The sequence below is a fragment of the Alosa pseudoharengus genome, unplaced genomic scaffold (assembly GCF_046254945.1).
Source record: "Alosa pseudoharengus isolate Yale_2024_CS ecotype anadromous, Long Island Sound unplaced genomic scaffold, YU_APseudo_1.1 YU_APseudo_1.1_scf_3, whole genome shotgun sequence".
Taxonomy (NCBI): Eukaryota; Metazoa; Chordata; class Actinopteri; order Clupeiformes; family Clupeidae; genus Alosa; species Alosa pseudoharengus.
In genome coordinates, this window is record NW_027468718.1 from 33,774,378 (window position 1) to 33,846,466 (window position 72,089).

Here is a 72,089-nt window from a genome sequence, read left to right on the forward strand (position 1 = left end):
TACTACGTGGTGATTGAGAGAAACCAAAAGGTATCAAACTTGCATGTAACATCGTGTTAGTGCATTTTGACATTGTAAACGTTATTGATGAAGAGTGAAACGCAGTTTGCAGTAAAGCTACTATTCATTGGTTACATTTGGGTGCCCAACGCAAAGTGTGTGATGCGCGTTGTGAAGTCCAAAGTGTAGATGCTGTATGTTATTACACGCTTATCTTAAAGCACTGTGTCCGGCTGTTGCTCATACCTGTGTTCAAGGATTGTAGAAGAGGCAGGCGGGTAGGGAGAGGGCACACAGTCAGGCAAGCAGCAAGAAGATGGATAGCAGGCAGGCAAGCAGGTAGCAAGCAGGCGAGCAGATAGCAAGCAGGCGAGCAGAGGACAAGCAGGCAGGCAGGGAGGGAGAGAGGTAGGTGACAGGCAGGCAGGCAAGCAGGTGGTACACAGTGGTTGTAGTCCAAATTGTATTCCACGAAGGAAAGGTTAATTCAAAATATAAACTCTAATATAAGTTCCAAGACTGGGTTTTCTTCAAATCAAGTAGTTCCAACTGAAAGCGGTAAAAAACTATTTCACTACGGCATCTTCCATTGTCTAACTGAGACTGCTCACCATGTGGAAGACGCCATCTTTACCTGCACAGGTGACTTAAGACTATGTCAAAATAAAAGTTCCCAGCTGAAGGCCAGCAAATCTCAAGCAAAATAAGAGTCTACACCAAAAAGCAAATTCAAACTAAATTTGGCTCCAACATATCCGGCCCCTTATAGCAACTACGTGTGGCTATAACAAAACATACTCAAAAAGGGAGCCAATTTATACTTTATATTACCAAAACTAAAAAATTGGCAATTCTAATTTGAATCTAAATGAGTGCAAGTATCAGTATATGAATGTAATGCAAAAGGAAGCACGTGCGCATTCCGTGAGTCTCAGCTTAATCTTGGCTATCGGCTTTTAACAGAAGGTAGATCTTGCTGATGGGTCTTAGCAGCTGGTTGGTTTTAGTTTGTAGTCTTACAGTACGAACAAGGCCCTTTGAATCCATTATAGCTTCAATGACTCTTGCCATCACCCACGAGCCTCGTGGTGCTGTAGGATCAGCCACTACAACAATGTCTCCCACACAGAAATTTGGCCTAATGCGGGACCATTTAGGTCGTTCTTGCATGAGTGGAACATATTCCTGTATCCAGCGTGTCCAGAACAGATCAGCGATATATTGTATTTGTCGCCACCGCCTCCTGGCGTATAGATCTTCCTTTCTGAACATTCCTGGTGGTAGCACGGGTTGGACTTTAAGCTGCAGTAGATGGTTGGGGGTCAGTGGTTCTAAGTCATTGGGGTCATCTGAAACGGTTGTCAAAAGACGGCTGTTTAGGATGGATTCAACCTCGCACATCACTGTGACTAGACCTTCATCATCCATGGATTGTTGGTTTGTGACAGATGACAAGATCTTCTTGACCATTCGTATTATGCGCTCCCAAACGCCTCCATGGTGGGCACCAGCCGGAGGATTGAACGTCCACTTGACACCTTTCTGTATGAGACTGCGCTCAATTTGGTCCAGATTCCAAGATTTCAGTGCCTCTCGTAATTCCTTCTCTGCAGAGATCAAATTTGTTCCATTGTCTGACCTTAATTCTCTGACTTGACCTCTTCTGGATATGAAGCGCCTGAATGCATTCACACAGGAGTCTGTATCCATAGTGTGCGCCACTTCCAAATGTACTGCTCTGCTAGTGAGACAAGTAAATATCACGCCATATCGCTTTACCATGCCACGCCCTCTTTTCACCTCTATAGGTCCAAAATAATCCACTCCTACATGTGAGAATGGAGGAAGGTCAGGGGTCAAACGATCAATTGGCAGATCCGCCATCTTTTGCTCACCTGCACATGCATGTTTCCGCCTGCAGGGCACGCAACTATTCACAATTTTCCTTGCAAGGGAATTTGCACAAGGAATCCAATATTTTTTCCGTAGGTTTGACAATATGTGATTTCTTCCACTGTGCCCTATCTGCTGGTGGATATGACGTAACAGAAGCTTCGAAATGTGATGTCCCTTAGGCAAGATGGCAGGATGTTTCTGCTCTTCTGGCATAGCCATCTTGCTCAGGCGGCCACCAACCCTTAATATGCCATGGTCGAGTACTGGATCCAGCCGAAAGATGGAACTTTTCCGACCTATGCTCCTTCCATTGTGTAGGCTTGCCATTTCCTGTGGGAATCCTTTACCTTGACAAAACTTCACAATGGCTTCTTCTGCTTCTTCTAGGTCCTGAGCAGAGAGTGACATAGGACCAGCCTTTGAGGTCTTTAAGGACCCTTTCCTTTCCAGGACATGTTGGGTAAGCAAGCTCTTCAGCTTCAGTAACCAGGCAACAGCAGTTCTGAGCTTATTCCAAGTTGAAAAGTAATTCAGTAGCGCACTGGTGGCATCATAGTGACCTGCAGCAATGACATGGACTTCAAGTACTTCTTTCTTCAACTCTGGGTCCTCTGGAGAGAGTATGAGTCCGATTGGTGGATTGGGCCAGTGTTTAGGTAAGTCTGTCAAAAACTTAGGTCCGTTGATCCAGATGTTGTTCTTCAGAAATTCCTTAGTATTCAGCCCACGTGATGCATGATCCGCTGGATTCATTTTTCCAGGGATGTGTTTCCACTGGGACGCATCAGACACACCCCTGATTGTGTTAACACGGTTCGCGACAAAGGTGTGGAATCGTCTGCTGTCATTTCTTATGTACTTCAGTACAGTTGTACTATCTGTCCAAAATACAGATGGTTCCAGTTGCAACTGTAACTCAGTTGTAAGCATCCGGTCTATACGAACAGCTAAAACTGCAGCGGTCAGCTCAAGACGCGGAGTGGTCATTAGTTTCAATGGAGCCACTCTAGATTTTCCTATGACAAAGGCTAAGTGCACTTGATCCTGACTATTGACTAACCTTACATAGGTCACTGTGCCATATCCAGCTTCACTTGCGTCACAAAAGTGATGCAATTGTGCACACTCTACTTTTCCAAAATTCTTTGGTTTGAAGCAGCGGGTGATGTTGAAGTCCGTGAGAGTCCCAAGGCCACGCATCCAGTGCTTCCAGGATTCTGCATGAGCATTAGGAATGACTTGGTCCCAGGTAAGGTTCAGCCTGCACAGTTCCTGCAAGAGGTGTTTTGCTGTAAAGGTTACAGGGGCAAGAAATCCTAGCGGGTCATATATTGAACTGACCATGGACAGAATTCCTCGTCTAGTGCATGGTTGTTCTTTGAGAGACACATGGAACTTAAAGACGTCTTCTTCAGCACACCAATGCACACCAAGAGCTCGTTCCAGAGGTAAGTCTTCAAGGTCTAGGTCTAAGTCTTTCACTCCCATTGCCTTTTCAAGATCAGGAATGTGAGCCAAGACCGCTCGGCTGTTACTTGACCATTTGGTAAGATTGAAACCTCCCGTTGCACATAGGGTTTTCAATTCTTGATAGAGGTGAATGGCATGGGCCTCTGTATCCACTGACTTCAGCAAGTCATCCACATAAAAGTTATTCAAAACTGTGTTCACTGCTTCAGCTGAGAAACTGTTTTTATGGTCCTCAGCAGCTCTTCTCAATGCGTAACTGGCACAACTAGCTGACGACGTCGCTCCAAAGATGTGAACGGTCATCCTGTGCTCCAAGAGAGGCTGAGAGATGTCGCCATCATTCCACCACAAGAAACGGAGAAAGTCAACATGCTCTGGTGGTATCTTGACCTGATGATACATCTTCTCCACATCTGCCAGGATGACCACATTTTCAAGGCGGAAACGCAGTAAGACTGCAATCAAGGAGTTTGTAAGGTTTGGACCCTGCAAAAGTTCACTATTGAGAGATGTTCCTTGGTAAGATGCAGAGCAGTCGAAAACTACCCGCAAATTTCCTTTTTTGGGGTGACGTACCCCATGATGTGGTATATACCAGCCTTTGCCATTCTGAAATGTCAAATCCTCTCTGGGCACAACTTCAGCATGTCCACATTTTAGAATGGTGTCCATGAACAACTTGTATTCCTCTTGAAAGGTCTTGTTTCTACAAAACTTCCTCTTTAATGACACTGCCCTTTGCTCTGCCATCAGCCGGTTGTTTGGCATTTTGGGATCCCTTTTAAATGGCAGCGGCAACTGATAGTGTCCATGTTGTAGTTTTGCAGAGGTGTTTATTATTTCCAAGAATCTCAGATCTTCTTGAGACATTTCCACCTTCTCATATGCACCCTCAGGGAAGTCATGATTGAATTGTTGAACCAGAAGCTCACTCACTCTTTCTACAGAAATCCGGTGGCTGTAGACATAAGGTTTGCCTTGCTTGTCGAGACATGTGTGCTCATCATTGAGAAGACCACTAACAACCCAGCCCAACAGGGTTTTGATAGCAAAGGGCCCATTGCCCTTGCTATTTACCACCTTCCATGGCTCCATAAGTTTGGGCACATTTATTCCAATCAACAAATCAATATCAGCATCAATGCTTGGCAAGAATACATCTTTCAAGTGTTGCCATTTCTCCAAATCCTTTTGCTTAGGGATATGGTCTTTGCTGACTGGGATTTCTTTCTGTGTGTAGACATCTGGCAGTCCAACAAAGTCTCCACCATCTAAACTGCCTACTTCTAAGCCTCTGATGACGAAGCTGTCAGTGGGTTTCTCTTGACCCAAAGTACGTAAAAGGATCCTGTGGTGCCTTCCCTTTGCGTTCAGCCGTCTTCGGAGACTCTCCGTGCAAAATGTGGCAGAACTACCTGGATCAAGGAATGCGTAAGTCTTGACAATTTGATTTGAATTACTTAGCTTAACTTGAACAGGCACAATAGCCAATGTACAATGATCATCACTGGATCCAATGCTTGTCTTTTCCAGTGAGACCAATCCACTATTAATGGACTTCTCAGACCCATGGGAGCTCCTTTGGCTGTTTGTGACCCCATCAGGCCTTTGGATGTGTAGGATGCTTGGATGTTTCTTAGAGCACACAGCACAGGTGAGACGTCTTTTACAATCTTTGCTCATATGGCCCTTTACCAAACAGCCAAAACAAATACCTTTCCTCTTCAACAATTCAACACGTTCATTATGAGACTTAGATAGCAACTCTTCACATGCATCTAAGGCGTGTGTTCCATTACAAATTGGACAAGGGATTGAACTAATCGACCTGTCATGAGTAGATAGTTTCTTTAACCCATCTTGCTTGGGAACTTCACTCTTAAGATGTGTAGGTGCATCGGTCACAGTGGTGACAAAGCTACCTTTGCTTTTAAAGGAAAGTTTGGAATCTGACACAGGTTTTGACTGAAGAACCTTCTTTGTGAAAGATGGCTGTTGTAGGTCACCAAAAAGTGGATCTTCCATGATTCTAGCTTGTTTCTCAATGAAGTTAACAAGATCAGAGAAAGTAGCCCTTGTTTGCCTATGCTCCAGAATGTTAAAAGCGATTGACCGCCACCTTTCCCTTAATTTAAGAGGAAGCTTTGAAACAAGAAGTCTCAGGTTAGAAGGTAGACTAAGCTCTTCCATATCTTGCAGAGTTTGTGACAGATTACAGCATGCTCGAAGAAAGAGTGCGTAACTGGACAATGCTTTTCCATCTTCAGGCTTAATGTTACTCCAACTCAAAGCTTTCTCCATGTATGCATTAGTTAGCGTTATTTTGTCACCAAAGTTATACTCCAACAATCTTTTAGCCTCTGCATATCCCTCTGGCTCACTCATGTATAAACAGCTCCTTACCAGTTCTCTTGGTTGGCCTGAAGTGTACTGCTCCAAGTAATACAAGCGGTCCCGATTACTAATGGCCTTGTTTTCTATTCCATGTATGAATGCCTGCATGAAAGGTCTAAAGTTCAAAGGCTCTCCTTCAAACACAGGTATATCCCTAGTGGGAAGCAATGATAATCTTTGTTGCTGAAGAAGGAGGCTTGCTATGTCGTTTAGGCCACTACTTGTGTTGGCGTGCAATGGCTGCAATGCTGGTGTAGGAGTAGCTGCAGTGGCTGCTACTGTTGTAGGGGCAGAGACGGCTGCTACTATGGTGGGAGTGGAGGTGGCAGCTGCTATTGGCTGACGAGCGTTTTCTTCTGTCAGTGGCAGTTGAAAGGACAGTTGGTTTCGCTCATGGGCGGTAAGTATCTGAAGAGGGGTTTTGGGGACCACATTTATATTTGCATATTCAACAGAAGGCTCTTGATCCAAAGATTCCGTTATGGTTTTTCCTTGTGCTTTCAGATAAGAATTCATGCCGTCCATGGGTGGCTCTGACTGCGAGACAGATTGTGATTTGCTTTCTTCCAGCTGTTTTTCATAACTCTCCAGGACTCTCACCTTTGCATTTGCAGCAGCGATGTCAGTTTCCAGGGCACTCTGTTCTATTGCACTTTGCAATTGCATCCTTTGCAGTTCAAGAGCGTGCTTTTTCTTAAGTCCAGCAGCACGTTCAAGAAGAGCTGCCTTTTCTGCTTCAGCCTTGGCACGTGCTGATGCCACTGAAGATGTGCCAGATTTAGAAGAGTGACCAGATTTCTTTGACTTCCTTGACAAGTTAGAAATGCTGTCCAAGGGAGTAACAATGGGTAATGGCTGTGAAAGACTGCCTTTCCATGCCTGCACATCATCTAAAAATGATAAGAAGGAGTTCTTTCTTGATTCATACCAGTTTGTATGGTCATGTTCCCTTTCATCACCAGTCAACATATCTTGCACAAACAAATGAGCTTTGTCAAATTCATTCAATGCATCAATAAGACCTTGAAAGCCTTTGTCCACATCAGCAATATTGTCTTTATCCATAAACTCCTTTAATTCATTTTGTTTCCGTGTACAAACACCCAGTTTCCCTCTACGGGTTGCAATGAGCTGACTTAATTTCTTTTCCATCATGGTTACTAAATCAGTGTCCTCCGTAGGAGAATCAGCAGCCTCATCTTCTACTGGTTTCACCGGAAAAGCTGTATTAGTAACCTCAGTGGCAGAATCTGGCTCAGTTTCAGGGGTTACTGGATGAGACATTTTCAAACAATTTCAGCGATTTGTTTCAAACAAGTTGAATGTGACACAGAACAAGTTTACTATAAGTTCAATGCCTTGCTCCAAAATCCAATAAATCCAAAATGGTGCATACAACATACACAATCCAAACAGGTCCACAGTCCATTCAAACAAACAAATCCCACTTTCAAGTTTGAGTTTCCAGATTTTAAGCACTTAAAGAATAGTTTTTTACTTTTGTGAAGTCCAAAGTGTAGATGCTGTATGTTATTACACGCTTATCTTAAAGCACTGTGTCCGGCTGTTGCTCATACCTGTGTTCAAGGATTGTAGAAGAGGCAGGCGGGTAGGGAGAGGGCACACAGTCAGGCAAGCAGCAAGAAGATGGATAGCAGGCAGGCAAGCAGGTAGCAGGCAGGCAAGCAGGTAGCAAGCAGGCGAGCAGATAGCAAGCAGGCGAGCAGAGGACAAGCAGGCAGGCAGGGAGGGAGAGAGGTAGGTGACAGGCAGGCAGGCAAGCAGGTGGTACACAGTGGTTGTAGTCCAAATTGTATTCCACGAAGGAAAGGTTAATTCAAAATATAAACTCTAATATAAGTTCCAAGACTGGGTTTTCTTCAAATCAAGTAGTTCCAACTGAAAGCGGTAAAAAACTATTTCACTACGGCATCTTCCATTGTCTAACTGAGACTGCTCACCATGTGGAAGACGCCATCTTTACCTGCACAGGTGACTTAAGACTATGTCAAAATAAAAGTTCCCAGCTGAAGGCCAGCAAATCTCAAGCAAAATAAGAGTCTACACCAAAAAGCAAATTCAAACTAAATTTGGCTCCAACACGCGTGGTGGGAGCGGTGGCACTGCCAGGCTACACAATCTTTTTCTGCATTTCTATCCCTTTATTCTCTTCAATTTAAGTTCACAGCCTAAAGCTGACATGCACAACAGCATAGTTTGTGTTTTATCAAGAATCAAAAAGATTAGCGTGGCACTACTTTAGATGTTTCATTAATTTACTTGTGCTATTTCGCGAGCTGAGAGATCTTTCGGTTTCGCAAGTGTACTAACTATTATGTTCTTCATAGCCTTGTCTCTGACAAGCTGAAAATAATGAGCGTAGGCTTATGTCCATACCGCAAATAGAGTCTGCCTGCAGTCTGCTGCAGCCACAGTCATATTCAACCAGTATCAGGAGATAACGTTCTACTATTTTGCGCGGATTTTTTCTCCTCTGTTGTTCTCCCATGGTGTTTGCGAATATGTATCAAAACAAAACAAGCGCTTAATTTTGGGTTAAACTGCATTGTAACGCGCGTTACTGAAGTTTGTACCGAGTAAATATTACCCAAATTTTTTTTTGTAATGCCTTACATTACCGCGTTACCGCAAACAGCAATATATTACAGTAATTACATTACTTTTGTAACGCATTACTCCCAACACTGGTGGTGGTCTGTACCATTAACCCAATCACAGTTAAAATCAACACCTTAATACAGACACATACATACGACAAACCCAAACACAGCCATAAACCTGGAATAAAGTGCAGATGAGTGTGGGAAAAACAAAGGACTCCCTTTTTCACAGTTTGTCACCTTTACTAAGCCACAAAACATGAAATTAAACAAACTCAAACTCAACAGCAATGAACTTATCCAACAGAGTCATGTCAGAATATGTGAAGCACCAACATACTGAACCAGTAAGGCAAATGAAATGAACACATGGGATGCCTTGGTGTCACCATTTCATTGTGTTCCCATGAGCCTTTGCAAAAACATTGAGATAATCACGCAGCTAACAGTGTTGGCAAACGTTTTCACATGGATTTTTCAAGAGAGGGCCGACAGACACTGTGTCCCACCTGCATATATCCACAAGGTGGCAGCAGAGTGCTCCACACTACAGCAGTCCAGTGTGCTGTGACATCTTTAATGATCCTGTGCTGCTGTCACAGCTTCTGTAAAGTTCTGGGAGAGCAAACGGTCCAGACAATGTCCAGTCTGCAGGAGGACCTGCAATGTATAATCCCCCTGTTAACCTCCACTTAAGAAACCTGTGTGAGCCACACAGAACCCACAGAACAGAAAGAATGTAGAACACTCTGCATTTAGAACATAGCTCTGTGTCTTGAAGTCTTGCAGGACAGATAGATAGCACAGATACTGTAGATGCTCTTGGGGACGACAGTCACTGTGTCCAACCTACAGCAGTCCTCATGGATGGACTCCTGCCCCATCATCCTAGTGCCATTTGGACCATCACAATGATGTGTCCCCCCTCTGGAGAAAAGCCTGAATAACAAGGCCAGTTGGGGTTGTGACATTTACCTTGGTGGACAGAAATGATCCTTAATGCTGAAAAATATAGTATGCTAGATATTTTAAATGTGATAGTGATGTGAATGCGAGTGAGTGTGATTATATTTAATAGAATTTGATCAATTTTAGCATGCAATGATGAAAGGAAAAACAAATCAAATGCTTGTAATTGTGATTTGTTTTTATGCCAGATATATGACTGAAGATTTTGAATAGGCACTGTGCTTATTAAAACTGTCCAGACTTATTTGGTCATATTTGGCTGATGGGTTTGTTTAAACAATTGTTTTTGCTGTTGTTTATTTTCGAAGGAAGTACCTTGACATTGCAAAGAGGACATATTATTTGAAATTTCTGTCTAAAATAGAGAAATGTGATTAGTGTTTTGCAAATCAATGTGTGTACTGTTTTTTTGCAAACAGTGTGAGGCTGACAATGTGCTTTGTATATATAAAGAATAGAGACTGGAGATTAATGAATATAGTAAAAATGCATGCACGCTCAAACACTCACACACCCACACCCGTACACATTCATTTATTCATGCTCGTACACGTACACTCACACACAAGCACACTCACACATGCATACACACACACAATTAGATTAATTTGAATCCTTGTTCTGTGTCTGTTGTATGTGTGTGTGTGTGTTGTCTTATAACTCAGGATATTGAAGAGATGTATTGTTTTATTTTGGAATTTTGATTTGTGGATCATAAAACTTTAGTCAAAATTATAATCAGGTTGATTAAATAAATCTGAGAGGTGAGATTCTTATCATAATTAATAAAACCTAAAAGTACATCTCAACACAATGAGAATTCAGGGTAAATAAGATCAGCTATGTGTTGTAATTTAGTATAAGGGGGAATCATCACAACATGATTTTCTCTGTTTCCCTCCCTCTAGCAAAACTGGCCAATCAGAATCCTCTTCGGCTACATTCCCTCCTTCTGACTCAACCTTGTTAAACAAGGAAGTGGGGAACTGAGGCAGATGGACTGGCAGACTGTTTTTCAATGAACGTTGAACAGGTAAACGTGTACTGGATACTTTTATATTCAATTAACAAACCAAATACATGTCTCAAATGCATGCTGATGAAGAGGGCAGCCTTGTGGATATAGAAGGCTGCAAATGACAGGATCGTCAAGCTGATTTTGAAAGTGAAAACAAATTGTGTTAATCAGCAATCAAATCAAATCAAAACACAGTACATGTAACTATATGGCATCTACATTTTCGGAAGAGGACTTCACCTGTCCTGTGTGCTGTGACGTCTTCAAGGACCCTGTTGTCCTCTCATGCAGTCATAGTATCTGTAAAGTCTGTCTGCAGCAGTTTTGGGAAACCAAAGGGTCCAGAGACTGTCCAGTCTGCAGGAGGTCATCAAAGGATAATCCTATCCTAAACCTCCACTTAAGGAACCTGTGTGAGTCTTTCTTACAGGAGGGAAGTCAGAGAGCTTCAGCTTCAGCAGGGTCTGAGGTGCTCTGCAGTCTGCACAGTGAGAAACTCAAGCTCTTCTGTCTGGAGGATAAACAGCCTGTGTGTGTGGTGTGTAGAGACTCCACAAAACACACTGGCCACAAATTTCAGCCTGTTGATGAAGCAGCCCTTGACCGTAAGGTAAGATGTTTTCTTTTGATTATGGTGATGAGATTAAACAGCATCACCTTATTCATTGGAGAAGAATGAACGACACTGTAGCTGGACTGTATGCTGCAGTCTGCAGTGAAGTCTGTTATTTATTCCAGGAGGAGCTCAAGATCAAACTGCAGCCCCTACAGGAGAAACTGAAGACCTTTGAGGAGGCTAAAGTGACCTGTGATAAAACAGCAAAACACATCAAGGTGAGGGGACGGGGGGGCATGTGCCACTCTATTATATGTCCGAGCACATGTTTCCTTATAAACAATAATGTCTTATAATACTGTTTTTCTAATTTTCGTGTGCCATTCTATCTTGTGCCATTGAGAGTTGAGTAAATCACAACCATAACTATAATCATACAAACATAAATCTGTGCATTGGTATAGAAAATAAGTCCAGATATTGTGGTCAAAGTAGCGAATATTCAAAAACTTGGTTGTGAAACATGCATGTGCTTTCTGGGTATGCTTTGTGTGGCTGCCATGGTTCCATATGATCATGTAATCAGAAAAAGAGAGAGGTGAAAAGGGAGCATGATGATGCCAGTTGGGATAGAAGGTGGCATGGGGTGAGTAAAGGAGCAGAAACACTTATCTGGTTAAAAAGTCCCATAGCTTAGTCTAGAGTGCAATTGTTTTGGTTTGAATGTTGTTTACATGATCACATAAGTAGTAACTAGTAGTTAAGCACTACCCTAATTCAACTTAAAAAGAGGTATTCTCATGGTATTCTGCAACTTTCACATCCAGTAAGCAGTGGCTCAAGTGAGGATTATTGTGCAAGTCAGTGTTTTCCTGGCAATTCTATTTGATCAGGTTTCACTTCACTTAACTGAGATCATCTCACCTTTGCACTCCCTTTGTCAGATATTTAACCATTTAGCATATGATTTTCCAGTTTGTAACAAGTGATTATTTGGCACAACAATGAGTGATCGTCTATACTGTAGCCTAACAGTGTAGGCTACCTAAATTTGACACGCTAAAGAACCTGTAATTAATTATGACCACCGTGCAGCGAAACGGCGGTCATTGGTTTAGTCAGAGTTTTTTTTTCATCCGTTTTTTTTCCCGCATGAGTAATTTTCCGTCCAGTATTCCCGGGACACTGAAAGACCGGGGTGCACGAAACTTGGTGGGCATGTAGCCCCACAAGGATAGCATGGAACCATTGTTTTTCGTTTTGAGCTGTCCGCCGACCCCAGCCACCCCCCCTCCCCCGGACTGGACCCCCGAAAGGAGGGTAGGGCGGACACAGTTTTCTGTGAATATCTCGAGAATTGTAGGGCCTAGGAGGAACACCTTTTTTTTGTATGTTGGTCTTAAGGGGCCATGTCAACCCAACCCATCCCATGTCTGATTCACCTGGCATGGGCATCATGTTCACCCATCATGTTCACCTGGCATCGGCATTATGTTCACCCTGTGCATATTCTGTGTGGCATCATGTTCACCCTGTGCATATTCTGTGTGGCATCATGTTCACCCTGTGCTGTGCATATTCTGTGTGGCATCATGTTCACCCTGTGCATATTCTGTGTGGCATCATGTTCACCCTGTGCATATTCTGTGTGGCTTCTCCTCTCCCACTGCTTATTTGGCCTCACCAATAAATACTTTTAAAAATAAATCATCATTTTAAAATAAATATGAATTGGTTTTATCTAGACACAAGCTCTAAACACAGAGATATGGGTCAAGGAGGAGTTTGAGAAGCTTCACCAGTTTCTACGAGACGAGGAGACGGCCAGGATAGCTGCACTGAGGGAGGAAGAGGAGCAGAAGAGTCAGATGATGAAGAGGAAGATTGAGAAGATGAGCAGAGAGATCTCATCTCTTTCAGACACAATCAGAGCCATAGAAGAGCAGATGAAAGCTGATGCTGTCACATTCCTGCAGGTAAGAACCATCCACTGTCAAGAAGTGAGTTGATCTAAACATCTAATACTGGTTTACAGTAATGGATATGTGGTTATATTTGTTGATATGACCAACTCACACCACCAATGACATGTCGTTCTAGTTTAGTGTAGAGAAAACATTAGCCATTATTTTACACATCATTTTATAAACAACATACGGTATTATGATCTTCCCACTTGTTTCTGGCCTGTTTGCCTTGTTGGTTAATTGTATTAACCAGATACTGTATACAACCCAAAAACAGAAAAAGTTGGGACATTGTGTAAAATGCAAATAAAAACAGAATGTGATAATATACAAGTCTTGTAAACCAATATTTATCAGCAAGAAGGACATAGACAATTTATCAAATGTTGAAAATGAAAATGTGGACTATTTCATGAAAAATATATGTTCATTTTTAATTTGATGCCAGCAACATGTTCCAAAAAAAGTTGGGACGGGAGCATGTTTACCACTGTGCTGCTTCAACTCTTCAATTAACAAAATTCTGTGAAGGTTTAGGAACTGAGGAGACCTTTTGCTACAGTTTTTTTTTTGTTTTAAGTATTTTTTGGGGGGCTTTTTATGCCTTTAATTATAGGACAGTGGAGATTGACAGGAAGTAAATGGGAGAGAGAGCAGGGGTGGGATCCGGAAAGGACCACGGGGCGGGAATCGAACCCGGGTCGCCGGCGTACGGTGCAGGTACCCCAGCCAGTTGCGCCACAGCTGGGGCCTTGCTACAGTTTTGAGAGTGAAATGTTGTCCCATACTCCCCGATATAGGATTTAATTTGCTCAACAGTATGGGGTATTCTAAGTCATGTTTTCCATTCCATTCCATTATACACCTAATTTGACAAATCTGGACTGCAGACAGGCCATTTTAGCACCTGGACTCATCATCTATGGAGAAATACTATTTAAATGTGTGCAGAATTCATTTTGCCATTGTTTTCCTGAAATATTCAAGGTCTTCCCTGGAAAAAACATTGCCTGGATGGCATATGTTGCTCAAAACCTGTATACATCATTCAGAATTGATTGTTTTGCTTTGACAAATGTGCAAGATGCCCATGCTGTAGGCACTAATGCTCCTCCACACCATCATAGATGTTGGGTTTTAAACTGAGCACTAAAACAAGTTGGATAGGTTGGATACTTAGTCCAGATGAGTCCATGATTTCCAAAAAGAATGGCAAATTTTGATTGGTCTAACAACAGGACCTTTTTCCATGTTTCCAAGTCCATTTTTAACAAGCTTAGGCCCAGATAAGATGGTGGTATTTTCTGTATCATCTCTCAATACAATGTTGGCTGTTTTGACTGTTTTTGGCTGTAGATTTTGAATTGAGTATCAAACTGGGCACATAACCAATGGTTATCAGAAGTTTTCCTAAGCCCCAAAAATGACAGGTCTGGAAACAGGTCTGGTGTTGATGCAGTACCATCTGAGGTCCAAAAGACCATGGGCATCCAATTTGTTTTTCAGCTCTTTCCCTTGTTTGCAAAGATTTATCTGGATTCTCTGAATGTTCTAATGAAATTACAGTCCTGTACTGTAGATGATGAACTCCCCAAATATTTACAATTGCACCTTAAGAAACATTAAAATTACATTGTTTCATCATTTGTGCACACAGGTTTACACAGAGTGATGAATACCCCTACGTCTTTACTTCTAAGGGACCCTGCCTCTCTGGGATGCTCTTTTTCATACCCAATCGTGTTGCCAGTTACTTTAATTAGTTGTGAAATATTCCTCCTTTTGTTTTCTTTATCATTACACAACTTTTCCAGCATTTTGTTAGCCCCGTCCCAACTTTTTTTGAAACATGTTGCTGGTATCAAATTGGAAATTAACCTAATAATAACTACACACAATTCATCATTTATTAAGCCTTTGTTACTTATTAGTTAATGGTTTGTTCATCATTAGTAATTTCTAATTTATCATCATTAAAGCATTTGTTCACACAGTTATAAATAGTTTGTTCATAGTAAATACTGTAAGCATATATCTTAAATATGTTTATACATTATTGTTAATACTTAATAAATTATGCAATAATATGTTTTTGATTAAGTAATATTTCCATTATTTAACAGTTGTTACATACACATGCACTAATGATTAGTTAGGGTGAGGATACATATTTTATAAACCACTTCCTAATACTATAATTAATCATTAACTCAGGAGTTACAAGTGGTTAGTTAATGATATTTTGTGAGCTCATCTAAAGTGAGGACGTTTTATGCCTTGCAACACATTTACAAATGAGTTATAAAGTTTACACTTGCATTTATTCATTTAGCCGACACTTTCACCCAAAGTGACTTACACATGTCAATGAAATTAAAGGGTAAGGCCCCATTGGTGGACACCGGGGTTTGAACCCCCAACTTTATGGGTTACTGCATGTTAACCCGGCTCCCTATCCACTACACTACCTCTGCCCAGTGGTATTCCAACAGTCAATTCAAAAATATAATATAGATATGCGTGTTTACTACGAACAAATCATTTTAACTGTGTGTAAACATGATTTACAGATGAGAATGTAGGAATAATGCTTTACAAATGAAGAAAACAGCATTTAATAATAGTTTACAGAAGTTTAATAACAGTGTGTAGTAGAAGAAAACAGAAACTCTTGCATAGTTGTAGGGATTTCTATCTGGGCCAAGGTAGTGTAGTGGATAAGGAGCTGGACTAGCATGCAGTAGCCTGAAAAGTTGGGGGTTTGATTCCTGGCTTTCACTGTTATGTCAATGGCCTTTAATTTAATCGACATGTGTACGTCGCTTGTCTGCTAAATGAATGAATGTGAATGTAATCTTTACAACTCATTTGAAAATGTGTTGCAAGGCATAGAAAGTCCTTACTTTAGATAAGCTCACAAAATATCATTAACTAACCACTTGTAACCCCTGAGTTAATCATGAATAGTATTAGGAAGTGGTTTATAAAATATGTATCCTCACCCTTACTAATCATTAGTGCATGTGTATATTATTGCATAATGTATTAAGTATTAACAATAATTCATAAACATATTCATAAACAGCTTATTTACTATGAACAAACCATTTATAACTGTGTGTACAAATACTTTATTTATGAGAATTAACATAGGAACAATGCTTTTCAAATGATGAACAAAGCATTTTGTAATAGTTTGCAACTGGTTTATAATAACAAAATGATTTCATTATAAGTGGTTGTTTCATTACTTATTAAGTATAAATCATGTACTTACAAACATATTTTTTGCATAGGCTTATTTACTATGAACAAACCATTTATAATTGTGTGAACAAATGCTTTACTGATGATAAATTATGTATGAACAAGAAATTACTAATGATGAACAAACCATTAACTACTAAGTAACACAGGCTTAATAAATGATGAATTGTATGTAGTTATTATAAAGTGTTACTGAAAACACTAACCAAATATAGTTTCAGTGAGCACCGATTAGCCATTGAAATCGGGAGACACAAAAAACATGGCTCCCAAGTAATGAACGCCTATGCCAGCAGTGCAGAGACAGTGTTGTCGAGACAGAGCTACACTTTCTAACCGAGTGCAAGTCATTTCAGTCAGTTTGTGATCTCTACTTTCCAAAACTTGATGAGAAACACCCTGAATTTAGTTCTTTAACAAACATAAATAAACTACCGTACTTGCTAGGAGAGAAAAAGGATAGCTGTCTCATAGCTGCACAATACGTTTTCACCTCCCAGGGACAGTGAGTGACACACACACACACACACACAGACAGACACGCACACATACACACACACGTGCAAACGCGCTGATGAACTCAAATACAACCACATGCAGGCAGTCACCATACTGCTCCAAATGAACTCTTAATAATACATTCAATGAACCGATGTAAAACTACTGTAAGTACTATTGTTCACAAATCTCAGTGAAGTAGTATGTTTATACAAATGTATATATCAGTTTAAAGTATGTGTATATGTTTTGTCTCTGTGATTGTTGTTATATCTTACCCTTAATATGTACCAATTGCTTTGGCAATACAAGTTTTCATTTGTCATGCCAATAAAGCAACTTTTGAGAGAGAGAGAGAGAGAATCCGAGGATTCGAGGATCAAAGAAAAAATGTAAAATGTAAAGCTTAATACTTTTCACACTTTATTTTTTTCCAGAACTACAAGAGCACAGTGGAAAGGTGAGTGATCTGCCTCCTGTCTCTCTCTCTGAACCCAAACCCACAGCAGCACTGACTCCTGAATGTTATTTCAGGGCCCAGTGCACACTGCAGAATCCAGAGAGGGTTTCAGGAGCTCTGATCAATGTGGCAAAGCACCTGGGCAACCTGAAGTTCAGTGTCTGGGAGAAGATGCAGGACATTGTTCAGTACAGTGAGTCAAACACTACTCTGTGTGTGTGTGTGTGTACTCTAAGAAGTGATGTGTTAAAATGACACATTGCTGTGTGTGCTCAGGGACAACACATTTTTGTGTCAATTTCAACACAGCAATTTTGTGGCTGGGTGAAAGGTTAAAGACAAATTTTAGCTATTTCTGCTACAATTTTAACTTTTTAACCCACCCAGACAGCCACACAATTCGGCTATCTACACATAATTGCGGTGTTGAAATTGACACAAAATGTGTTGTCACGGAGCACACAGCAATGTCTGTCTGTCTGTCTGTCTAGGTTGTAGTCAGATAGCTCGATATATAGCTGTGTAAAGTGGCCATGCTAAAGACCATGCTAATATTGCTGAACTAAAATTGTAAAGCCATTTGATTTGTCTTCCTTACAAGGGGGACTTTCATTTCATTCTTTTTATTTATAAGGACAGAACACATTCACATTTCTGTAAAATGTGCCAGTATTAGCCAGCCAGCTAGTTTTCAACTGTAGTCCTTTGGCAAGATGTTATGAGAACTATAAGGAGGAATAAAATAGCAAAATAAAATGTGCAAAATTGATTTAGTTGGAATAAAACGTGCAACATTTATTTAGTTCAATAGTTACATGTACAGTAGGCTACCAAATCACCTATTTCAACCCCCCCAAAGTAAACTGGCTGATAGTGTTGTGATTAAAATGTAGCCAAGCCAACTGCAATGTCTCAAACCTCCATAATAATGTTGTTTGGTCTAAACTGGGTTGTGGGGTAACTGTAGCTCTCAAATAATATTATACCCTAAAGATACTAATAACAATTAAATAACTAGAAATGCAATTCCGAGGAATTACACGAGGGGATGCAATCTGCTGGTTAGGGTGTTGGTGGGGCTGTTGAGCTTGCTGCTAGCTGGTTGGTAGGGTAATTGTGATACCTGCAAAGGTGCTTTTGGAGTAACCAAATTTGAATCTTGCGTGACATGGCATTCTTGAGATATCACACTCAAGGTGTTTTTGACCTTGACATTTGACCTTCAACCTCCAACATCAACTCACTTCACCTTTGAGTCCATAAAAACACTCGTACCAAATTTGAAGCATGTACGTCAAGCCGTTCTGGAGATATAATGCTGAATGCATGAGATATGGCTGGGACTTTTATTTTGACACACAGGAAACACTTTAACAGGCTGTGTAGTTCAGGTAGAGCTAGATTGTATGCTTAGAGGCTGAGACAGTTGAATTCCTCACAGGTGACACCTGTGCCAGTGTTCTGATTAGCCTGGGAACTGCTCTGAGAACTACTTAACGAGCGCAGCTGGCTCTATTATGACATCACAGCCCCCATTCAAGTCTATGGGGGGAAAAATACACTTTTATTTACAAATATCTCAAAAAGTATAAACTTCTCAAAAATGAAAAACGGATAGGACGGTAAAGCCTTGGAAGATCTACGGAACGGTGTTTGAACCAAATTTGTACGTTAAGCGGTTTGGGCTGAATAGCGTGTGTAGCGCCTCTCTAGCGTGTTTGGCTATAGTGAGAGGTGGCTATCCTGAATTCTTTAACTATACTATCAATCAAATAAGTGGGGTTTCACTAATAAACTTATCAGTGTGTAATCAGTGTTTAACTTTTGTGTGTATAATTGATAACTTATCATATAGAATACTCTTTCCCTTTAAATCACGTTTTAAGCATTAATATGTACACTTTAACATCAAATGAAATGTCTTGGACTTACCTTTATCCTTTAAACACTCACTTTTTAACCAAAATTACTCTTTTTCTTAATTCACTTAAGATATCAAAGTCAGTCACAACTGTTTTATAAAAAAGTATAAAAGATTTACTTAGAAAAAGTAGGTAAGTATGTAAAGGTGTCGTTTCAACATCACTTTTCAAATCATAAATGCATACAGATTCACATTGAAAACCTAAGGGCCCAAGAAAATAATATAGCCGGCAATAACCTAGTCTTATAGTAAATACCCTTCAAATGTTCAAACGATGCAGGCCTGAATGCAGCTTGGGTGCGTGGTAGCCCCAAACAAAATGGCTGCTTCACCACGAAGGCAAAAACAAAAGAAAATGGTACCTTTACTCAATGGGAATGTAGCCTCACACGCGCAGTATCAAAGGCAACAGCAGCAGGAGATATGACGAGAAGATTCACCACGAAGAGGAGACGTTTGAAGAGAAGCTTCATGCAGCTGACGACCTCGCAAAGTCCACCACTCGGCAACGCTATCCGGCTCCGTCGGGTCTTTGGTTGTCGGTCTCGCAGTTTCACACAAGCTTAACTAGTCAAGGTCACTGGTTGCTAGCTTGTTAGCAAAGTCCATGCAAAGCACTAGCCACTAAGTCAGCAGCTAGCTTAAACTTCTTTCTGTCTGTGTGTGCTGAGTCGTCCACTCAACCGGACATAAACTATCACCATTTACGCTTTGTATAAGTTCTTGTTGAACACTTACTAAACTGGTGCATTACATAAACAGTTCTCTATCCGCAAACATGCTTCTCGACTCGTACTCTCTCGTGCTTTTTCCCAACTCCATTTCACGTTGTCTTCACGTTTTTTCTCCCGCACCACTCACTTCCTTGACCTTTGAACTTGACTGTGATTGGCTCATTCACAAAACTTTCACAAATAAAATAAATTCACAAAACATTTGTGTAACTCTTTTTTTCCTATTCTTACAGGCATTTTAAAGCGTTTATAACATATTATTAAACAACAAATATTTAACATTTTAAATGCTATTCTCAGTAAACATGAACATTACCCAATATGCATTTCTCTAAATGAGCAAACTCATAACTTCATTGCTGGTCAATGAATCTTAACTTTTTAAACCTTACATTATATTTATTAAACTATGAAATTATGTATTCAAATCTTATGTTAATGTATACATTTTCAACAGGGTTACACCCTCCCCCTTTTAAATGTCTGTGTGTCCTCAACAGACACTAATAAACTAACAAAGGAGTCCTAAGGGCATAATAACTAGTGTTTTCCTATTTTAATTACTATCCCTCTGTGTACAATGGTCAGAGGCTGGTCTCTTGATTTACCAGGCTCATCATAGGTAAGTCTAATAGTTGGCTTGGCAGTTCTCTTAGGTCTAGGCTCAGGTCTGGGCTGCACTCTATCATTCAGGACCTCAGATACTTCTACTTGGTCAGACTCCAATCCAGCTTCACTGGTCTCTTCCGGAGCTACCTCCTGAACACACTCCTCGGGTTCCGGTTCAAAGTTGTGGTCAACCTTGTCTGGGTCTGAATCATTTGCATGAACAGGTTCAGCTTTAGGGTCATTTTCATGTTCTGTTTCAGGGTCATTATCAGTTTCCGTGTCATTATCATTTTCTGGTTCAGGGTCATCTTCTAAGTCAACTACTGGCCTGGCAGTATTTAGCACCCTCGGGACAGGCTCTCTCCGAGTGACAAAATACTCCATGTCAGAGGACGAATCAGAAAACTCCTGAAACTCTTGAGTCTCTGGTCTGTAGTCTCTTTGACTTTTCTTACGAGTGTCTGCTCTGGTCTTGGGTCTGGCAGGTGGATCAGCATCCTGGTCGGTGAGTGGCATCCTCACAAGCTGCCCAATAGGAAGAAGGTGGTCCCTGTGTATAGTCTTTGTCCCTAGCCTTCCATCCTCCTGTTTGATCTTGAACACAGGTAGGTTTGGCATCTTTCCAACAACAATATACGGGTCAGGACTCCACTTACTTTCCAGTTTGGCATCACACTTTGTGCTGTTGTATGCGTGGACCAAGTAAGGCACATGTTGGCTCCATGTACGCTTCTTCTCTCGGCCTAACGTACCTAGCATGGAGAGCAGAGTTCTGTTGAACCTTTCTGGCTGCGGGTCTCCTTGCGGATGATACGGCGTTGTCCGCGACTTGCGTATCCCCATCAAGGTCAACAGCTCTCGGATCAAACGGCTCTCGAAATCTCTTCCTTGATCCGAATGGATCCTCAAAGGCAGTCCATAATGTATGAAATATTTCTCAATCAGGACCTTTGCCACAACATGGGCCTTCTGGCTTTTTGTTGGGAAAGCCTGAGCGTATCTCGTGAAATGATCTGTGACCACTAACACGTTGCTTATGCCTTTGGAGTCAGGCTCCATGGAAAGAAAGTCCATGCACACTAAATCCATAGGCCCATGGCTTACGATCTGGTGCAATGGAGCAGCTCTCTGTATAGGAGTCTTGTGAGTAACACACTCTCCACAGTTCTTGATGTATTCTTCCACATGCATCGACATCCTAGGCCAAAAGAATCTACTTCGGAGCAGGTCAACAGTTCTTTCTTGTCCAAGGTGCCCTAGGTCATCATGCATGGCCTGCATAACCATCTCCCGGAACTCTCTTGGCAGGATGAGTTGACTGACCACATCTCCGGATGGTCTCTTGCTGTACCGGTACAGCAATCCATCTTTCATTGACAGCTTCCCAGCTTCTCTTTTCAATCTGGCCAACTCCGGACTCAAGTTCACACCCTCTGGCCAGCTCCTATGCTTGACTGCTTGGATCGCCGGTCCAATGGCTTCATCCTCTTCCTGAGCCTTCCTGAGACTCAGTTTGGACATGAGTTCCAGGGACTTTAACTCCAGATGAGTTGGAAATGCATACAGGTCAGGAACACAGTGAGGAGATGCACCAAGCTGAGCAACACAGACTGGTGTACTGCGTGCAGACTCTGGGATGTAGACTCTCTGGCAGATGGTCTTCACTCCAGACTGAGGTATAGTTACCCAGCCATTGTCGTCCTCTTCTGGCATGTTCCTTGACAACAGGTCGGCATCGATGTTCTGTCGGCCTGGGCGATACTGCACATCAAACTCATACGTCGATAGGGCAGCGAGCCAGCGATGCCCCACCGCACTGAGCTTGGCTGTGGATAGCACGTACGTAAGCGGGTTGTTATCAGTACGTACTGTGAATCTTGCCCCATACAGATAGTCGTGGAATTTGTCGACTACTGCCCACTTGAGTGACAAGAATTCCAGCTGATGTATGGGATAGTTTCTCTCTGCACAGCTGACTTTTTTCGGCTTGCAAAGGCAACGGGTCTAAGGCCTTCAGGGTGTTCTTGGTAAAGAACAGCACCAAGACCCTTCAAGCTTGCATCCACATGAAGAATGTATGGTTTGTGTGGATTGGCAAATGCCAGGACAGGTGCATGTGTCAGACAGTGAATTATCTTATGAAACGCATCTGTGCAGGATTTGTCCCATCTTTCCCCGAAAAGCTCTGATTCTTTCAAGTAGACTTTGTTCACATCTTGGGCATACTTCTTCCTCTTCTGAGTCGGAGCATATCCCTTTGTGAGTTCAGTCAGTGGTCTAATGATTGCAGAATAGTTCTGAATGAATCGGCGGTAATAACCGCAAAATCCTAGGAAAGATTGTAACGTCTTCAGATTTGTTGGCATTGGCCATGTAGTGACGGCCTCAATCTTGTTTGGATCTGGGGTGACGCCATCCGCAGACACAATGTGCCCCAGGTACTTGACCCTCGGCAGACAGATCTGGCACTTGTCCACTGAGAGTTTCAGCCCAACTTCACCGAGACGATCTAGGACCTTGAGCAGTCTCTCCTCATGTTCTTCGAGAGTTTTTCCAAATACGATCACGTCGTCAAGGTACACTAGCACTTGTAAAAGGTTCATGTCACCAACAGCCTTTTCCATTAACCTTTGAAAGGTTGCTGGTGCCCCAGTAATGCCTTGAGGCATTCGTTCGAACTGGAAAAATCCTAACGGGCAAATGAATGCCGTTTTCTCTTTGTCCTCTTCGGACATGGCTATCTGGTAGTAGCCTGAACGCAAATCCAGTACAGAGAACCACTGACTCCCTGTTAAGGCATTCAGTGCATCTTCAATGCATGGTGTTGTATACTGGTCTGGTATGGTTCGGCTATTCAACAGTCTATAATCTATGCACATCCTAATAGCGCCAGTCTTCTTTCTGACTACAACTATTGGGGATGCATAGGGGCTTCGTGACTCTGTTATGATCCCTGCCTGCAGCAGTTCTTGTAAATGCTTTCTCACGTCTTCGATATCTGCAGGGGCCAGCCGGCGTGATCGTTGACGGAAAGGCCGGGAATCAGAAAGTCGGATTCTGTGTTCAACTCCTCTTGCCAATCCCACGTCCCACTCATGCGTTGAGAAGACATGAGACTTCTGGGCCAGTTTCTTACATAATCTGTTCTTCCATTGTTCTGAGATAGGAGAGTCTCCAAAGTTGATCATGCTCGCATCAAAGTCAGAGGAAGCAGTCTCCTTAGGGGGAATCGTCGCAACCGAATCAATGTGGTACACACATCCAATCACTGTTCCCACCGGTATGGAAGTTTCTCTTGAAGATTCATTCTTCAGTAGTATTCTCAAGCCGTTGACATCCAATGGGCACGACCATGGGGTGAAAAATCACATCAGCAGGTAAGGCGGCTGCTGGTGATGAGTCTATCATCAGGATTTCTTGATCAACAGGCTTCTTCAAATCAACTTTACACACAACCTGAGTGTCACCATCTGGGGGTAAGACCAAAGGGCCTGGACCCATCCATCTGACACGTCCAGCCTCATCATCATGGACCGGGATAGCAACACCCTTGAGTGCAGGTTGATCTTCCTTGACACAAACTCGAAGGCCTAGTGTTCGGGTGACATCAATGCCATTGTCTTTGCATTGATTCACCAAGCGCCTAACATGGCTCGCATTGGTGCCCACAATGACAGATGTCTTATCTTCAGACCTGGGGTTAGGACATATGAGAGCTAGGACAGTTACAGTCTGACTGGTTCCTAACACCTCAGCTGGATACTCCACATCGACTACCACGTAGCCACGGTAAGGGTAGCTAGCTCCAGACTCACTTAAACCCCACAGGGAAAGACCAGATACGGGCTGAATGGGGATATCAGACAAGTACTTCTGGTACCAGGGTTAAAAAATGATCGTCACCTGAGAGCCACTATCTAATAAAGCAGTGCAGGGTTGTCCATTAACCTTCAATGGCACCAGACTAGGCGGCCCAACCAACCCGTCAGGAATACATACATCTTCAGGTACGTCGGCAGCACTTTTCTTAACAGCACAGCTAACTGCATTAGTGGTGGCGTCACCTGACGGCTGGTTGTTCTTGGACAGCTTGAGAGCCTGAATAAGTCTCTTGATAACTTTAGCCTGGTTTTCTGTGCTTTGGCACTTCCTTGCAAAATGCCCACTCTCACCACATCGATAACAGAAGTGTTCCTCCGACACTTTGAATGATTGTTGTGGGGAGCTCGCTACTGGTTTTGAGGTATTCACAGCTGAAACGGCAGCTTGAGGTTCACCTACTTTATTCGTGACTTTCTGTTGCAAGCGCTTCATTTGTTTTTTCAAAGCAGCTACATCACTGTCCGAACTGCACTCATTGTACACTACATTTGGGGAATTTTTTCCACTGCTAGCTGACGTGTCTTGTGCTGGCTTAGACACAACAGCAGCAACTAATGCCTTAAGTTCTTTGATCTCAGACTTCAAGTTCTGAATGTCAGTCTGTTTCACATCAGCATTCTGTCTTACATTTCCACTTTGCACCACAGGAGTAATCTTCTTTCGTGAGGCCTCAAATTCCTCTTCTGTGCGTATCTCCTTCAACAGCTGGAGAAAGGTCGGGGGCTTTGATTTCCTCTCTCTCAGACGAAGGTTAACTAACATCAGATCAGAGGCTATCGCACCACGTAACAACTGTTCAAGTCTTGCTTTATCTGCACACCCAAGGGGGAGACCATCTCTCTGCACAACCCTATTCAACGACTGTTCTAGACGTCTGAGGAAGTCAGACAGCTTCTCACCTGGTTTTTGCTGCAGTAAACGAAATGCAAAAAACAACTCTTCTCCTGACTCTGCTGTCCCAAAAGCATGCTCAAGTGCCTCTAAGCAGTCTTCGGGGGTCACATCAGGATCACTGGCTCGTGCTGCGTTTACAATGTCAAGTGCCGGGCCTCTAAGACTTTCCATCAGTCTCCGCCTCTTCTCTTTGCGAGAGCAGTCACACTCTTCCACCATGAGCCGTGCTTGACCCAACCAGTGGTCGAACTGCTCTTCTCCAGCTGGAGTGGGCAACAACCCAGAGAAAGTTCGTAGGCGGCGATAGCTTCCATGCTCACTTGAGGACTTTGACGTCTTGCTAAGTAAATCACTCACAGCTCGCAGAATGGCCTCTGTTGACTTGGCAGCAGCCTCATCTCCAGGCGACAATGGGCGATGGCCTTCAACACGCTTACCTGGAGCTTGTTGCGTTCCGGATATCTGAACTTGTGTACTGGCTCGTGTAGCTTCATCTACTGTGATAACCTGCCAGGGGCCTCCACCCTCAATCGGAAACACATCAAAAGGAACCTTTTCTGCTCTAACAGCTTCTTTGCATTCACACAAGGCCAGGTATCTATTGAGCCGCATGTTGAAATTCCGGCCTCTCACACGCACACGCCCCAAACACTTCACCGTTTGCATTGTCTCTTCAATTACACTTGTATCTACGTCTTCTTGAAGGAGCACCATGACCGCATGAGTCTCATCTAATGCCTCGCCACAGCACCATCCCTTTAATTCTGACACTAACTCTGCCCTGCGTTCCATATTGTGGTAAAAGTTATCACTATAACGTAAATCAAATAGGCTAATTTTCACTGGTAAAGCGTACAAAAACAATAAACCCACACTAATATCCCAGCGGTGCCTCCAATTTATGTAGCGCCTCTCTAGCGTGTTTGGCTATAGTGAGAGGTGGCTATCCTGAATTCTTTAACTATACTATCAATCAAATAAGTGGGGTTTCACTAATAAACTTATCAGTGTGTAATCAGTGTTTAACTTTTGTGTGTATAATTGATAACTTATCATATAGAATACTCTTTCCCTTTAAATCACGTTTTAAGCATTAATATGTACACTTTAACATCAAATGAAATGTCTTGGACTTACCTTTATCCTTTAAACACTCACTTTTTAACCAAAATTACTCTTTTTCTTAATTCACTTAAGATATCAAAGTCAGTCACAACTGTTTTATAAAAAAGTATAAAAGATTTACTTAGAAAAAGTAGGTAAGTATGTAAAGGTGTCGTTTCAACATCACTTTTCAAATCATAAATGCATACAGATTCACATTGAAAACCTAAGGGCCCAAGAAAATAATATAGCCGGCAATAACCTAGTCTTATAGTAAATACCCTTCAAATGTTCAAACGATGCAGGCCTGAATGCAGCTTGGGTGCGTGGTAGCCCCAAACAAAATGGCTGCTTCACCACGAAGGCAAAAACAAAAGAAAATGGTACCTTTACTCAATGGGAATGTAGCCTCACACGCGCAGTATCAAAGGCAACAGCAGCAGGAGATATGACGAGAAGATTCACCACGAAGAGGAGACGTTTGAAGAGAAGCTTCATGCAGCTGACGACCTCGCAAAGTCCACCACTCGGCAACGCTATCCGGCTCCGTCGGGTCTTTGGTTGTCGGTCTCGCAGTTTCACACAAGCTTAACTAGTCAAGGTCACTGGTTGCTAGCTTGTTAGCAAAGTCCATGCAAAGCACTAGCCACTAAGTCAGCAGCTAGCTTAAACTTCTTTCTGTCTGTGTGTGCTGAGTCGTCCACTCAACCGGACATAAACTATCACCATTTACGCTTTGTATAAGAGTTCTTGTTGAACACTTACTAAACTGGTGCATTACATAAACAGTTCTCTATCCGCAAACATGCTTCTCGACTCGTACTCTCTCGTGCTTTTTCCCAACTCCATTTCACGTTGTCTTCACGTTTTTTCTCCCGCACCACTCACTTCCTTGACCTTTGAACTTGACTGTGATTGGCTCATTCACAAAACTTTCACAAATAAAATAAATTCACAAAACATTTGTGTAACTCTTTTTTTCCTATTCTTACAGGCATTTTAAAGCGTTTATAACATATTATTAAACAACAAATATTTAACATTTTAAATGCTATTCTCAGTAAACATGAACATTACCCAATATGCATTTCTCTAAATGAGCAAACTCATAACTTCATTGCTGGTCAATGAATCTTAACTTTTTAAACCTTACATTATATTTATTAAACTATGAAATTATGTATTCAAATCTTATGTTAATGTATACATTTTCAACAGGGTTACACCTGCACAAAAAGGTAAAAAGAAAAATAATAATAAGAAGAAGTTTTCGGATTTCAATAGAGGGGATGCATCCCCTCTAATAATATTAGAGCTTCCCCTTCAAAGTAATATCCACCACTGACACAATGGTTATACATAGTGTTGGGATGGTGACTTTTTTAGTATGTAATAGATTATGTTTACAAGTTAGCCTACCCTAGTAAATGTACTAGTAGTGTAACTATTTAAATTACTTTTCCAAATTTCTAATGAATGTTTTCAAATCTTAACCATTTTCAAATGTTAAAATGTCAAATGTCATCCTTAAAACAGTACTCAACACTGACTAACTCAGTCACATGAATTAAGAGCATAATTTAAAACTAGACTGCATTTCCGGCGGGAATTGCAAAAGTGTGCTTGCCCTGGTCCGGTCACCAATGTGAGCAGACAGTGGCATACGCTATGCTGAACCTGGCTTGATCCAAGCATTCTAACAGTGCCTTTCAGTGTTGGAGCAGTGGCAATATCTCAAAAGCACTAGGAGAGGGCTATTCAACTATTGACATGCGGGGTGACCTTCGGTGGCCTGCCTTTGAATTTAGCTTTTATGACTAAGATCAAATCAATAAAATAGAACGACAGCAGTGATTGGCTGCAAAAATAAATAACGTCACGTGTCTTGCGCCTCTCAAACTGGGCTATCAGCAGTGTTGGGAGTAATGCGTTACAAAAGTAATGTAATTACTGTAATATATTGCTGTTTGCGGTAACGCGGTAATGTAAGGCATTACAAAAAAAAATGTGGGTAATATTTACTTGGTACAAACTTCAGTAACACGCGTTACAATGCAGTTTAACCCAAAATTAAGCGCTTGTTTTGTTTTGATACATATTCGCAAACACCACGCGAGAACAACAGAGGAGAACAAATCTGCGCAAAATAGTAGAACGTTATCTCCTGATGGTTGAATATGACTGTGGCTGCAGCAGACTTGCAGGCGGACTCTATGTGGGATGGACATAAGCCTACGCTCATTATTTTCAGCTTGTCAGAGACAAGGCTATGAAGAACATAATAGTTAGTGCACTTTGTGTGCGAAACCGAAAGATCTCTCAGCTCGAGAAATAGCACAAGTAAATTAATGAAACATCTAAAGTAGTGCCACGCTAATCTTTTTGATTCTTGATAAAACACAAACTATGCTGTTGTGCATGTCAGCTTTGTGCTGTGAACTTAAATTGAAGAGAATAAAGGGATAGAAATGCAGAAAAAGATTGTGTAGCCTGGCAGTGCCACCACTCCCACCACGCGCATCACGCACTTTGCGTTGGGCACCAAAGGACAGAGGGGGCACCCAAATGTAACCAATGAATAGTAGCTTTACTGCAAACTGCGTTTCACTCTTCATCAATAACGTTTACAATGTCAAAATGCACTAACACGATGTTACATGCAAGTTTGATACCTTTTGGGTTCTTTCAATCACCACGTAGTACTAGAATTGGTGGGTCTTCAATCATTAGTTTTCCAAGCATTTAGGCTACACGAAGCACATGATATGCTGAGTCGACTGAAACGCATTCCATTCAGATAGCTAGGTGGATACCAGGCTCATAATTCACTTGTATTCGCAAAAACGAAATGTGAAGCAACATGTCATTGCATACTTCCATTTCCAAAGCAATGAAGGTTGCTTAAAACAACTTAACATTGTGCATATTATTGTTAATATTGTGCTATCAATGTAACTCAAACAAATAAGGCTTGTAAACAAGAGCTGGCAAAAGGGCATTATGACAACGTAAAGATCAATGCTCTTAAAGTGACAGTGCACCATTTATAAGTAAAACAGCATTTCTTCAGAAATTAATGTTTAAAAATACACAGTAATGGTCTGTAAATAATAGGCCTTTTATTTTACTTTAGGTGTTTGAGTTATCATTTAAATGTCACTCACTCAAAGCCACTCACTTAGGGCACCGAAATGGCCAGCAGGCCACCATCTTGACATGTCTTTATTAAAGGAACCATATGTAAAAATTGTATTTCAATTAATCATAAAATTGCTCTGATATGTCACTAGACATTAAGAAATCATGTTCATTTCAAATACTTATATCACTGACAACAGTAATCTGGCCAGGATATTGTCATTTAAAAAGTGAAGTTGCAGCCCTCAACTGATGTTGATGTTGTCATGTTGTGTTTTGGCCTAATGCGCCACCCTCCACCTATCTACTAATACACAAAGTCAGTAGTGTTTCGTCATCCGGTTGCCAACTCTGCCAGTCAGAGGGGAGGGGAAGGGGATACACCGCTCTACAGTAATTTGAAAGTCATTGTAGTACCCGTTTTGGCCACAATCTTACATAAGGTTCCTTTAAGCTTTGATTTACAATATAGTAGGCTCTCTATTGATTTTAATGAGTAGGCCTAGTCCTTAAAGTTACAGTATTTCTATCACAATTTACCAGACTTTGACCTTTTGTCGGTTTTTAACAAAATTCTGACTATGATTGTTCTTTGTATTGCATTATGAGCACTGCGCCTATTGCATTCTACTGTTGCCTTAAGCCTAGCTCAGTCATTATGCTATACCACATCTCCCTCCATTGGAAGAGCAAGCTGCATTGAGCGTAATAAACTGCATTTAGAATGGCAAATCCATATTTCTAGATATTTTGGTGAAAGTAACTTAAAAGTAATGCAATAGTACTGTAATGCCTTACAATTCAGAGACAGTAATATTATAATGTAACAAATTACTTTGAAATGACAGTAATAAGTAATGCATAGTACATTACGATTTTGAAGTAACTTGCCCAACACTGGCTATCAGGTAACCTACAGAAGAATTGAAATTATGAAATATGACCAAGGCATTAAAATGCTGCATGTTTGTCAGGATACTTTTTCACTGATTTATTTTAAAAAAATATGAGCTATGAGTGTGAATGTTATATATTCCATCCCCTAATTATGTTTTACTGGTTTATTTGACAAATAATCTATATGGATTTGCTCTATAAAGACCTTTTGTCTGTTTAGGATTATTTTGAGAGCCTGGGATTGTTTTGAGAGCATCTGTGTCTCAGATGTATCTCAGAATAAAGGAATAAAGGAATACTTCATATTACTCTAAACCACCTTCTGTAAATCAACTGTATACTACTGTCTACATTGCACTATATTTCTTGTCTCTGTATATTTCATCCCCTTTCTATACTTTGCATCACATTACATGTATACATGCATCACAGCTAAGATCTTTGGTTGCTATGAAGGCCAGTCGTTCTAAATGGATGGTTGCTATGGCCAAAGGCCAGTTCTATCTCTGCCGTTGTCAAGCGGGCATATCCTAGAATTCTGATTAAGTTATTTTATTTGAAACAACTCTATTTTACTTAGCCTACTTCCATACAGTGAGTCCCATTAAGAAGTGGCCACTTCATTCGCGCTTACCATGATTCACGCAGCAACATTATTAAATTAGTCTGTCACCATAACTACGTTTGCAAAGAGGAGAACATTTTAATTTGATTCACAATGAAACGTTACATTTAATGTACATGTTGACAATGAGTAGGCTAGTTTTGGTTGTTGTTGGTGGTGTTACTGCATCCCTTAGTTATGCCTACAATGCAAAATTGTTCCCTTGCGATTGGAAGCTCCTGTAGATGCATTTCAAAACATCGCGACGTGAAATGCCACCACAAAAAACTGTTTGTGAATCGGTCTTAGTGAGTTAGGAGTCCTCGCGACTTCTTTTAAAGGAACACGCCACCCAATGTCAGTATTAATTTATGTTCTTACCTTAACTTTCACGTGTCATACCTCTCCGGTGTCGGTACGTGCACTCAAACGCTTTGGCTTGCAGCGCGAATGTGTTAGCATGGTGCTATGCTAGCGGGCCCAGACGTTAGGGTTGCCACCCGTCCAGGATTTTCCTGATTGTCCAGGATTTTCATGGTCTGTCCAGGAAAATAAAAATATTTCCTGAATGTCCCAGATTTTTGTACATGATGCGCAAAATGTGTATTTCAGTTTGATTGAAGCGTGCCTACGTCCATAAACGTATGCACAGCCTTATTGGCTCTACAAAAATGACGTAGCATAACATGGGTGGTGGTGGTGGGGGCACGCAACGTGGGGGTTCATTAGAAATGGTAAGGTGGAGACGGAGAGTGTGTGGGACAAGGAGAGACAGAGAAAGGAAAGTTTATTCCACATAAGCAAAAAAGCAGAACTTAATTATGTATTCCCCCTTTTTTCTCAATACTGCCCCCAGGTGTCCACAACTAAAAACTGTTGAAAATATAACAAAATAATAAAGGTCTGCTATTAAATAAAGCAATTAACTGAACAAATAACTAGAAATTGTCATTCTTACTAATTTTAGCTATACAATTGTCGCTTAGAATGTCGCTTAGAAGGTTTTTATCTTGGGTTAGATGTGTGATGGTCGATTGGATGGTCAAAATGTCCAGGATTTTTGTCCGACACAGGTGGCAACCCTACCAGACGTAGCCATAGAGGGAGGAAGATAGCATTAATCAAACACATCCATGTATTCCTTAAATACAGTTGCACGCAGGCATGGACTGGCCATCGGGCGTACCGGGCAATGCCCGGTGGGCCGACGCACATTTTTGGGCCGGGGCTGTCATGATTTAATAATAATAATAAAAATATTCACTGCGACGGTATTTGAGACACGAAACGCGGCCCATTGGTTGATTTTCTTGACGGACATTGGGCTAGTCCTATGACATCTCTCAGCCCTCCCCTCCCCTCCCAGGGTTATCAAATTTTGACATTTGAGCTGTCTGACAGCGGAGAGAAGTGAGTTTCCGTCTGTGAAATTGTGAAAATGGATAGTAGGCCTAATAAACCACAAAAGCGCAAGGGGGTGCACAGTAGCTGCGAGACAAAAGGCTAAAAAGCCTACAAGTGGACGCAGCAAAATGTGTCAAAATCACAGAAATGTTCACCCCAAGGTCGACTGTTACAGCAGGTGCAGGGCCGTCGACATCGAGTGCACAGGCTGAAGGAGTGGAACACAGCTTTGATGTGTAGTGTATTAACACAGAGGAAGGCGAAGTACAGGTGGATTCGGAGGAGGAGGAGAGAGACGTTACGTTTGATGTGCAGTGTAGTGACAGGGTAAGGAGAAGTACCGGTGGATTCGGAGGAGGTGGACAGAGACGTTACGGAGGAGGAGACGTTACCCAGCAGGGACAAATTGAGGAAGAGGTCAGAATAGCTACTGTAAATGTTAGCAGAATGAAGAGGGACGTTTCATGGAGGGAGGGCTGTTGTGTGTGTGTGTGTGGAGGGCTGGGTGGGTGTCCAGGCTGCAACATGCATCAGTAGCAAAGAAGCCATCTGCATTTTACATTGCGCTATTCAATTGTCGTCGACGCGGAGAGGAGAAAAATTAAATAAGTTATCCACAACAAATCAACTAGTGGTCGGCCACAGAACGCACTCAACTTTTTAAGAACTTTTTAAGTCAGTCATGATTGGTCGAAATTGTTGTCAATCTTGATGCAGTACAACAAGCAAACTTATCACATTTCTGTGCGCATACAGGCAGGTACACACACGTACAGTAGCCCTAGGCTACACACGCACGCACTCAGAAAGACACTAGAATGACACAGCAATTATGATAGCCTGTAACAATGAAAATGTTTTGGGATGTGTGTATCTTCACTTAATAGTATCTGGGGAGATTGTAGGCTAAAAGTGTGTAAATGCTTAACATACGAAATAATTACAGGACTCATTTTATTCAGTCAGACTTAAAACATGCATAATAATAGTAGCCTATAGAGTTTTGTGCACAACCTCGTCCTTGCTGGTTTGGAGGTGGTCACCAGTGGGTGTGTGTGTGTGTTTTAATAGCCTTTGTTTTTCAAATAATGCCATGAGTAGACTCGTTGTCCAACTTACAGTGTTATTTTAGCTTGCCATAAAGTTATAGCTTGCAGGTGTTATAGCTTACAGTTATTATTATCATGTAATATTAGTGAAACATTGCTTTCCCGAAATGGATGATAAATGTGCGCATATATCCTCTGGTATGTCGTGTGCCTCAGCATATCGTAGAAATAATCATTGTGGGCCGCCATGGCCAAAAATGCCCGGGCCATTTTTTGGTCCCAGTCCAGCCCTGGTTGCACGAGTAGTTGATAAAAATGTGTAAGGTCAGTAGGTCACACAACATGAAACGTGGCGATTTTCCAAGCGAATAAACAGGAGAACTACAATGTGTGGCGCAATAGCACTTGGGAGTACTTGACCAAAGTTTTTTGACCAATTTTCAAAACCGCACCCGCCCGCCATCCGCTGGTTAAATAATGTATGGGTGATGCGGCGCTGCTGAGGCTAGAAAGCTCTTGCCTGTTCTAGAAAGACTGATCCAATGCAGCAAATATATTAAAGGCTAAAGTCCTACATTGGCTATGTTGGAACCTATCCCCAGAATATCAGCAGCAAACTCAGTCTCTGTCTCGCAAAACAGTCTCCAAATAAAACTCACATCGCGCCTGTTGCCTATTCTGCCAGCTTGTGCCAATATATCGTCCAAAATGCTTGATTGCATTGCATTCTCCACATTTTTAGCTACATTTTCATGTACCACATCAGCATTTTTGTTCAGTGAATCTTTTGTAAATTGCTTTACTATAGCGTCGGGCCCTTGTCAGCAGCCTTCGGCTTGCTTCTTGCCACTATTTACTCCTTCGTCTTCAACATTCCCTTCTCAATATTTTTGGCCTCAATGTGTCCAGATACATAGTCTGTCTGTTCTTAGTCTTGGATTTTGTGAAGTAAATGTCTAAATACCACCTGCTTGCTGCAGCTTCCTTTTAAAACAGCATCTTTTTCTCTCTCGAGCATTTAATCTGCTGCCGGCTTGTCTCTCCACATCGTCCAAAATGCTTGATTGCATTGCATTCTCCACATTTTTAGCTACATTTTCATGTACCACAGCATTTTTGTTCAGTGAATCTTTTGTAAATTTTGACTCATTATATCTGTAACTCTATAAAACACTTACTTTCATAAAGGACGCACACCATCCAGCACATACACTTGGAAACCGATATTTTAGGTACTTGGCCACGAACTCAAAACGTGTCTCTCTGAAGCTCTGTTCTAGAATCTTTGCTCTTAAGGCTGTTCCCAGCGTTGCTAGTCAACATCAAATAAACGAAATGAGAGTCTTCCAGGTATTAAAAGTGTACGTGTGATTATGAATGGATGTATGTGGTTTGCAATTAGAATTAGAATTTCCCATGATAAATTACATAATATTTGCACCTTCCTTACTTGTGAAGCTCACACTAATTCCACCGTATTTAGTGAAATCAGAGAATGTCTAATAAGGGGAGAACCACCACTCTCGGGAAACTTCCGGTTTCTGAACTGGTTGCAGTTCCTGTTCTGGTTCCACATGAGGGCGCTCACGAATAAGTGCAGAATGAATGGAGGCCTACGGAGCTGTACCCTTCAAATCCACTTTTCTCGGGATATAATTTTTTGCCCAGAAATTTGAATGTTGCATGCAAAAGAGGGGGCAGAGCAAATACACACCGCTGAGTATTATATTTTTTGAGTCACTTATTTGTTTTAAAAAGCCTTTCAAATGCGCCAATGACGTCATTCATTAGCAGAAAGCTAGTGTGTTGTGGGCAACAACGACCCAACCTGTAAGAAATCGAAAGGACGTAAGTACTCGTTCATTCAACTTTTGACCTATAATCCATATTGATCTTGCAGAAACCACAATCCAATCTTCGATTTTTCAACGACAACCAGGTGAAAGAGACACATTTAGCCGTCTAGCTCCATAGAGCCCTATTGTTTTTGCACTTATTTGTGATCGCCCCTAGCGGAACTGCAGCAGATTGCAGGTACAATGGAGTTAATAGGGAGTGAACCGGCTCTCCGTAAACGGGCTCTGGTGAAATGTAATACAACGTTGCCACCTAGCATTCAGATGTATTTAACATTAACGTGACATTTCCTGCTTATTCTTTCGTCAACTCCATTGTGCATACTTGGAAGGCATTGTGATAGTACAACTGCAAAGGTGAAAGGTGATAGTTACCAAATACCTGTGGGTGGTTTGCCAAATGCTGGAAACTTTTGGAATGTTTTCTTTTTTTTTAGCTTATGCACCCTCACATTAGAGTCCCGAGTTCATATACAAAATTTGGTATCGATATGTGACAGTGTTCCTGAGATATGGACAACTTCCTGTTTCGGAGCTTCGCCGCCGATTTCGTTTGGCTGTGACGGGCAAACGCTTCTGAAAATCAAAAATCCTTTCTGTAACTTTTGTGAGGCTTGGTCCAAGGATCATGTACGTCAAGTTTCGTGAAGTTCGGACCAAATTTGTGACCTGTGAAACTTTAGTTTCGCTTTCTATTCAATCCAATATGGTGGAAGAATGACAAGGGTCAGTGACATCATTTTCAATTTCCACAAAAATTGGGCTTACAGGAATAAGAAAACTTAAGAAGAACAATAAGTGTGCTGCTTTCAGCAAGCACACTTAATTAAAGAGACACCACAAAGGAGACTATGAGATCATTCTAAGGTCACTATATACTGTAGATTTAAAATCATAAAAAAATACTGCTAAGAGTCTGTTTTTAAAATCATAGCACAAATCCTTCCGTAGACTGCTTTTAAATCAAACTTTGACATTTACAGTAACATATGGGTGGCGCTGCAAATTCAAACAGGAAACCAATCAAAAGCATGAGAATAGCATAAACTTTACTAAATTACTGTGGCTGCAAAGGAAAGCATTCATGAAAAACATGCAAAACAACAAATTTAACATTCAGCATATAGCCTATAGCTTTTTTACAGAAAATATTCAGATGTAACCCCATTGCAATCATGAACATTTTCATAACTGTAATTCAACTGCACGTTATTTTTCATATTTTTCACCCAGACCATATGTGTTTGTTCTCTCTACAGCTCCTGTCACTCTGGACCCCAACACTGCACATCTACGTCTCATCCTGTCTGAGGATCTGAGCAGCATGACATTTGGTGATGAGTGGCAGCATCTTCCTGATAACACAGAGAGATTTGATTGGGTTGCCAGTGTCCTGGGCTCTGAGGGCTTTAAGTCAGGGACTCACAGCTGGGATGTGGAGGTTGGGGAGAACACACGGTGGTATTTGGGTGTGATGACAGGGTCGGCCCAGAGGAAGGGAGACTCAACCTCTATGAGTGGACGCTGGATTGTGTATTATAATGATAGTAAATATGCAGCCCATTCTCCATCACAGCCCACCACTCTACTCCCAGTAAAGCAGAAACTCCAGAGGATCAGAGTGCAGCTGGACTGGGACAGAGGAGAGCTGTCATTCTCTGACCCTGATAATAACACACACATACATACTCATACACACACTTTCACTGAGAGAGTGTTTCCATACTTTAATGCTGATAGTGTGTCTGCTCTGAAGATCCTACCAGTGAAGGTCTCAGTAAGAGTAGAGCAGCCCAGTTAGAGCTGATCGTGTCTCTGTGTAGACCAGAACTGATCAGCATGAGGAGATGAATCAGTTAGACTCTGAGTACTGAGAGAAAACACCAACATAAGACAAACTGACTTTTTAAGGTTTTTTAAGGTTTTCATCCAATCGTTCTTTTCTCTGTTGTATGGATTTCACTTTTTAAAGGTATACTATGCAGTTTCATGTTTTTTTGCCGACTCTAGAACTCCCCCTATAGAGTCATGATATATTTATATTTTTCTTTGACGTTGTAAATGATAGTTCTCATAGCTTGTTCCCCCTGTACACAATGAAACTGCTTTTGTTGTGAGGCAAAGGATCTCCAAAGAGCTGTATCTAATGACAAGGTAATGTTTCAAGCTCTATGGCTATGTTAGGTGAACGATTCCCCTATTACAAGTTAGTTTACCATCAAATTGGCTTCGTAGATGTTCTATTGAGGTAAAAATCCTGTGTAGTGTACCTTTAAAATATTTTAAAAGGGCTAAAAGTTTAGTAACATGTAAGTCAATGAGTAGCTTAAATTTCCATGGAAATAGTATGGAACAGTATCATCATTTAACTCACATCATGCATAAATACATACTAAAATAATAGATCGGGAACATGCAGTAACGGAGAGCATTGTATGTTCCTAAGGAGACAAACACAGGTGCTAGAGCATGAGGAACGTGTTCCTAAGGAGACAAACACAGGGGCTAGAGCATGAGGTACGTGTTCCTAAGGAGACAAACAGGGCTAGAGCAGGTGGGCAAACTTTTTGGCTCAAGGGCCACATTGGGTTTTGAAAATGGGCACACCCCCCCCCCCCCCCCCCCAAAAAAAAAAAAAAAAAAAAAAAAAAATATATATATATATATATATATATATATATATATATTTCATAGCCTAGCATTTAAATGATTACAATGACAAAAAATATCACGTTTAGTTCTCAATCTTCTGCCAGTTTAGCTATGGCTAGTGCTGTGCCTATGGCTATGGCTAGCGCTGTGCCTCCACAGTTTATAAATGGTCAGTAGTGGAAACTACTATTGCTTTCATAATTTACTTTTTAAAGTTTCTTATAAGAAGGAGATATCAATTATCAACGATGTCAAGCCAGCTAGAACCTGCCGCTCTCTCTCCCTCTCATGAGCGCTCAGACGCGTTCCCAATTAAATGGAGTAGCATACTGTAACGTTCAAGTTAGATCTGCTGCAATGTAACATGATGTTTTGACACTGACATTGTAAACGTTCTCTAAGAAGAGTGAAAAGCAGTTTGCAGCAAAGCTAACCAACGTCGTCGCAGGAAAAAGAGGGGCAGCCATACTGGGTAGGGCTTCAGACTTGCAACCGGAGGGTTGCTGGTTCGAACCCCGACCAGTAGGAATGGCTGAAGTGCCCTTGTAGTCTGGTAGGAAGGAAGGGGTCACCTGCACCCGAAAGGTATATTTTTTTAACCTAGTTTTTTGTAATCCTTAAGGTGTCTAGAAAAGGAATTTTGATGTTCCCCACGCAAATTATTGTCCCATATGTGTTTTTTTGTATCATCTTTTGTGTCCGTGCTTGATTTCCGGCTGTAAAAAATGAAAACATTAAATCTACATAGAATCTGAACAATACACCCTACAGACACAATCCACCCCAAATTCTCTTTGTCTTTCCATGAGGAATTGATAGATATGAGGATTGTCATGATTAGATGATGTATGGTGGTATTAAAAACTGAAATAAACACCAAAAAATGTAAAAAAAAAAAAAAACATTGGATCACTGGAACTCCTCCCCTATGGACCCTATTGATATATGATTTCTAACTTTTGTATTTTTACAGTCTTTAAGATGTCTAATAAGCAAATGTTGATGATCCCTACTTGAAAAATTGTCACGTTGGTCCAAATGAACATCTCCCATAGTAAGGAGTTACTATTCAAACCGTTATATTGGTATTATATTTATTGAAACAAAACAGAAAACCACTCATATAGTCAAATATGTGTGTGTATATAGGGTATAACAAATCCCCATTAGAATAAACTGAAATAGAAAAGAGTGATTCTAATCAAAGGTCAAAAGGTCAAGGGCAATGATGTCTATACATAATACGACAGGTCTTCATAATCAATCTCTTGCTCCTTGTCTTCTTCACCATCTCCATCCATCTCCTCGACTGTTTCCTCTAGAAAGTCAGTGAGTGAAGTGGGGAGGATAGGTCCGCAAGACCACACTGGTTCCAGGGTACCCTCTTCAGTCTTTTCCCAGCCTTGACCAGGATCATGGGGCTTGGGACACCAGAATGTTGGTGTAGCTGCTCTCTTGTAGATGGCCAGACGGTGGTTGACACGGTTGATGTGTGGGACCAGGTTGTCTCTGCAGTGCGGGAGCTGGGGACAGATCCACCTTGGATCTGGTGGTAAGCGTCTCATCCTCTCCAATCATTTTTTTTCACCATGATGCTGCGCACGTTGTTCACAGATTTTTCATGGGCCTGGCCATACATTACACAATCTAAATGCCTCGATGTCCTCCACCACATCTGGCTCCACAGACCACTGATCACCAAGTTTTCTGAGGACATAAATAATTATAGTATTACAAAGTCACAATGTATCAATACCTATGTTCAGCATTAATTGTCATTACATGCTACAGAATATCTGACTAAAAATATTCACTTGAAGGCTGCATGGTACTTTGGATTACTCTGTAGCTTTTTCAGAGGCCCAACCTTCCCTTTGCCTCTTAAGGCACTTGTAACATCTTCCCCTGTGAAGACGTACAGGCCGAGTATTGTTGTGCAGTAGTCTGCCCCCTAACATTCTGCCAGTTCGCTGATATTTAGGATCCGCCTGTGCTTTCTGGTCCCAATGTCGAAGTAGATGGTCAGCGGGACGGATTAGGCGTGGTGTAGGAGGATGAAGAAAATGTCTGTGTCTGGAATCCTCACCACAGCCACCTTGTGCCCCAGTTGAGCGGCATACAGCAGGTGCAGAACAATCTGGGTGTCAGTCTGTCCCTGGGTTGACTCCACCTGAGGTATCTCACATGTGGTCACCTGAAACAAGTTATTGAGTAAGGTGTGATAGTATATAGTAGTACAACATTTGACCAGTTTCTCATGTATAACTGGGCTTGGCTAAATATTTCCCAAAAGTTTCTAAAAAAGAAGAATAGTGAGAAAGACTGTCAAAATACTCACATTGCCACCCGATGACTCCAACTGATATGATTTGCCTTCAACGACTACCACTGCTGTTCCACATTTCTCCAGCCGTGATGCAGATGGGGCAGCCGTGGCCTACTGGTTAGCGCTTCGGACCTGTAACCGGAGGGTTGCCGGTTCAAACCCCGACCAGTAGGCACGGCTGAAGTGCCCTTGAGCAAGGCACTTAACCCCTCACTGCTCCCCGAGCGCCGCTGTTGTTGCAGGCAGCTCACTGCGCCGGGATTAGTGTGTGCTTCACCTCACTGTGTGTTCACTGTGTGCTGAGTGTGTTTCACTAATTCACGGATTGGGATAAATGCAGAGACAAAATTTCCCTCACGGGATCAAAAGAGTATATATACTTATACTATACTAGATGCTTTGCTGACCCACACCTCAAGTAGCAGTTTACAGACCTGTGTCTTGTTGCAAGGAAGAGTTTGAAGTCACTTGGTTTCCTTGTTCCTACTGTACTGTTGGGACATGCCACAACGCAATCTCTCCTGAGCTTTGAAAGAATCATCATGGTAGCAGTCTGTTGAGAAGACAAAATGCTTCTTAGCCACCATATGGTCAAGGGACTGAAGACAAATTCCCTCGAACGTTGGTGGGAGGTTCATCAATGCATGGAAGAGTGTATTGCTATCCTGGATGTAGAAAGCATACTTCGGATAAGGCACATCTTCAGGAGCATCTTCCATCAAGTAGTGAAGCATTGCAGCCTTGTTGGTCTTATGAAGAACCCATCAGCTGTGCCTAGGCTGGGAGGAACTGGCTGCAATGCTTCAGTACTTGATGGAAGATGCTCCTGAAGATATTTATGAAGTAAGATGTTGGATATTACAGATTATTCTGAACCACAGGTGGGTCATTATGTTTGAACAATTCATGCTAGATGCTTGACATTTTCAGGGAATATTGCATGACTGTAGATGTTTTCGAATTCAACGTTATTTGGCCCAGATATGAATATTCACCAAGTTATGGCTTGCTATGGTGTTAAAATAGCAACTTTTGACGACTATATCCTAAAGCCGAACCACATCAGATCTTTTACATTTTTATATATAAATCGCATATTAGTGCATTATTAACAGGTACAAATATGTCCGGAAGAAATCAAAATGTATGATTTATGACACATTATGGATTTAGCAGAATTAAAAATGCTAAAAAATAATTTCACATTTATGTTTTACTGCAAGTGTATATTTCCCATGTATGACAATGTCTACCTTACAAACAATCATATGATAAATAATGTGTTTCATTTAGCACATGCACAAAATGTTGAGTTGGTAGCTTTACTCAAACTATATTATATGGGTGATTGTCTTTTTCCAAGGTTGCTGTGGACATTTGTTTACTTATACCATGTGATGTTTTGTTTATATTGCCATGTGTTTCAGTTAATAGTGTCTCTGTCCCCACCCCTCACCTGTTTCTGTTTATTAGCCTTGTCACCTCACCCGTTTCTTGTTATGTTCATTAAGAGACACTTTCTGACATGTGACCCATTTTCTCCATCCAGATTTAGATACAAGGCCAGACAGGGCATTTTATATTTTAGTACACATGTTGAAGCCTCAGAAAAAAAGTTTATTAAGATATGATATCAACATATCAAAGTAGGTGCTTTGAGGGCAGCCGTTTGCCCACTGGTTAACGCTTCGGACTTGTTACCGGAGGGTTGCCGGTTCAAACCCCGACCAGTAGGCACGGCTGAAGTGCCCTGGAGCCAGGCACCTAACCACCCTCACTGCTCCCCGAGCGCCGCTGTTGTTGCAGGCAGCTCACTGTGTGTGTGTGCTTCACCTCACTGTGTGTTCACTGTGTGCTGAGTGTGTTTCACTAATTCACGGATTGGGATAAATGCAGAGACCAAATTTCCCTCACGGGATCAAAAGAGTATATATACTTAAAATACTTATATATAAACATGGAGTGCAACACAGGCACCAGTTTAACTTTCAGGAAAAAAATAGTGTACTTTTTGTGTGGAAATTTAACTGACATCATACACCAACACAGAAAAGATATTTTTCAACTTTATCGCCATTGTGCAGAGTACAGACAACAGTAGACTATTTTCTTTTTAACATCTAGTTGTGGTTGTTTCAAGTCGGACAGCTTTCATACTTAGTGGCTTGTCATTTTGAAATTCTTTTATAAATGTGGATTTGCTACACATATTTTGATTAGATTTTCAATACATTTCCTGCCATGCATTTCCTGGATTATGAGCTCCTAGGCATAGATGCAAAAAGCCCCTCCCCCAGTTAAGATGGGGGGTCCGGGGGTATGCTCACCGGAAGATTTTTCAAAAAATTAACTTTTAAAGGATGACTTCTGGTGAGTTTTGTGGAAAGAGAAGAGAAGGGTTGAGAAGAAGCAACTTCACGCAGAAGCTTGGGCTTCAGGGCACCCTGAGCTCTTGGGCCCAGTAGGCCCATTCAGTATTCCATCCCTGGACCTTTGGTATAACTCCATTTGTCTACAAAATGTAATTTTTTTAATACATTACAATAGAATATCTTGTTAACCTCTATATTACACAGAATGCAATGGTTCTTTGACTATTACTTACACCCAGGGTGCGATTTGTAGGGGGGGATGGGTGGGATTTCCCACCCTCTGGTCTTGATATCCTCCCCTCTGCTTAATTATTTTCATCGCCGGGGGGGACAACATTTATCCCCCTCTGCCCCTCATATTGCTATTTCATATAAGTAAAGCGCTGCAACGTGAGAACAGTCTAGTAGGCTAGCCTACATAATAATCTGACATCAGAAACGCACCGTCACCGTCAGCACTCATGCTGCTGACACAGTGGCTGCGTGATAACTTCATTTGGCCTTGATCGTGCAGGACATTTCAGAATGTCGACTGTGTAATCCATCATAAATGGCTAGTTTCAATGGAAAAGTTAGCTGGACAAATGAAAGAAAACGAGAAGGATTCAGTGAAGCATATCGTCATATTTTAGAACCTTCAAAATTAGAAAACTGATGCAACTGAGATGGAGGACAACTCCACGTATAGAACGTAGGCCTATTGTCCGAAGGAACTTACATTAAATGAGGAGATATTAGCTGAATGTCACAATTTTTTTTACAGAAATTGCTTGGCATCGCTTATTCAATGGCTCTCTACCGAAACACCTGTAGTTTGCGGAGGACGAACGAGAAAGCACTCGTTTGATAAATCAGCCAGTAGGCTAGGCCTAGTAGACAAATAACTTTCAGAAATAATCTGTAGGCCTACTGCAAAAACGAATGTTGGTGGGTATTTAAACTATCTAGCGGGTGTTTTAACAGCTGCAAGAAATAGAAGCTTCATCTTTATGTCTTTATGTTCTGGTTCGTAAATTATTTTCATAAAACTTCAAGTTGCCCTATAACTTTACTCTCCAAACTTCACTGCACTGTAGAGAATTAACTGACAGTATGATAGTAGGCTATTTATTTCCTGCAGGCTACAATAAACACTTATTTTTTCAACTTTTGCAATATTACGCACTTGGCTACTGAACGCAAATCAGCAGGAGAGAGAATGCCCAGTATGCAGCATGTAGTGCAATGTGTGCTATTTGGTTACCAACTAACACTGTTAGCCAATTCACTAACTCAAGACTTCAGTGCCATCATATACAACATTTTTTTACATAACAAATACAGAAAGGATGGAGGCAGCAAAAGTAGAGGAGTCATTTCAGATGGGGCAAGAACAAGGTGAATTTGTATGCTTGTCAAAACGTATCCTACCCTGCATTAGAGGAGCTGATCATCATACCAAGCACACTCGCTGTTTAAAGTCATACATCACGGTAAACTAAAACTAAGATAAAGGTAAATGTTACAAAGGTGGCAAAATGAATATAGGCTATTATTAGCCATGACATTACTAGGCTATGAATCGTTCGTTCATTTAAAAAAAAAAAAATTGGGGGGGGGGGGGGGGGTTACAAACTTCAAAATCATCCCCCCCTCTGGTTTTTACACAAATCGCACCCTGCTTACACCAGAGGATTTTTTAAACTAAGGCTTAGACTCCTAGGTTTGGACCTATAGCCTAATGAGATTTTAGATTTTGATTTTATTATGCTGGCGGCTAATCACACAATTTTAACGTAGTTTGAAAGGGACAGGATTCAGGAAAAGACAGGCACCTCTTCTGTCTGACTCACCTCACGTTACCCCATGCATTAGGCTGGTTTCTGACAAAAATTGTGGTTTGTGCCAACATGTAGAAACACTACTACAGCCATTATTTGGTGAATGGAGGTACAAATTCCTTTCTTTGGTTATTGTCCGCGATTCACATTAAAGCTGCAGTTGGCAAGATTTTTTTGATCATATTCACTGAAACCGACACTATGCTCCGACAGAACAACATAAATCACCTTTACCTCCACCTAGAGCGTGTTATTTGTTTTGCAAAAATCCACAGCTCCCGGTTCTTCTGGTCCAACCATTGGGGTATACCACGAATCTCGATTTGTGGGTTAGCGAGGTATGTTGCGCTCAAAGCCAGGGTATGCTCTGACACGAAAGTGGATCTGTTTTAGTGTCGCTATATCACCATGGTATCTTATGCTGTCAACCAAACCTGGTCAGGAGGAAGTTATGTGCTAAGTTATAGCTCAAATCGTGTAATCTACAGTACCGCCCACTGACCAATCAATTGTCTTAAAAACGAAGTCTCACGTGTAGGATTCTGTCATATATCTTACAGGTGGAGCTCCACCTCTACTAACATTTTGAATTTCGAATGCGCTTTAATAGTGCTGTGCGTGCAAATATCCCACTATGGACGTGCATACCATACAACAACTGATGACAATTGATTTATTTGATGTCATAGGTTAGACACAAAAAATGACCACAGTGTAGATTAAGCTATTGCTCATGAATGCGGAAGTAATTGTTTTTAAATAGAGGCGGTCTTGTGCGTCTCCACGTTTCACGATTGGCCAACATCATCCCAACACCGAGAACGCGCACAGATCTGAGCTGAAAGCCTAGTTTGACAAATATATCACATAACTGCTATGGTATCACTTAACGTATACCTCGAGAAGCCTCGATATGTCTACATAGCCTAGATATGTCTAACGTGCTTCGTAGTATACCCCACAGGGCTGTATGAGATCTGACTGTCAATCACAGTCTGGTGCAGTCTGGTGCGCACTGACGAGCACAAACTCAATGAGAGAGTGATCGGTGGAGGGAAGGGACATGAGAGTTATAAACATTCAACATTTTGGCTACGTCCCCTCAATCTGTCAGACTTGCCAACTGCAGCTTTAACTGTAGGCTATCACCGCCAGTGCATCGTAAAAGTTTTTTCCAACTTGTGTGCTGTCGCCACATTTGAGTCCTACGTTTTGCCTGCATGGATGCATGACTGAGTGCACATTTACAGTTTTTCTCAGTCGCTTTGGTGCTATTCTCACATCACTATTAACATTTGCACTGCAGTTAGTGCATTTCTCAAAACAATTAGTGCAAACTGCGAAACCTAGTGGATGACCTGCAAAAGCACGTCACTCGCTCAAAATGGATAGTCCATTCCTCAAAAGCACGTATTCATGTCAATGAAACTGTCAGTGTCATCAAAATGAGAAGTCTTGACACCATCGTTTATGAACAAGATAGTCAAATGGCTTTGTCATGTTTTCATTATGACAGTTCTCTCAGTGTTTTCCAATGCAAAAAAAAGTCAGAACTCGGTGACACTACCTAAACATGCTCAAGACAGCACTATACAGTACTTGTAGCCATTTGAAAACTACAGAAAAGTTACACATTGCTGTAGTTAGGGGAGTAAGTGAGTACAAGACACTGAATATGTACATTTTTACTGTATGCTCTTTGCAATTCTACAGCATTGTGACAGAATTTGATAACTAGTTCAACAATTTTGTATGTAATGACTCAAGCAATGAAATGAAGACTATTAGTTGTATAGCGAACGACTATTCAGTATCCATAAGTATAGTTCATTTTGACTGACATGACATAAGCAAATTATAATGTTAAAAAACAGCAGAGAACTGTATGAAAGCAACTGATACATGTCCAATAGCATTTGCAAATTGTTCAGAGGAAGGAGAATTTGCTACTATGATGTGCACAAATGACTACTGTAAATGTTGTGGAGGTTGAACTAATATAATTTTCATTCTGATCTGAAAAAAGCACCAAAGCGACTAAGAAAAACTGTAAATGTAACATGCAAGATGCAACAACCATTTCTAAGAGGCCTATAAACAGGTTAATTTCTGACATTACTACATGAATGTATTATTTATGTTGTAAGACATGTTTCACTTTCGCTATCATTGCGAGAAAATAGGCTACAATATGGAAAATGCTCCCTTTTGAGTCTGATCGCCTCCAAAAAATGAATGGGGTTTCTTTAGCCTGTGCTAGATAGATAAATAGATAGATAGATAGATAGAGATATAATTTGTGCATTATTTACATTTGGTTACATTTCAGATGGTGGTGCTTGTCGGTTTCCAGTAGTATAGCATTTTTCTTTCTTTTTTTATGTCCGTATATTGGGGGGGGGGGGGAGGGGGAGGGGCATTTTGGTCATATCTGAATATTGGGGGGATGTCTATGATGACTACGGCCCTGTGGTGACCAATTTCATAGCCACACACCCACACTTACAGTTCTCATAGCCCCAACCAAACAATCATTACCCATAACCACCAGAACCAGGCAAGTTACATTTTAAGATTCTAATTGTTGTTATACTGATCATTTAGATATTCTTAATCTAAATTAAATAATAAGATGTGAAGAGCTTGTGTACAGTGGCTTCTTTATCTCATTGCCCATGAAGAAGTCTAGCATACAATCATACAATCATACAATCATACAATCAGTGGCGTAACAAACCAATGGTGGACCCAGGTGCGAGAACGCTACGCGGGCCCCATGCCGACGGACTTTGGCCCAGGATGAATTAGCTCTGATACATGCAATACACATTAAGGGTGACTTCAATTGTTTATGAAAAGGGCCTGAGGCACCGAAGTTGTTTAGTAGTTACAGATTACAATTTCAAATAAAAAACACACGACTACATATCCATTACATGTGAAAACATTGAAAAATAATTTTATTAACAGCATGCAGGCCAGGGTATTACTGCATTAACATCAACTCGCATAGAATTATGGGAACACTCAATGCGCCTCTTCAACCCTCTGCTGAAACTGCAAGCGTAGATTGCTTGCTTATAAACTCGCACTGCGCAGAAACAAAACTTAATGTAGCCTAACTTATTTAACCGTCCAGAAACCAAATAAAATCATTCATATGCATACAATCCCAAATATGCGTGAATTAGGCCATTAGAAGAAGGCCATCTTACGAGCCTTTCGTTGTGCAAAATCGTCAACGATGTTCCCAATACTTAATGCTCTTGCTCTCGTATTTTCAATGGACAGGATAGCTAACCCACGGAGCCTCTCCTGCCCCATGCTGCTCCTTAGGTATAGGTCTTAATAAGTTTGAGTTTGGAAAAATATCGCTTAGCTGTTGCCACAGTCACAGCAATGGCAGAAACAACATGAGTACACACTTCCCCGAATGTGGATGTTACACTGTCATAATCTACCACCAGCATTTTGGCAAGTTGAAAAATAGATGACTTCTGTGAAATCTCTGCTTTAAAGCAAGACCTGAATGAGAGGAGTTGTGTTGGGAATGTCGGTGCAATGTCCCTGCTATAATGGTCTGACAAACGTCTTGCCTTTTCAAGCAGTTCATCATCACCTGCGAGTTCAAGGGTCATAGGACGTAAAGACTCAAACACATGACAAGTTTCCCGCATACTTGCAAATCTTTGGGAGAGCTGACTGATTATGATGTCCAGAGTTGCATTAAATACCTGCACTTTGAAGTATCTCTCTGCATCCGTTAAGCGATCATCTTCCGATAGAAGTGACGCTTCACTCTCCGTGCTCTAACATTCTAAAGTTCTAAAAAAAAAAAAAAAAGGAGGCAGGGCTGGGGTAGCGACGGGCCCCGGGAGGTCACGGGCCCTGGTGCGACTGCACTTGCTGCACCTACTATAGTTACGCCACTGCATACAATGGTAATCTCTCAGAATATCAGTTGACAGCAAAACTCCAACAACATTTTCTTGACATTTGACCTTTCAGCTCCCTAAGACCTCTGAAAAAGCCTCTGGAATGTATTTTAAATAGTTCCAGTGATGAAGGAAATGCTTTTGCCTTGCCCTGTCTAATCCTAAAACAATATTTAACTGTAAACCGTATACACATTGGCTTTGAATTCACAACGTACAAGTGAAGAATTTGCCAAACCAGAAAGTGGCTCTAAATAACAAGTGAACAGGTGAGACAATGATTATGCTAATAAGCAGATTCAGGTGAGCGGTGGAGACAGAGAGACAAGGAGCGAAAATCAGCACATGGTATAAGTCAAATGTCCATAGGAAGCCAGGAAAAAATCAATCACCCTCAGCCATGAAAACCATGTTTGATACCTTAATTGATAGTTTGAGTCAAGGTACCTACTAATGAAAATATATTATTTCCGGTGCTACAGTATGATGGTTTTTGTGGTAGACTTTGTCATATATGGGGAATATGCACTTGAAAATTAGGTATGAAGTTATTTTTTTCATGTTTGATGCTCTATAAATGAGATATTTTCATTTCTTTTGGACATGCAACCTAGTTGGTAAGGAAGTACTAAAACAGTAGTATTATATAAATAAATTCAAAACTTCTGATGGGATTCATTGTAAAGATATTGTGATCAAAACATACTTACATTTTTCATAAATGCAATATTCAGCAGGTCATAGCTTGACAAATATTCAACTGTAGGGCAATTATTTTAGAAGTTGAAGACAATTAACAGTGTAGAATACTCCCTGAAAATGTCAAGAATCTAGCTTGAATCGTTCAAAAGTAATGACCGAAGGAACTTAGTTTTTTAAAAAACAACATTGTGTGAGCCTGTTTTTTAAGCTTCCATGTCTCAGACAATGAAATAGGTACATGCTTAAACTTTTGCACAGTAGTTGCTGGGTATAATAACATTATTGACCTAAAGTATAAAGCAAATCCAAGATGGTCAGGCGGGAGGCACGGAATGACCCACCTGTGGTTCAGAATAATCTGTAATATCCAACATCTTACTTCATAAATATGGGGACAAAAATATAACCCAGTCTCTGCTTTGCATGATTTTTCTAAAATCTGTTGATTTGGCACGGAATGACTCAGGTATGCTTGTGATTACAAGGACAAAAGACATAAATTGTATTGCCAAATTGTAAGCCAAAATAATCAGTATAACCAGAGACTTTCTAATGAGGAGACACAGCACTCAAAAAATACTCCATAGAAATGCATGGGGCTAGTTTGTCACGCCAATATGGCCATTGTCTACACATATCCCACCCCTTCCTTGGCAAAACGTCGACATGTGAATACATTGAGCCAATCATATGGTTTGTTGTGAAGACATCGTGCCAATCATGTGTTGTGATCTCGCCGCTGGAGCAAGATTGGTGTCGTGAAGCCTTGCGCACGCGCAGTTCGACCCAAAGACTGTGCCCGATGAGTGCCCAAAAAACGTTGGTATATGGCCGCCCAGTGGAGGGACTTGCTTAAAAGGACTTTGGTATAACATATGTAGCCGTCACCAACTTGGTCATTTCCAGTAATAATAAATCAAAGAACACATGCTTACTGAAGCTGCCATTCACATAGTTTTCACCATAACATATATTCTGAGGGTATCTCCTGTCAGGGCAAGCATAAGCATATAGGTTTACTTCTCCATTAGTGCTGCTATAGCCACCATAACATATGAACTCTATGACGTCTAAACATGCCCTGGACAGCACAGGATTGGAATGCACTGAAGTGTCAAAAATGCCCATTCACTCTGAAGTCATTTTTTCCCTCACATCTAAGGGCAGTGTCTCAAAAAGTGCATACTCCACTAGCAGACCACAGCGCTTTAGAAGCGGACAGCTGCCCAATTCACTAGGCAGGGCTACCAAGTGATTTCCTTTCAGCTCTAGACAAGTCAACATATCCAGGTCGGAAATCTTTGATGAGAGCACAGACAGGGCGTTGTTGCCCAGCTTGAGCGTGTTCAGCTTCCTGCATAAGAAAAGCTCATCGGGGACGGTGGTTATCTTGTTAGATGTGACCGAGAGGTACTGAAGGTTCTGCAGAAACCTAATCTCAGGAGGGATGAAGCTGATGTCGTTGTGGGACAGGTCCAAGTACAACAGCTTGCTGCAGCGGAACAAGTTAACAGGCAGGACCTCGATCTTGTTAAAGCTGAAGAAGAGCCTCTCCAAGTTGACCAGTTTCTTGATGTGCTCGGGGATCTGTGCGATGCTGTTGTGCCACAGCTTCAGGCAGGTGAACTTGGGCAGGTGTTGGAAGCTGACGATCCCCTCGATGGAAGCCAGCTTGTTCTCCCTCAGGTCCAGCGACTGCAGGTTGACCAGGCTGAAGATGGCGTACGGGATGCACTCGAGGTCACAGTGCACGAGCTCCAGCTCACTCAGACTCACCATCTTCTTCAGACTGTTCAGCGTGACCAGCTTGGTGCCGTCGTTGTGGACGTACAGCCTCTGGAGGTGGCTGGACACGTCCACTATGGCCTGAGGGATCTTGGTGACATTGCTCTTGAGCAACAGAGTCTTCAGGCACCTCAGCTCCTGCAGCGACTCCAGCGTAATGATTCTAGAGGCGCTGGGACGCAGTGAGCCAATCAGGTGGAGCTCTTCCAGGTTCCTCAGCACGTACAACCAATAGGGAAGCTCGTGGGCGCCTACAAACCACACCCGTAACACCTTCAGGTTGGCTTTCAGGAAAGGCAGGGCAGCCGTGTCCACCCTCAGTGAGCACTGGTACAGGGACAGCTCCTTAAGTTCCTCCAACTGCTCGATGGCGGCCGGGATGGTGATGTTGTTGAGGTGCTCCATCTTGATGGCCTGCAGCTCGGCCAGCTCGAAGAGGGCGTCCGGCAGGCCCGGGAGCATGATCAGCTGGAGCTCCAGGCAGCCACTGGCGTTGGTCTGCAGCCGCCGGCGAAGCTTTTCAACCGACCACACGTGGTTCAGGTTGAGCTGCCGCAGCTTGTTCTCCGTCACCTCGGACAGGAAGATGGCGAAGCGCTTGGAGTAGAGCTGGTCATACTGGTCCATCATGTGCAGCAGGAAGGCAAAGTCGTTCCTCACGTCCGGGATGTCGTTGACCCCAGTCTCCTTGCGCACATAATCAAAAGAGTACTCTTTCAGAGAGCGGTGGAAGAGCCAGTAGGTAGTGTAAAGGCATATGGCGCCACATATGACCACAATGAAGAGATAGAAGTAAGACAATTTGATGAACATGCCAGCCATGTTGTGAATGCAGCAAAAGAACCTGTACCCAGTCATGTCCTGAATATCCACGTTACAGGCGATGATGATGCTTATCTTGGGGACGAGGGCACCGTTTGAAACAATGATGAAGATGAACATGAACACCTTCATGATGGTCTGGCGAATGTATGTCTTGGAGAGCAGGTTGCTTTCCTCCACGTGCAGCCGGAACTTCTTGATCCGCTCGAAAAGGGCCTTTGCTTGCTCACACTCCTTCTTGTCCAAGACGCTGCCTGCCACCGGTTTGTCCATCACAATCTTGCTTTGTGTGGAAGACTGGCTATTGACCAGGTTGATGTCCTCGGGGGAAGCCTCCTTGTCCTCCAGATGCTCTCCTGACACCTCAGACAAGGCCCGGGTAGTCCAGGGCGACTCAAAGCACTTCCCCAAGATGGAGACAAAGTGTTCGATTTTGGAGCTGGACTCGGGGAACTTGAACCAGAAGTTGCTGCACACGATGAAGACAATGGTCTGCATAAGCACCATGTAGGGAAAGACCTTGGCGAACCAGTGGAGGCTCGTCTGGTAGCAGATCTTGTGAATGAACTTATACTGCATCAGGTCCAGGTTGTTGTCCACACCCTTGCTCTCCAGATCTGATGCCGTGGGCGAGATTGAGGAGGAGTTGGAGCATTCAGCTGTGTCGTGATTCATGGTCAGCGGACATGTCGGACTTCTCTGAGGAAGACAGTACATTCTGTCATCCATCACCTACAGACAAGAAGAAACATCAGACATGTCCTTAAATATTTAGCCAAAATGGCTAAAGTGTGCAGGAAATGAACGTAGGCTACAACTTATTACAGGGGACTAGCATATGTTGTAGAAATTAGAAAGATAGATAAACTAGAATAGATAGCCTACTTCATGAATGCTGAAGGAACCAAAAGTTCGCAGTAGGTACTCGCAGTAGGCTACCATGTAAACACAAGCACACAACATAACTTGTAGCTCTCAGTTTTAATAGCGAATTTCATTTGGGATGGAGTAGTAACTTGCAGCTACTTACAGTATGCTGCTCTGACACCCACCTGAACGGTGCAACCAGACACTGCTATCAGAATCATGATGAAGGACAGGATGTCGGTGAAGACATCCCACCAAGGCTTCAGCACACGAAACGCTGGGGGCTGCTCTGAGAAGTGCCACAACTCAGACACGTAAATCATAACTCCTGTCAGGACACAACAAGACACACCAGAATGGCAAGCAAGTTATACTGTTAACACTGTTGTTTGATTTTATGTAATCACAGGCTTCCCAATTATACCCGTAAACGGGCAGACTAGGACCAAAAATCGGCCCTGGCATATTTGTCTTAAATGGTGTTATATCTCCTCCGGAGGGTATGCTTTCAGAAAATTATAGTTTATGGTGTTTAATTTGTTTTCCCTGGACAGTATAGGCCAACATGTATCCACTTTACACTAGATTCGCCTTTACAGAATAAAGGGCAATGTATTGTGCATGGCATGGAGGAAGATGGGAAATGTCTTAAATGGTGTTATATCTCCTCTGGAGGGTATATGCTTTCAGAAAATATATAGTTTAGGGTGTTTAATTTGTTTCCCTTAATAGTGCAGGCCAAAATGTATCAGCTGTTCACTTGATTCGCCTATACAGAATAGAGGAGTATGTGTTATGCATGGTATGGAGGAAGATGGGACATAAGGCGCTATATCTAACAAAGTTATTATTATTATTGGGGGCCAAGCAGCGAAGCTGCGAGGCAACCCACAGTGATTCTACGTTTTCTTACTAGTGCAGTGCCCGTTCAAACGTGCTATTCCTGTAGCCCAATTACATGCCTGCAGGTAGGCCTGCTTTAAAAATAGGATGATAGGGAAAAACATAATTCCAGGTAAGCATTCAATAATGACTACAGATAATATAATAAATGTGAATTTAAGCATGGCTGCATGTGACATTTTTTACAAATCAAAATGACATAATCCTAACAGCTGTTTTGAGTCAAGGCTATATGCTTAGCCTATTGAATAACTTGATGATAGAGAAAACAAACCATTTTGTGGAATGATGCATCATATGGAATTTGCAACGGTGTGACTCAAAAATAGTCTCTGGTGGCCTATAAGTGACATCACACTCTGTCTGCCACTCGTTGCTTGTCGCTGGTTATGCTTTGCATGTGTGGCATTCTGAGACGTTCTTTAATTCGGGACCATTATCGCTCGTTTCAATTTAGGACCTTGCAGTTGGAACTGTTGTTTGCTTATTCAAAGTCTAAAGACAGTCCAAAGTAGCCTGGGCTATTCATATAGCATCACACTCTGTCTGCCACTCGTTGCTTGTCGCTGGTTATGCTTTGCATGTGTGGCATTCTGGGACGTTCTTTGATTCGGGACCATTATCGCTCGTTTCAATTTAGGACCTTGCAGTTTGAATTGTCATGTGCTTATTCAAAGTCTAAAGACAGTCCAAAGTAGCCTGGGCTATTCGAAGTGTCCGCTTATTGCACATCATTGTTTACGTCATTTTGAAGAGCCACTGCATATAGCCTACCTGTGTGTGTTGGCATGTTGGCGTGTTATTGCAAAATCCGTGGAGTTATCTTGCACTCGCTTAAGTTTTTACCCGTGTAACCTACACTGATCCAATTCTGCCAAAGCCCTGCTTCTATCCTCACTGGTAGCTTACAGTCCTACAGTGCTGTGTGGGAGGGGGAGTGGCTAGCGGCGAAAGCCAATGCGTGCTTCTTTTACCGATATAGGCTATTTAACGATATCTTTTGCATTTCTTATTCAAACAACGTCAAATTCGGCAGTGCACTTGCTCATGCCTGTAGCAAGACACCTGCCAAGTTTGTATTCAGTCTGACAAACGGTCAGCGAGATATGCGTGCCACAGACACACACACACACACACACACACACACAGACACACAGACGCTTCTTGCTTTATAGATAGATTATAACGAAACGCTCATTTGCCATTGAACCATACAGTAAAAAGTTGGGAAATTTGGCACATTGATTCGGTACAGTTATATGATTAATTTCACTAAGTTTCATGTCATGTGCTATAGCGCCCCCAATGTGTCAGATTTTGCATTACATCTATGCGCTTAAAGTTTCAACCATACAAATTGAGGTATACTTGGAATCCTTGGATGAGGCCGAACTCAACACACCCCATGACGTCAATTTCCGCCATGTTGGATCTTCCGCCATATTGGATTTAATCAAAAACACTTAAAAGGAATCAAAGGTCATAAAGTTTGTCCGATTTTGACGAAACTTGGCGCAGATGATCGTCAGACTATGACTCACAAACGCATTGCTTTTTGGAGCCATATTCAAAACCTGTCGCCTGTCACGACCAATCAAGTTTGGCGGCGAAGCCGCCAAACAGGAAGTGAAGTAATATTTCAGTAAAGCTTTAACGTATCAAAACCAAACTCAGTACATGGGCTCAGGACCCAATAAGGAGGAGGCTCAATACATTTGATGACTTTTGACCTATAGGTGGCGCTATAATGAGCAAAATTACATTTTGGCCTGTAACGGGTAATGTGTTTGAAATTAAAACTTGCTATTGGTGTCTGTTAATGTTAATGTTAATGTACTAGTGGTGTCTGTCGGAGGCCCTAAGGATGACAGATGTGATTTTGTGACATCAACATAATTGATCCGGCCGCCATATTGGATTTAATCAAAATAACTTAAAAGTTTTCACAGGATACAAAGTTCATCCGATTTTCATGAAACTTGGCACAGATGATCTTCAGACCATGACTCACAAACGCATTGCTTTTTGGACCAATATTCCAAACCTTTTGCCTGTCACGACCAATCAAGTTTGGCAGCAAAGCCGCCAAACAGGAAGTGAGGTGATATCTCAGCAAGGCTTTCGCATATCAACACCAAACTCAGCACATGGTCTCAGGACCCAATTAGGAGGAGGCTCCAGAAATTTGGTCCATTTTGACCACTGTGTGGCGCTATAATCACAGGAAGTATAGTCATATTTCAGCAACGCTTTGACATATAAAAACCAAAGTCAGTACATGGGGTCAGGACCCAATAAGGAGGAGGCTCAATAAATTGAATGACCTTTGACCACTAGGGGGCGCTATAATCACAGGAAGTGGGCTCATATTTCAGCAATGCTTTCACCTATCGAAACCAAACTTATTATATGGACTTGGGACCTTATCCTGAGGACACAAAATAAATGTGGTGACCTTCAACCACTAGAGCGGCGCTAGAGTAACAGAAGATTACTCAGGATACTCAGGAATGCTTTCATGTATCAAAACCAAACTTGGTTAATGGACTCGTGACTACAACCTGAGGACGCTCAATATATTTATTGACCTTTGAACACTAGGGGCGCTATAATTATCAACACTTTCTTGTATCGACACCAAACTTGATATGTGGACTCGTGACTACAACCTGAGGACGCCCAATACTTTTGGTGATATTTGAGGTGTGCGTATGTGAGGGGAGCTATTGGGGTGTGTGGCGGAGGAAGTTTATCTGTGTATATGTGTGTGTGTGGGACGGGGGGGTTAATTGGGTGTGTGTATAATGTAGCAACATTGGGTTGCCATAACAACTCCTGCTCAACTGCTTGGCCCCCTCATTGCTGCTTGCAGCTATATTTATTATTATTACTATTATTATTATTATTATCTAAATTACTCTTCAAGTGCACATAACTTAGAGTGTATATAATCAATTTGACCAAAAAATATGATAAAATACCCTAGAAAAGTCTAGACCACTACCAAAAAATGAGATATAACTTCTGATCACAATGAAACTGTCATAAATGGACTCAGCATCCTCAATAACCCCTAAATTGACACCAAGATTGTGAAAATGTGATCATTATTAGTAGATATATGTGTGCAGTCATTATCCTGGCCAAGGTGAGAAAGCGCCCCCCAGAGGAGGGGCAAAACGGGGTCAGAAAATTTGCACCCCATCATTTTTCAACAGTAGGACCCCAATTAAAGCAGATAAAACAAAAAAATCAATTTTAGCAAAAAAATCCTACGGGACCATTATTTCATGACAATTCGTACCCCACTATTATAGTTAGACTCTATCTATATGGCTCTGGATGGGGTCAGATATTCTTTAGAATGTGTATTCTACAACATTCTAATTACAGTTTTGTCAGTATTTGCTGAAGAATAATGCATAAAACAACCCTCATTTTAACATATTTCCACCAACTGGATTTTCATGGTATTTTACTATGGTGTAAAGATCACCAATTGAAATATAAAAATGTGAAAATAAATTCTGTTGCAATTAGTTTTGGGTCAGACCTTTGCCTGGACAATTAGCTCCATTGTGGTATTTATATATTAACTATATGTAATTACATTATGCCCTGTTTGCCCATGTTAACAAACAATTTCAAAAAACTTATAATACATTTTTTGTTTGTCTTGATGTAAGTAATCAACTCAGTAATTTTCATGGTGATATGTGAAGGTTAATTTTTCCCTATTCACGTGAGAAAAATACTGGATAGGCGCATGAATAGGGTATATTTGGGTCTTTTTCGAAACTTTCCCCTATCGGGATTCTTCTGGCCTTTTTTCCCTTACTCAGGACATATTGAGGATTCAAAATCAGTTACGTTTGCTTGTGTTGCAATTTGTTCAACCTTGACCCCTATTTTGGCTTAAAATGACTGGACTAGTAATGTGATGCAAAGTATAGAAAGGGGATGCTCTTTCGACGACCCTTTCAAGAGAGTTCCATTATCAGCATCATAGTTGGCCCCACAAGACTTCCTTTTTAACATTCCATAATATCTTAATGCAGAGGAAGTAGATTGGGGCCCAAATAGAACGTTCAAGCATTGTTTTTGTTTTTATTGTTGAAAGGGTCAAGAAATATAGTGCAATGTAGACAGTAGTATACAGTTGATTTACTGAAGGTGGTTTAGAGTAATATGAAGTATTCCTTTATTCTGATATACATCTGAGATACATAGGCTCTGAAAACAATCCCAGGCTCTCAAAACAATCCCAAACAGACATAAGGTCTTTTTAGAGCAAATCCATATAGATTATTTGTCAAATAAACCAGTAAAACATAATTAGGGGATGGAATATATAACATTCACACTCATAGCTCATATTTTTAAAAATAAATCAGTGAAAAAGTATCCTGACAAACAAGCAGCATTTTAATGCCTTGGTCATATTTCATAATTTCAATTCTTCTGTAGGTTACCTGATAGCCCAGTTTGAGAGGCGCAAGACGCATGACATTATTTATTTTTGCAGCCAATCACTGCTGTTGTTTTATTTTATTGATTTGATCTTAGTCGTAGAAGCTAAATTCGAAGGCAGGCCACAGGTAAAATCCAACGATCCGCATTCACCCCGCAAGCCAATAGTTAAATAGCCCTCTCCTAGAGCTTTTGAGATATTGCCACTGCTCCAACACTGAAAGGCACTGTTAGAATGCTTGGATCAAGCCAGGTTCAGCATAGCGTATGCTATGGCAAGCCATTTTAACATTTACCCGCTAAGTTTTACTATCCGGAATTAACATTGTAGATATCAACAACGTCTTTCTGACTAGTCGCAATTACATTTTGGATAGTTGGAATTGTCATTCAAGATATCTGTAACGTAATTGTGACTATAGTCGAAACGTCAGATAGAGATATCTGTAATTTAGTTTTGACTAGGCAAAACTGAATTACAGATATCTGTCATCACGTCATTGAAAACAACATTCAACTCGTCACACATCTTAAATGACAATTGACCTGTCGCTAAGCCCCGCCCCCCATTGTTACCGTGTGAAAACTCGGACAAACAAACCTATGGAGTCAAAATAGGGTCATTAATATTGAGAGGTTGTATAAAGATGTTCACATGTGTAATAAAGTTTTGCAGCTGTGCAAAAGGAGTTCTGAATGTGCAAAGACATTTCGTACCTGTAGAAATATTTTGTACATGTGTGAAAAAATTATGTACCTGTAGAAATATTACGTACTTGTGTGAAAGAAATGTGTATCTGTAGAAATGTTTTGTACATATGTGGGGGGAAAATGCGAAAAATCTAGATTAGTTATTAAAACTGGTGGTAACAGCAAGGGCAGATAGGTCGTAACATTACTGTAAATGAACACCCATAAGTATTTCTGGACTAAAATATTGCAAAGCGATTTGGTTACTTTATTTGTCATGCTTTTATCAGTTGTAACATAGTCAAAACGTTAAGAATATCATACCATACCAGAACATGAAATAATAACTGTATCGATAGCTGCCATAGCTATCCTAGCTGACGTTTATCGTAGCTCATAGTGCTAGGGCTAATGTAACTCGTCAGTTTGTACGTTGCCCAGCGAATAAGTAGGCTTAATTCTTAAGTTAAAGAATTAAAAGAAATAGGAAATAAAGAAAACGCTTGAATGGGTTTATCCATTTACATTCAGATCTTGCCATAGACTTTGCCTAAGCGCTTGCTTGCTTGGTAGTCTACCGTCCTGTTCAGTCTATGGTTGCTATAGCAACCGCTGCTGTGCTTCATAAACTGACGAGATAACCGTGTGGTTAAAATACTCCCCAAACACAAAGAAAACAAAACTATGAAAGAAAATGGGATGTTGTATTCCAAACAATAAACCAACAGTCCTGGAAGGGCATTACTATAATCTCACTCACTATAATCTCCTAGCTGTGGATGTTCCATTACAACCCATTCATTTGATTCGTCTTTTTGCCGTCCACTAGGCTATTATAGGCTTGCAAAGGGTGATAAAATAAACGTGTTCTCATATCAAATAATAATAGCAGATAAGCTTACACATAAATGTGTGTAAAGTATTACTGTTTTTAATCATGAATGACACCACTGAATCACCCTTTCGGAAATGGAATGAATAATTCAACTATTTCGTCAAAATTACTGCTAGCTAGAAGCTAACCTATAACGTTACAGTCTAAAAAGCGGATGGGATAGCTAACGTTAACATTACGGCTCCGCTTCAACCCTTTTTGCGATCACAGTATAAATTGAGCTACCACGTCACTCTTAATTAAGTTATCATTTTGCAACCCCAATCAAAGAGTATACCAGAGAATTTCTAATAAGACATTATAGACGGGCTCTGAGTATAGGCTACTCTTCGATATGAAGCCAATCTGTTTAGCACCAAAATCTAGGTGGTCGGTGGGAAACGCTGATTGGTTGGCAGTAAGCAATGTGTTGATTGGCTCTTCAGAAAGGCAGTAAAATTAGGGTCAAAAGTCCGTAAGCATTGTATCTCAGTTTCACACTCGTACTTTCAGTGTTGCGCAGGAAAGCATCGTGTAGGAGATTCACACACGTACAAAGTATTTGTGCAGGTACATATTTTTTCCACACGTGTACAAAATATTTTTACAGATCCGCATTTTCCCCCCACATATGTACAAAACATTTCTACAGATACACATTTCTTTCACACAAGTACGTAATATTTCTACAGGTACATAATTTTTTCACACATGTACAAAATATTTCTACGTAATTACGTAGGTACGTAATTTCTTTTCACATGCAGAACTCCTTTTGCACAGCTGCAAAACTTTATTACACATGTGAACATCTTTTCACAAGCTCTCAATATTAAAGACCCTATTCATGCAAAACGTTTCTGTCTATGTCTCTGTCTGAAAGTTATAGATATCTCCAATTTCAGATATCTCTAATCAAAACTCATTCAAGATATCTATAACTTGATAATAGATATCTACAATCAAATTATGACTATCCCTAACTCCAGTTTGAGATATCTACAACGTCATTTTAACTAGTCATAATTCCATTTACAGATATCTACAATGTCATTTCGCCTAGTCAAAACTTAATTCAAGATATCTGAAAAGGAACATGTAGATATCTTTAATTGAGGTGAATTAAAGATATCTTCAACTGGAGTTATGACTAGTCAGAATAAAATTGTAGATATCTCTAACTGGAATTACAGATATCTACAATTCAATTGCAAAATCCGTAATTTACATAGTGGATATCTGCAACTGAATTATAGATATCCGTAATGATAAACCCCATAGAAATGAATGGCTAATGTGGCGTCATTTGTCTTAGGAAGAATGTCTTTGTGGATATCTGAAATGACAATTATGGATAGGAAGAATTTAATTGTGGATATCTAAAATGTTCGTTTTGACTAGGCAAAACTGAATTACAGATATCTGCAATACATATCCAGTCTAGCGGGTAAATGTTTAAATGGCTTGTCATAGTATGCTCACGTTGCTGACCGGACCAGGGCAAGCACACTTTCGCAGTTCCCGCCGGAAATGCAGTCTAGTTAGATATCCTATCGGCCCAAAAGGTGCGTCGTCACACTGGGAAAATGCCCGGTAGCCTGTGCCAGATGGCCAGTCCGCCCCTGGGCCTAGGCTACCAAAGCTTGTTTAAAATTAAAACACGTTTAAAGGTCACGAACTGTATGGAAGAGTAGGCCTAGACTATAATACACACACACCCTATGTTAGATGATGGTAATATACATCAACATATAATAAAATGACAAAGTGTGTCTTACGTTTACGCTTAGGCTACGTTACATTTCCTCTGGTCCACTCCATGTCGGGAAAAGCCAGGGAAAAACATGTTGATAAGGGCAACGGTAAGGTTCGGTTGAATTTGAATTCGAATTCACAGGTTTCGCGTGCGTAAATCTATCTGTCTGTTCCATTAGGAGTACGATCACAAATATGTGATTAGAATGTTTGCAATCCAAGAGTTCCGTATTATGATGCGACAATTACCCTCAGATATTTCCCCCATAGACTGTATAAATAACACTGAAACTATAGATTGTTTGCGTAGAATTAGGAACCAGGAAAATAATTCACTCAACAGGTTAATTTTATTGAGTGCTCATAAGTTGTCATAAGTTATTGACAAAAACAGCTGCATTGTCACACTTATCCTTAACAGAACAGCAGTGCAGCAATATATTTTTTATGACGATGGATAAGCCAAAGATAAGCACTTTTTAAAACTGCATTCAAAGTACTACTATGATGATCCATTATTTAAAAGTAGAAATGAATGAAACAGCTGTCACGCTCAAGATCAAATAAGAATACGCTACGTCACGAAAAGCGACGAGTATCTGTGGACGCAAAACAAGAGCGCGTCAGCTTGCTTGACCACAGTTGAAATTTTGAACCTGACAGACCCCGCTATCAAGTAAGTGGTCTGCCCAGTTGTTGGAAATTGTGACCTGTAATGCTTGACGTGTATTGTATTAGCTCTGTTTCGAAGTCATTCGTTGCAATGTAACACCCGGAAGAACCTCCTGTTAGAACTGCTGATGATAACATGTAACACTATGTAGCATGAACATGGAGCTACCATGCTGTCAATGTGAGTTGACTGGAGGTATCTCCAATACAGGCACTGTATTGTCGTAGGCCTATGGCTGTTGACCTATTCAAATTGAGTAAGTTAACAGAACGTTTGCTTTAGGTACAACTGACGTTAACTTTCAAACGTAGCAGCTAGCTGTTATTTTGTACGTGGCAAAGATAAGTTGGCCAGGTTACCTTCCAGAGTCCAGTCTTACATAATTCAAGTTGCATGATGATCACAACGGCCTTTGTCTTCTGTTTCGCCTCTTTCTAATGATTGTTTTTGAACGATGTACTGAGTGGTGAGATTCTATTCTTCACACCCTTCACTCAAACTCTCAATCTGTAGCAAACCTTTCTAAGCATTGTTGTAGCTCAAAATATCTTGACATGTGCAACATATCAATTTGCAGTTGGAGTTAATATGTTTTTTGTTAAAGACTTTTTGAACACTGTCAACACCGTCTAGCTTTGTGGTTCAAGCAGAGACTAGTGTACTAACCATAGGTACTAACCCACATAATTGTAATGGATTGTGTAGTTTACCTGTACTGGAGACTCTTATGTAAACTTAGGAGACTAGTGAGTACTAACCCTGTATTGAGACTAGTGTACTAACTTGGACACGAGACTAGTATGTAAACCTGAATAGGAGACTAGTGTGTACCAACCCTGGGCCATACAGGATACTAACCCTGCTGTGTGCACCTGTTTCCTTTAGCCCTCAGGTATTGCTCTCCTGTTGACGAGGCTAAATGATGTCGGCTCCAGAGACGCACTCTGTGTTCGATGCCACCCAGGACCTGGTTCTGATGGGGGGCCTGAGGGAGATCACTGATCCCCACGCCCAGGGCCTGGGCCAGCACACAGAGACCAGTGCAGGCCGCAGAGGTACACATGAGCTACACATCAGTACGGGCTTCGAGGTGGAGGGATCGGGGAGTCCGGGCTGCAGTTACTGAACTTGGTTGTAGTTAATGTAGGAAATGTGGAAATGATGATGATCATCAACAATTGTTTATTCCGGGGCTTTAAGCTCTTTTATAGAAATGCCCTGAGTTTATAATCACACAACAACAAACATCCATACAATATATGGATCAGTATGTCAGCATGTACAGATTCAGTCTATCCTCGTCATTACTAACCTGTTACTAGGGTAACTACCCATATTGCAGCTCTTGCTCTCATAGTCTTAGCCTGACTTAATGATGGCTTTATACGTTAACTGCATTTTTATGCAGTTGTTTAACTTGTTGTTTGTCTTACATTCTGTCTGTTTCCTTTGGTCTTTTACCTACTTTACCTTGTCTCCAATCTCTTCTTCTCCTCTCCTGTGCCCCAGAGTCTCCCCCTGGCTGCGAGGAGGTGAATGGCGCCGGTGTTAGGCAGGCGAGTCCTGAGGGTGAGCAGAGCGGACTCACGGCGGTCAGAGAGGCCCGAGACGGCTCGCTGCCGGAGGTGTCGGACAGAATGCTCTGCTCCGCCTGCCAGTCGCCCTTCGACAGCCGGGAGGAGCAGGTACGCGCACCCAGACACGCACCCAGACACGCACACAGACACGCACTGTTATCAGTACCATGTCATTACATTATCGCAATAAGTAATCATAATCATTATCGTCAGCATGGCATGTCACACATAGCCTACCTGTTCCACCACTGAGTTCTTATCATAGCCTAGTTGAGGCTATAGGCACCACCTGCTCACTGTCTCTCTCCTCTGTATGCTTGCTTACATCTCCTCATTCGAATTCAACAAACTTAATCATGTTTCTGACATGTGCTAGCCTACTTGCTGCATATTGTATTTTTGAAGCTGCTACATTGGTGTTATTTTTGCACAATTGTCACTACCGGCACCCACCGCAATTTTGTGTAGGCAACTCGAATAACTTTTGATGCGCTCACAGAATCCTGGCTCTGTGCCAAAATGGCAGGGCTGGGGCCTGACGTGTACTAGTAGTGTAGTGAGCTGTTATTGGATCAGTCCAGTGTCAATATGGAAATGTAACCAATGGGCCGTTGATTGTCCTTCCTTTGTGCCGATCGTTGGCCAAAATAATTAAATTATATATCCTATGCGTCGGCCTACCGGGAAAATGCCCAGTATGCCAGAAGGCCAGTCCGCCCCTGCCCGCCCACACGGGTAACACTCAGTCTTGGGGTGGACCGAGAGAGGGGATGGGCACACAAAGCAACTACAGTGTGTCTTATGTTGTGTACTTCACACTAGAGGAGGATGGATGTAAAGTATGTAAATGTAGAGTATGTAAATGTACGGAAATCAGGTTGGGTATACAAGGAATTTGGTCTGCATTTATCCCATCTGTGAATTAGTGAACACACACTAACCCGGAGCAGTGAGCTGCCTTACTACAGCGGTGCTCGGGGAGCAGTGAGGGGTTGGGTGCAGTGTTGCATGGGTTTGGTCACAAGCGGCCCACGCTCGCCCGATATTTTAATCAACCCGATATTAATGAGGACAAAATTATACCCGACCTGCGATCCGATCCGCTTATTTACAAAATGTGTGCTTTTGGTCATAGCCTACAATGCAGTGTGACAGTAGGCCATTTCTGTAAGACAAACTAATTTATTTGCGAAACATTATGCAGAAGAACTACATATGCAGGACATAATGTTTGGGCAGGAGAGAGAATGAGAATATGAGCGCAAGCACGCACGCAACCAGCAAAGGATAAGCTAAACACTAAGATAAGATTTCAAGGCCATAGACATACATTTTTCTTTCGAAAACAGTAATGGTGAAGGCAGCAAGAGAGATACATTGGGGCAATTCTATGGAAAATTAAATTTTTTGTAACATCCATAACGCCCATAAAATGGGATGGTATGGTATGATGTGAATGATTACATGAAATTTAAGCATTTGCTATTTTTGGCTGAAGAATGTAAATGAGAAAAAATGCACAAAAAATTAATGTTCACATCATACAAATGCCAAGGCATTTCACTGGCGTTATGGATGTGACAAAAAGTCCATTTTCCGTGGAATTGCCCATTGCTGGTCAAAACGTTAGCATAAGAACTGGTTGGCTGAATGAAGCACAAAGCTTTACTGAAGCACATACACTGTTTAAAGTCACAGACACAACGAACCAAAGTAACTTTTATGCATGCGCGAACCTACATGGCCTATGCATACCGGTAGATATGGCTGTGTAGCCTGTGTACCATAACATTTATGGCCTGCTCACTAGCTTAGAAATCTAGATGCACCCTAGCGGCAGCAATGTGGGTCTGGCTCGTCAGTGTACCTGCTCACGGCTGTAGGCTAACATTTTAACATGGGCAGGTGGCAAAGTATCAGCATTATTTTACTGAGCGACTTGTCATTATGTCTTGTACCTAGTCTAAAAAAGCTGTTCCAGGTCAGTATATAAAGCTATCTATTGCTTGCTTGAGGTCTGGGAATTGCACTTACTCGGTTTGGCTGGGAGGGCTAGTCTTCCAGTGCCGCATTTGTGACGAGTTACTGTATGTTGGTCGTGCGTGTTTTGTGGCTGTCATACTTTTAAATGGCTTCGCAAGAAGTACATAGAACATAACTTGCACTACTGTCATCTTCTTTAAGAACCTTTCCAAATATTCCCCATATATCGCTTTTCCTGGAGGGGTGTCTTTATTATTTTAACTTCTCTCGTCTTCAGCTTCTTTACCATCTCCATCTCTACCGTCTCCACCTATCTCCACCTATGTGGGAAGTAGGTCTACTGTATGCTTCAACCAATGATATCTTTGAAAAGCAATTATGAGTTAAATATTGATGCTAGCCTTCTCGTGATACTTTAAGTATTTTTAAATATATATATATTAGGGCTGTCAAAATAACTGATTCATTTCGATTAATTAATTTCAGAAAAAATAACTGATTAAAAAAATTAGTGCAGATTAATCGATTCCGTATGACCTTTGACCCCGAGCCGTTCTAGTCAGTAAAATTTAGACTGTAAAATGAAGGAGAGAGAAGAGAACGTGCTGCCTGGATCATTGACTGGAACATTTACTTTTAAAAAACGGCCTGATGGTGTTGATGAAAATAAAGTGTTGAAAATAAAGTCCTCTGCAATGTCTGCAGCAAGGAATTTGCATATCACCGGAGTTCATCAACTCTATAGTCGCACATCAATGCAAAGAAATAAGTGTTGACATTGAGGGGAGTGTTAATTTATTTTCATTGTGTCCCCTAGGTTATATATGTGGCCTGAAATGCCTTGTATGTGAAAAAAAACTTCTTCCTGAAGCACTTTTGAATTTATTTCCTCAGCATATTAGGTCATATCATAGATTATTATGGCCATTATTTGAACAGTAAAAATAATAATAAAAGAGTTTTTGAACTTTATGTCACTAATGCTGATTATTCAATGATTCATTTGAATTTAAATATTTAAAATACTTTCACAGCAAAAATTATATGCGATTAATTTAGATTAATTAATCACAGAGTATGTAATTAATTAGATTCATTTTTTTAATCGATTGACAGTCCTAATATATATATATATATGTGTGTTTAATTAATTTTAACTGACCTGCCCGCAAATGACCCAAATATCATTAAAATATTTTTTTTATGACCCCTAGTAGCCCACGGCTCCACATCTGCCCCCCAGTAGCCCACGGCTCCACAGCTGCCCCCCAGTAGCCCACGGCTGCCCCCCAGTAGGCCACGACTTCCTGGGCATTAAGGGGTGGGCACGTTGGCACCGGCATGGCAACGCCAGTACATCCCTAGTGGGAATGTCGTTTGCCAATGCACGCTGGCAACCCAAATCACTAGGCTACACAGAAGTTGGTTAATCTCGTCACCACGGATTTTCTTGAGCGGCGCCGAAAAAATCCCAGACACAAAGCGTAATCTACATGGAGTTGGACGCTGGAGTTGGAGGCTGGAGTGCGGGATTCTGTTGAGAGTAGCGGGATCGAAGTGATCAAATGGTGTGCGCCACACTCATGTTGACGCTGGTGGGCACACCGCACCCCGTTAGGTTAAAGTTGTGAGTTATGGGTCTCCAAAAGCCATGAGCGCACACGCACACACACACACACACACACACACACACACACACACGGTTATGGGTCTCCAAATGCCATGAGTGCACATTCACTCACACACACACAGTTATGGCTCTCCAAATGCCATGAGCGCGCGCACACACACACACACACACACACACACACACACACACACACACACACAGTGCGGTGCTGACCCCACCTGTATTCTGCATTGTGTGTCCAGACAGAGCACTACAAACTGGACTGGCACAGGTTCAACCTGAGGCTGAGGCTGGTCGGCAGGCCCCCCGTCACAGCGGAGGAGTTTGAGAGAAGAACGGGGACAGGTGAGAAATAAATAAATATATATATCTCACCCACACACACACATTCACGCACGCACGACACACACGCGCGCGCACACACACACACACACATTCACACACACCCACATTCAGATGCACACACGCGCACATACAGTATTCACGCGTGCGCACACACATTCACACACACACACACACACACACATTCAGATGCACACACACGCACATACTGTATTCACACACACACACATACAGTATTCAGGCGCGCGCACACACATTCACACACACACACATTCAGATGCACACACACGCACATACTGTATTCACACACACACACACACACACACACACACATACACACATTCAGATGCACACACACGCACATATTCACACACACACACACATTCAGATGCACACACACGCACATACTGTATTCACACACACACACACACACACACATACACACATTCAGATGCACACACACGCACATATTCACACACACACACACCCATATTTACACACACACAGACATTCACACACACACACCCACACGGACACACACACACACACAGTATTGTTGCCCATAATAATCCATGTTGCTCTGTCACTACCATCTATCGGCTCTCAGTGAGTCATGAATTATTGGTAAACTTTTTTTTTTTTTTTTTTTTTCTTATTTTAAATTGTGTTTTTTTTTCCGTCTAAACTTGGAGTGATTGTTACATTGGTACATGTCATCGAAAAACTGTTGGTAGCATCGGCTAACTAGCGCCAGATTTCTGAGTGCAGGGGACAAGCCGAGATGAGCTATGAGACATGCGTTCACACTCGGTATCATGTTTCAACACACTTTAGGTCAATATCACACCGGAATTCTCCTTTAACCTACACCATCAAACCACTGGCCAATCACGTGTCCTAATTGGTCTCCTCCCTCTAGGTGACATGTCCAGCATCTCTGGCTCAGATTCGGACTCTGACTCGGACTCTGACAGCGATCAGGGTTTCCGTGGAGACAAGGTGACCCCTGCGGGGTCGTGCAGCCCGGTGGAGATGGAGGCACCCGCGGGTCGTGCATCCAGTAAGGTTGTGTTCCAGAACGCCCAGGGCCAGTTCCTAAGTGTGCAGCGCTGTATTCTACAGGGCAAGAGGGTACGTCAGACACCAAGCTATTGGTCAACCCAGTGTCATCCCAGCCCAACCTCAACCAAGCCCAACACAACCTCAACCCAACTTAACCCAGCCTCATCCCAGCCCAACACAACCTCAACCCAACTTAAACCAGCCCAACACGACCCCAACACAACCTCAACCCAGCCCAACACAACCTCAACCCAGCCCAACACAACCTCAACACACCCTCAACCCAGCCCAACACAACCTCAACCCAGCCCAACACAACCCCAACACAACCTCAACCCAACTTAACCCAGCCTCATCCCAGCCCAACACAACCTCAACCCAACTTAACCCAGCCCAACACAACCCCAACACAACCTCAACCTAGTCCAACACAACCCAAACCAACCCAACTTAACCCAGCCCAACACAACCTCAAACCAGCCCAACACAACCTCAACCCAACTTAACCCAGCCCAACAGAACCTCAACCCAACTTAACCCAACCTCAACACAACCCCAATGCAACCTCAACACAGCCCTAACACAACCTCAAGAGGTTTCGTTTTCCGGACATTTTGATGATATGCCGGTATTATCGCTTCTTAATTAGTCAATCTGGAGACAGGCTATGTAGCTTAAATTCATGGATAGCAAGAGTCTGTTTTCATGGATAGCAAGAGTCCGCTTCGTTCGTTGTTCTCTCCAGTGGTTCCAATGTTTAACTTGCACAGATGTGCACACACAAGAACCCAACTTAACCCAAACCAGCCCAATTTAACCCAACCTCATCCCAGCCCAAAACAACCCCAACACAACCTCAACCCAGCCCAACACGACCTCAACCCAGCCCAACACAACCTGGTTTGAGGTTGTGTTAAGCTAACCTTAACACAAACCAGCCCAATTTAACCCAACCCCAACCCAGCCCAACCCAGCCCAACACGACCTCAGCCCAGCCCAACACGACCTCAGCCCAGCCCAACACGACCTCAGCCCAGCCCAACACGACCTCAACCCAGCCCAACCCAAACTAGCCCAATTTAACACAACCTCAACCCAGCCCAACACAACCTCAACCCAGCCCAACACAAGCTCAACCCAACTTCACCCAACCTCAACCCAGCCCAACCCAACTCAACCCAACACAACCCAACTTAACCCAACCTAAACCAACTTAACCAAACCCAGCTCACTCAAGATGGCGCCAGCCCTTCTGTTTTTCAACGTACTACTCTATTTTGTGTGTGTGTGTGTGTGTGTGTGTGTGTGTGTGTGTGTGTGTGTGTGTGTGTGTGTGTGTGTGTGTGTGTGTGTGTGTGTGTGTGTGTGTGTGTGTGTGTGTGTGTGTGTGTGTGTGTGTGTGTGTGTGTGTGTGTGTGTGTGTGTGTGTGTGTGTGTGTGTGTGTGTGTGTGTGTCTCCAGACTGTGGAAGGTGAGGATGTGGATCTAATGACGTCTCTGCTGGCCTTGAGCAGTAAGAGTGTGTGGGTCATCCTCATGACTGGAGGAGGACACTTTGCCGGGGCAGTGTTCCGGGGGTGAGTGAACAATTCCTGGGCAATGTTCCGGGTTGAGTGGACAGTTTTGGGGTAGTGTTCTGGGGTGACTGGACAGTTCTGGGGTAGTGTTCCGGGGGTGAGTGGACAGTTCTGGGGTAGTGTTCCGGGGGTGAGTGGACAGTTCTGGGGCAGTGTTCCGGGCAGTTTCCGCTAGAAACAAATGGTGCCGGTCAAAGTGACCGGCAGAGGTTTCGTTTTCCGGACATTTTGATGATATGCCGGTATTATCGCTTCTTAATTAGTCAAACTGGAGACAGGCTATGTAGCTTAAAGAATGACACAATCAGGCTAAATAGAATGCAACATGTTCATTAGCCTAACTTAAACATGCCTACCAAGATCTAGCCAGTATTTATGTTTTCATGGATAGCAAGAGTCCGTTTCGTTCGTTGTTCTCTCCAGTGGTTCCAATGTTTAACTTGCACAGATGTGCACACACAAGAATGAGCTCTCACACCACTAACCCCTAAGACTTTGCCTCTTTATTTGATAACAATAAATTATGAAATGTTTCCTATTCTGGGAAATTTTTAGTTTCTTTTTCTTTCGGTCCGTGGTTCAATGATACCGTTTAATTGTGCCGGAAATTATCCGCGGACCAGCAACCTCCTCATAGAGGAGGCCTAACCCTGCAGATCATAGACAGAGAAAGCATAGGCCGAATGTATGCTTTGGGTACAGAACACAGTTGCGTGTCCAGTGTACACGGAGAATGACAGTGTCTTGCACGGCCACACCCCCTACAACTCCACTTCCAAAGTCACTGATTCTGACAGATTCGCCCGACACTTCTGCTTTTTATCTGGTGGTGGTGGAGTTGACCGGTCATCTGAGGCTTCAGACGTTACCAATTTATCATCATCTGGCCTCTGAAAAAAGGCTAGTCCACCTGGGCCTGGCCATGTTTGAACCGCCTCACTCATTTGTTCGTTGTTTAACATGGACGTTTTCCTATTTGAAATGCAGCATAGGCTATGGGTGTTGTTTAATAACTTTCAAACGGTAGAGCCTGTTCATTTAAAAACATAGCCAGATGACATATTGCTTTAATATAGGCATACATTTCTTATTCTCAGATTCAGATTGCGTTAGGGGCACGGGATTATTAGCCAGTTTTAATCGGACAATTTGACCGGAGAGATTTAATTTTGTCGGACATTTCATTTTTTTTTCGCCCAATGATCGGTAATTACCGGACAACGGAAACCCTGGTTCCGGGGTTAAGTGGACAGTTCCGGACCAGTGTTCCGGGGGTGAGTGGACAGTTCTGGGGCAGTGTTTGTGGAGTGACTGCTATACTACTAAACAGCTTCTCTCATTAAAGCTGCAGTTGGCAAGATTGAGGGGACCAGATTGTGATTGACAGTCAGATCTCACACAGCCCTGCTCTGATTGGACCAGAAGAACCAGGACAGCTGTGGATTTTTGCAAAACAAGTAACAGGCTCTAGGTGGAGGTAGAAGTGCAAGTTTTTTCTAAAACCGGCTGATTTATGTTGTTCTGTCGGAACATAGTGTCGGTTTCAGTGAAATATGATCAAAGAAATCTTGCCAACTGCAGCTTTAACTGGTTAGGAAGATTTATCATTTTGAAACCACACCTTTAGTCACTACAACCTTTAGTGGTTGCTTGACCCTTTTGAGGTGGGACAACTCTAATCTAGCCTTGGTCAGGTCAAGTTAATTTTGCAGACGAGTACTTAGTTGCTCCTTGTTGTCTTGTTCTAAGCCTGTGTTGTATTACAGGAAAGAGCTCCTGCAGCACAAGACGTTCCACCGCTACACGGTCAGAGCCAAACGCGGTACCGCTCAGGGCCTTCGAGACTCGCAGAACCGGAGCCACGCCCCTAAATCAGCAGGCTCCACCCTCAGGAGGTATAACGAAGCCGCCCTGGTGAAGGTACGAGTCTCCGAGGCTTTTCCCCCGATCAAGGTCAAGGTCAAATGTACAGATAAAGGACCATTATGTAGGAAATAATGGAAAATAAATTGTAACCATTCCAAAAATGATCACCATATGTTGTCAGAGAGTAAGGAAACA

At 41.9% G+C, this 72,089-nt stretch overlaps 3 protein-coding genes and 1 long non-coding RNA gene across 4 annotated transcripts in view; 2 read left to right on the forward strand and 2 right to left on the reverse strand.

Moving 5' to 3' along the window:
• Positions 1–10,336: 10,336 nt before the first annotated feature.
• LOC143100680 (E3 ubiquitin-protein ligase TRIM35-like) lies at positions 10,337–37,831 on the forward strand. The gene is made up of 6 exons (XM_076264080.1): positions 10,337–10,978; positions 11,107–11,202; positions 12,670–12,900; positions 17,094–17,116; positions 17,191–17,309; positions 36,471–37,831. Exons 1-6 carry the CDS (start codon positions 10,577–10,579, stop codon positions 37,010–37,012), a joined length of 1,413 nt encoding a protein of 470 aa, XP_076120195.1. The 5' UTR covers positions 10,337–10,576; the 3' UTR covers positions 37,013–37,831.
• A 1,174-nt stretch (positions 37,832–39,005) lies between these two features.
• LOC143099742 (uncharacterized) lies at positions 39,006–40,287 on the reverse strand. The gene is made up of 3 exons (XR_012981731.1): positions 40,202–40,287; positions 39,950–40,057; positions 39,006–39,570 (listed from the first exon to the last, which is right to left on the reverse strand). It is a non-coding gene; the product is annotated as an uncharacterized LOC143099742 (long non-coding RNA).
• Positions 40,288–50,146: 9,859 nt separating this feature from the next.
• On the reverse strand, positions 50,147–52,815 carry LOC143099743 (volume-regulated anion channel subunit LRRC8C-like). Its single transcript, XM_076262680.1, has 2 exons — positions 52,678–52,815; positions 50,147–52,357 (listed from the first exon to the last, which is right to left on the reverse strand). Exons 1-2 carry the CDS (start codon positions 52,813–52,815, stop codon positions 50,147–50,149), a joined length of 2,349 nt encoding a protein of 782 aa, XP_076118795.1.
• Positions 52,816–61,790: 8,975 nt separating this feature from the next.
• Positions 61,791–72,089, forward strand: part of ankzf1 (ankyrin repeat and zinc finger peptidyl tRNA hydrolase 1) — a 21,550-nt gene continuing 11,251 nt past the window's right edge. The window contains exons 1-7 of the mRNA XM_076264098.1: positions 61,791–61,860; positions 62,743–62,912; positions 63,367–63,542; positions 67,290–67,392; positions 68,309–68,520; positions 69,913–70,028; positions 71,795–71,948. Coding sequence (XP_076120213.1) covers positions 62,777–62,912; positions 63,367–63,542; positions 67,290–67,392; positions 68,309–68,520; positions 69,913–70,028; positions 71,795–71,948 — 897 coding nt within the window. The 5' untranslated portion in view covers positions 61,791–61,860; positions 62,743–62,776. The remainder of the gene's footprint in view (positions 61,861–62,742; positions 62,913–63,366; positions 63,543–67,289; positions 67,393–68,308; positions 68,521–69,912; positions 70,029–71,794; positions 71,949–72,089) is intronic.

What these genes read in the sequence shown, in the direction of transcription:
- LOC143100680 (XM_076264080.1), top strand. Translation starts at nt 10,577, where the DNA reads ATGGCATCTACATTTTCGGAAGAGGACTTCACCTGTCCTGTGTGCTGT. An exon ending in AAGCAGCCCTTGACCGTAAG is followed by an intron (nt 10,979 to 11,106) that starts GTAAGATGTTTT and finishes TATTTATTCCAG; the next exon opens with GAGGAGCTCAAGATCAAACT. An exon ending in GCAGGACATTGTTCAGTACA is followed by an intron (nt 17,310 to 36,470) that starts GTGAGTCAAACA and finishes TTCTCTCTACAG; the next exon opens with CTCCTGTCACTCTGGACCCC.
- LOC143099743 (XM_076262680.1), bottom strand. Translation starts at nt 52,815, where the DNA reads ATGATTTACGTGTCTGAGTTGTGGCACTTCTCAGAGCAGCCCCCAGCG. An exon ending in TGTCTGGTTGCACCGTTCAG is followed by an intron (nt 52,358 to 52,677) that starts GTGGGTGTCAGA and finishes TCTTGTCTGTAG; the next exon opens with GTGATGGATGACAGAATGTA.